Below are 69747 nucleotides of genomic sequence, written 5' to 3'. Positions count from 1 at the left end.
CCTCATAGCTACTGGGCAATATCGGGTCTAGTTTGATAAGACCTTGCTCTAAAATGCACAAGTCGTGGGTTCGAATCCAACCGAGTAGCATGCCTGGGTTTTTTCTTCACAGAGCTCGGGAAAGCACAGTGCCAACACACATTGGTGTTTTGGTTAGTTTTACTAAGCTTGACTAAAAATACCAAGATAAAAATACCAAGCCAGTGAGTGGCAAGGAGGAACAGGTGACCAGCACTTCTACAAAGCCGACCTGCCTGGTGTATATTGTTAAAAACCAATCGATTTCCATCTATTAATTCAATAATGACAGTGGGATTTTCAGGGTCTGTATAAATTCCATTTGAATAAACGTATAATCGCCCACCCACGTGAATCTTTAATCTTGTGTTCCATTGTGGATTCACTTTTTAGCATCAATTGCGGATCATTAAAGCCCACTCGCCGATCATTTATGCAAACTGGGTAGAGAGTCCTCAAAGTTATGACAGAGATTCAATTCCCAGATATTTGGTGTCATTGCTTTTTAAAATATGACGTATTGTGACCTTTCTGGGATATGCTATTATTTGGCAATCTTTGGGCTAAAGGGTACCTTTGTAGGATAATTTTCTACTTAGAATGGTAAAGGTCAAGTGACGTCATAATTTCTTTACCAATAGTTTCATATTCTTCTCATGTTTCAAATCCACCCATTTCATTTTTGTTTTCGTGATATTGTAACAAACTGCATCTATTAGTTGCTTGACATTTCACGAGAGAGTCGATTTGTGGATATCAGAGTGTTATAAGAAAACACCACATAACAAGTCTTAAGTAGCTACAAGGGCTTTGCGACTTCCGATGGCGCCTGCTTCTGAGTCTACGCCTAGTAACTTGATGAATGTAACATTTCACAACAAGGGTTTGGTGAAGTGATGAATGTTAGATTATCAGGATAAGTTTCTAGCGCTACAGGTGTCTTGATATTGAATAAAACATGATTTAACATTAAATTTATCGTTGGTATAAAACAGTACAGTTCTGCACGACCGAGTTGACCTCTACAAACAACACATGCTCCTGGGTGTGGTAAAGTGACACATTGCTCACCCATACCGTTCGGCATGACTGGTTTCCGTAGATGTTATAATTCAAATAAAACAATGAAATAATTTACAGGTAGATTAGAATAAATGATGCGCAAAAACCCTCTTGGGCTCTTACCTTGTAAGCCTTGAGGCGGGCCGCAGTCCTGACATGATAACATGCGTTTCACCAGCTCATCTCAACGACACATGGCCTCATCAATAGTTGTCAATGCCCCTTGACTTCTGAAAACATATAACAAATAAAGGTTTAGAAACCATGAAAACAATGAATCGTGGTTTTTCTTTTTGAAAAGAATAAAAATAAAATAAATAATAATAATAATAATAACACAGAGGCATTCAAATGATTGATTCTATGCTACGAGTAAGTGCTGAAGTTACTTCAGTACGTGTAAGTGTTGAAACATGCCCATGTACCAAGTGCGGGATTCGAACCTCCAATTTCGTACATTCGAGTATTAGGCTTTCTGGAGGTATGGCCGACACTATGATGCCCTGTTTGGTTTGGGCGACATTGTAGATATACCCAAACCAAAGAGTGTCAAAACGTTGTGTTCACCATATCTTTAAGTATTCTTCCATGAAAGAGAAAAGAGTGAACACTATTGGTAATTACTCAAAATAATTATTAGCATAAAACCTTACTTTGTAACGAGTAATAGGGGGGGGGGCCGGTTGAGGGTATAAAATATGAAGAGAAACGGCTCCCTCTGAAGTGGAGTAGTTTTCGAGAAAGAAGGAATTTTCCACGAATTTGATTTCGAGACCTCAGATTTAGAATTTGAGGTCTCGAAATCAAGCATCAGAAAACACACAACTTTGTGTGACAAGGGTGTTTTTCCTCGCAACTTCGATGACCGGTTGAGCTAAAATTTCCACAGGTTTGTTATTGTGTGCATATGTTGAGATACACCATGTTAGAAGACTGTTCTTTGACAATTACCAATAGTGTCCACTGCCTTTAAACCTTTTAAGACTATTTAGGGGCAAACAGATTCTGTAATCTTAAGTGTTACCATGGTGTATGAACAGTATTTCAACTGTAACAGGAAGAAGTACACAATGACACTTCATTGTAGAAACGACCTAGAATTATTTTCTATTTTAAGGACAGACACATAACAGGAACATAGTGCCTTCGTCTGTAAGGAAAGTTGATAGGCTCAACACTTTTTTATTCACAGCCCGAATAAATGGACAAGGTTTTGTTACTTGTTATTTTGTTCATTTTAACTCATATTTCTTTACCTCGAAGCAATTATTTATTTCGTACCTTGCAATACTATTTCGAAGGTGCGAAAAATCATATCGAGAATTACAAAGTAATATTTAAAAAAAATAGTATTTTAAGTGTACGAGAAAAAGAGGATTTAGTTGAGATTATTGATTTTGTTTCCTTAAACTTGAGAGCCCTCAATGTTAGGAGCACAAATGTTTATTTTTGAACAGAACTGATGACAATACGGTATCATTACATAGTTGCAAAGAAAGAAAAGAAACTTGCAACATGTCGAATTGATACACTACGAAACGATGGTTGTTGTACATACGCAGCCGATTTAATTCAAATAAAGACCCCTTATCGATAAAAATAGTCACACTCATCTCAAAATCATAGAAATCCACACGTTCTCAACAAAACGAATTCATTCTTTTCTCTAGATGAAAAGCTTTCTTTGAAATGGACACGAGGGAACTGGACACAACTCAGAGGTGTTCATCAGTCTCAAGACATCTCATTGTATGCCTTCGCCTGTGTCATGTCTTGAATGGATCTACTCAATGAAATTGAGGCCCCAACTGATTAAAGGCGGCATTGGGGTGTCCACAGAGACAAACCACTTTACACAAAATGGAAACAAGTGCATCTTTAAAACATCCCTAGATCCAAGGAAAAAAAACAAAAAACCATGAGATCAAATTAAGAACTTCCATTAGAAAATTAGGGTCGTACGCGGCAGTATGTGAATTTAATAGTCAACGCGAAACAAGGAATCTATCATTCCATTTTCACGTGCATCGAGAGAAACAAAATGCTGAATGTAAAACGTTCAAACAAGAATATGCTGATTATTGACAAACTCAGATCCGAAAAGTTTTTAATTACCGAATCCGAAGTGAACACTTGACACATCCTATACTACTACAGTTATGGGAGTCACCTTTTGTTATGTTATCCATTGTTGTCTGCGAGCGATTGGGGTCGAAGATGTTTACCCAGATTCGCAATAAAAGAACTTCAATTAACAAAGTATAGAAAGAAGAAGTCTTCTCTGTAGCTGTGCAAATAATTGGGGCTGCACTGACGATGCAAATGAATAAAATAACAAAGAAGATCTTCATGAAAATGAAGATGAAGGCCTATTGCCTATACAATGTGATGAATACGAATGTGCATGCGAGGCTAACGCATAGGGCTATATATAACAATTTTTTGAAATCACTCTGCCTATCAATATTGTTGACTGTCGACTTGATACAATCAATTATAGTCCATGAAATTAAATCACTTTTAATCCTCACTTGAATGAATGAATTAATCTGTGTGTTAAGGGGTTGGTGCATAGGGGGGGGGGGGGGGGGTTGAGGCTCAATGTTATACTGTGGTAGCCGTATATACTTTAGAACTATGGCATGCTTAGCATGTTGTACTTTACTTGGATGAATGAGTTGGTCCTTGAATTACTTGAATTTAAACACGACTGTGGCTACTAGGTGATCAGCTAAAACGCTTAAACACAGTCCTCTTAACTGATTATTAAAAAAAAATCAAACGGGATATTGACTCAGAACAGTCTGCTTGATATTGTTTGCATTTAACTGCACCGGACATTGTGAAGTTTATTCTGCCATTAACCTGTACATAGAGACAGCGCACAAACAGTCAATGAGTAACTGATGGATAGGTTTGGTCGGTGAGTAGTAGACATACTCAGTAGCTGTCGAAAAATGGCATCACCCGAAGAACTCGACACAATATATAACTCAGATTGGTCTGTATTGTTTGAAGCTTTGCATGGTTTGGATGAATATAACAGGAAGAAACTGTAAATAAAGTGTGTACTTGCGGGTACATCCACGTGTACGTTTTGTTGTGGGAGTGTTGGCTCTGAAAAGAGCCGGTGTGGTCTCGACGTTTCGAACAGTATACTCTGCTCGTCTTCAGTGTCTTCAATGTAAAATAGTCAAAAACATCTTAGTTTATGACCAACAGCACTTGTTTTTAAATCTATTCAAAGAAGTTTCAACTTCAATGTTAAATAAAAACATGGACAAAACCAATGAAAAAAATATGTTCTGATGGATCATTTTATGGTTTAACTGCTTCTGGATTGTTTTCCTCTAACTGTTTTGATAATTAGAAGTCGATACTTTTTTTTCGCATCAATTTATCTCCACCACCCACTGTCGTCAAATATCGCATCACAAACATGAGCTTCACGGAATCAAACGCATCAGGTAGGTTCTGAGGCTTGGATAATTACTCTAAAAGCTAGAAACTATCGAAAACAACTCCATCCGGTTACAGTGTATGTGTCTAGGTACACCATTGCCCCTGCAGTGGGGAAACGCAAAATAGATTACTATTCTATACACTCAACATTTTGGTATCTTCGGGGAAATATATTATACATTGTTTACGTCTCGTACACCTTGAGCTGACCAAACAGGTTTTTATCTCAAAATCGGGGCAATCTCTTTCCCTTTCCTGGCAAAAATGCTTAAAAGCCTGGATAGAATCCCCAGGAGGTTGTGATTAGAAAATCCACACACACAATGTTACTGTTGCAAGAGTAAGTTTACTCCCATGGTAGTTCAGAAACCACTATTCTGTATGCTTTAGATTCTGCTTGTAAGGCTCGGTATTATAAGTGAACTCGAACAATTTTGAAGCTAATTCAAAAGCACTCTTTCTGTAGGGTATTTGCCGAGTTAGGATAGACATGAGAATTGATTTAAAGGAATATGATTGTCAGTTTGAGCAACCTACTGAAGGCAACCCATTCACATCAATGCTTCCTGCTTCTGATTAAAAATATAATAACAAAATGCAAGAATCGAAGCCAATTCGACCTTATAATAAATGTTTTCTCTTGTAGAGTGTTGCTTTTTATTTAAATTTTATTCTTATCATTTAGGTTTTATTTTCTGACAAAAAGAAAAAGGACTAAAAACTATTTTGCTGTGGTACATTGACACAAGTGACAATGACAGTGTTATTAATTTGGAGATGTCCATGTTTGTAGCATGGTTTCGAATCGGTTCATGACGAAAATCTAAATTGCTTAGCAATTTGTAAGATCCTTTTTTATGATAGGTCCTTACAAATGAAAATGATTTCACGAAAGAGCCATGTATGGCCAATATAGCATCACGTAACGTTGGTTCGCTTGTTGAGTTTATTGGTGGCTGTGCGTCCCCACATTATTCTTGTTTGCATAAAATCACCAAGTGTCCCTAATTATTGACCATTTGAAATTAAACTTATTCGACGAAGCTTTCATAACTGAACAAACTCAAGGTCGTTAAATTATCTCCTGTCGAATGCACAAGGTACTTGTTACCTGTATAACTCACAATGTACTGTATGATATCAATATTTTATGGCCACTGCGACGCATCTGTTTTCAGCAGTGGTGTAAAATTGAGTTATAGCTGCATATTCATTGCTGTTTCCCTTTCTTTTTCCAGGTAGTTTTGAAGAGACAATTTATGTATTAAATGTAAATTGAGTAGGGTAGATGGTCTTAGCTTTCGATCCAAAACCTTTCGATAAAAAACCGGACACTGTTCAGAGGCCTAAACATGTACACAAAGTATATATATGTTTATTTAAACAAAATAAAGAGGGAGCAAAGGATTAAAGGAAGGAATCAAGGAAAAGCGGGAAAATTATTGCCAACCCAAGGTTTGGTGGCTATGAACCAATGTGAGTAAAGTGGTGAGGACAAGGGATGGTTGGCATGAAAGGGTTGGATTACTGGACCATCAATGTGGTAAATGCATTGTATGTGTAGCAATGCCGGCAAACATAAATATATAGTAAAATTATTATAATAATGTGTGCCCCGTTCAAAAAATCAACCACTACCTATAATATCCATGGCGTAATGAATCAAGTTAGATTTATGAACAGTACCAGTGCATCTACTCAGATAATTATAACATTGTAATTATCGTTGTTTAAAGTAATAACAATCATTCCCGTTACTGGTACACATCTTTTATTCAGCACTATCGAGAAATGTTGCCAGTCAAAGTGTTTGGTGTCCTTAGAAGAACTCCTCTATATTGCAACTTAAAATAACAACCGCGGGCTCCCGAAGGATATTTTCGGAGTTTCATCTGAAATGAAAGAAACAAGGACAACGGTTTTGCTTGCCTTCCAGATCTTGTTCATTTTTAGGCATCCAAACTGACAACAATAATAAATTGATTGACGCCTCCCCCTCAAGGCCAGATGATACAACGTGATTATATGACGGTCAAATCGCCTGTAAAATTAGTGCGCTGAATTTGAACCTGCTAAACGTGCTGAAAAACGAGTCGAATATTATGACTACAATTTGCCGCTGACTTGGCCGTAAGATAGAAATTCACTCTATTATTAATGTGATAACATTGTCAAACCGGAGTGTTGAAAACATCAAGGTGTACACATTCATCCATAAAGACGTCATGATGTGTATTTTCGAGTTAAGAATCGTACAGAGTTGGAGGAATTCAGTATAAAGGGTTTGGGCACTTTTTGGACGACACAAACCACCATGTCCATAGATTTACATTCAACTTTACACGGTTTAACGATGTACACTCGAAGGCCTCCCTTAAAATATTACTAGCTGAGGTGCTGTGGGTTTTAAGAAATAAGTAAATTAATGTCACGAACATAATTTTCGCCTCAGGAGACGAACATTATTTGGCATGATACAACGTATTACCAGTACTGGCATTTACGCGAATCTCCTGAAAAACGCTCGCTGATTTTCACTTTTTGTTCTCTTTCAAATTTCTCTTTTCAAATTTCAAAGGTAATTTATAGTAAATACATCTTCATTTGATATGAAAATGGATTCATGCCATCGCCCAAAACTTTATCTCAAAACGGAACTCATTTTACCATCACCTGTAGTGTTTTTGTGTGGGGTTGCTTCTTTGGTCGGACTCAATCAAAACAAGCGCATCAAATTTAAGAGCAATATCGCAATTTGGAAACTTGCCCATATGGAATAATTGTGTCAACCATACTATATTAAATTTGACCGTGGAATCAGTTGAAACTCAACCCAGTGGTTTGATGAATGAAGACTATTCCATGAAAGGCTCCGATATTTGCATTTGACTTTTTGAAAGTCGAAAGGGAAAAAGCTTCTCGTATCAAGTAACCTTTGGACGATTCAAAGTAAAACCTGTTCACAATTTATGCCATACAGGAAATATTTAGGAAATAAGTTCTCTGTGTAATATACAATTTAACTTTTCAGAATAGCAAGATTCATAAGAGCAGGTCTGTGACCAGGAATTATTGTTATTATTATTATTGTGCTCTTTGGGAGCGGGGGTAGGTTGGCCAAATATTATAAAAGGAAATGTAAATCTCCGCATTAGTGCCGCACGCCGCGTAGCGACGCGGGGGGGGGGGAGGGGGATGTGCACCCCTCTTGAGTTGGAAATATTTTGAAAAAGGCCACCTTTAAGCCTATTGGTGCACCATTTTTTTTAATAATCTTATAAACAACGCATACAGTTTTGTATCAATATGATTTCTGCATTTGTGATATTGCTCAGACGGCATATTTGCCACCGTTAATTGCGTCCTACTTGACATCTTTGTATGTTATTCTTTGTTATCAATGTCATCATTTGACGATAATATACATACAAAGAAAGTTAAAATACATATATATATATACTTAACTTTAAAATGTTAATGTTATTTCTTTCTCTGTTCTTTTTTTCCTTTTCATTTACCGTCTTAATCCAGTTAGGTGATCTACTTTAATTTAAAGAAAGTCTGACTTGTAGACAGTTTTGACACCAAAATACCTCTACAAAAATGTTGATACAAAGTATTTTGAAACACTAATTTTAAACATTATTATTTTGCTTGCTTAAGGATAAACATGACCCTTTGATCTTTCGAAAAAAAAATTCTTCGAATTATGATATGTGTATTTTTTTTTATAGTGGTCATGACGGATGTTGTTTGGAAAATGGTAAAAACAAAACCATTATCTTTAATTCATGCGAGATAATTTGTGTTGAAACTGACAGAATTGTAGTAGCACCCTAGTTGTCTCGGTGGTATGATGACGAACCTATGTACTTACGAAGACAGGGGAAAAACACTCTAACGAAGCAGACCATGAGGGGCCAGCCCAATGTCTGGACCACAACAAGAAGACAACAACTCTCAGAATCAGCGAGGACAAAAAAAACTTCTTCTATTTTATACAAAACCCATCATGTAATGAGAGTAATAAGATAACAAGATCTACGTGTGTGTAAATTAGGCCTGCCGTCCTACCAATATCACTCTAGTAGACAGCACAAATTACCAACAGCATTAAGGCTCCCAATATACGTAGACATTTGATACCCACTAAATGAAGAAAATCCGGCATGAGTGGTTTCGGAATATTAAGAGCAAGATTGGTAATTATTCTTGTTGTTGAGATTAGACAGGATGGGTCTTCATTCTGGGAAGTCTTGTCTCATTAAGTTGCAGTTTGGGAAGAAGGAGATATAAAGAGACAAGGAAAGGTCGAATGGTCGCCTAATGAGACTGCGATTGATGTTAATATTAAGTTCATTAGAGTGTGTACGTAATTCATAAAAATAAAAAATAAATTGTCACCTGTTATTGACGGTGATTATAATTGGATATGCATAGGTTATAGACCTGTATGTATTTCTATATGTTTGTCAGTAGAGTTTAATGACACGGCAGTCGAATTATGTAAATTTGTATTAAGGGTTGCCTAAACAGTACTTTGCGGAACAGAAATCTTCTTTGTGTCCATTTTTTTTTGGGTATCGTTGAGTTGAGCTTTCAGAAAATATGCTGAAACAAATGTTTTAGTCTATGTTAAATAGCAGTTTAACACATTTCAGTGACAAGCGTTCCGACTCACACAATATGGATTAAGCTAAAATTTTCACAGGTTATTACTCATGTCATGTAAAGGGTTGATTACAAAACCAAGGACACTGCATGTGACTTTTTTGTAAGCTCTACCAATCCCGCATTTTGTTGTCAAATAAGGTATAGTAGCCTCATACAATGTATCTTGATATCTCGTGGATTAATTTTCATAATTTTAATTTTCTTACTGGGATTGTGTGTTTTTGTTATGCGCTCTCGAACAGGCTGGTCCTGGAGAGAGCGCAATATAAGTTCCAAAATTATTAATGTTATAATTGTATCAAAGCTAACTTTCAATTAGTCATAATTCAACCCGAGTGTGAGGACATGTTCACACATCGCCTCTGTATTTATCATGACTATTTAGAAGTAGTATTGGTAATAACTGGGCAGTTGTTGTTACCTTGCCATATTATAAATGACCTTACATACGCTCCATTTACTAAAGACTGAATAATGTACAATCTTTTCAATTCGGGCAAGGAAACAATAACCTTCCGCGCTATTAGTCACAAATACATAATGCAAATATTGCGTTCTGTTTTGAAGCCGCGCGATGAATATTTACTTCACACAATTTTGAAAACAACTCTTACGTGTCCATCTCTTGCTTTACTGTGTAATATGCTGTATATATAACTTTATTTATTTGGTTCATGTTATATTTCCATGCACCCTGCTTCTGTCATGTTTTTAACAATTATGTGAAACTTTTCGTTTATAACTTTTGTTTTCTACATTCGGTTTTCTTGTTTTGATTCATACCTTTTCGAATTGCTTTGTATTTTACAGTACAGTGGTGGCTGTTGTTCTTGTTACTGTGTGCGCACAGAGCCCTTAGGGATGACAGTTGATTGATAATAATACCGTGTCTAAATACATTAATCAATCGATCAATCAATACTAATCAAATAACTTTTAGGAAAAACTTACAATCAACGAACTCTTCTGTTTTCACTTCTTTATAATTTGACCATAATCCGCCTCATAATATACTTCCCAGAAAAAAAGGAAGAGAGAAGAAAAGATATGTTTTAGCGCAGAATTCCAACTAAGATGGTGATGTTATTATGTTTATAAGTGTCCAGTAAAGCAACTGAATTTCCTCTTGCAAATGTACAAATTCGAAGTGTTGCTTTAGATAATAAAAGCAGTATTAACTTCCCATCTGTATTTCCATCGATCTCAAAGTTCTTCACCCCCATCTTGGAGGAGCAGATCTTTTTGTGATTCGATTTCCCTCTAGGGAACGTTGCCTTACTCCGCAATTGTATACAAACAAATTACTTTAAGTGCATCGAAGAGCAATTTTTGTGTGTGAATAAATGGGCAGTAGAACGGTGCATGACTGCAGGCTGGCCGAGTAAAACGGTTATAAAATGAAAAAAAAATAAAATAAAAAATAAGATAAAGACATGAGGCCACGTCTCATTGAAGGACACATTTACAGTAATAATATGGAAACAATGCTTAAAACTACGAGTGGATTGTAAATACCCGTTTTATTTGTCAAATCGTCTCAAGGAAGAATGGAGTATGCCATCAAGCTCAAATTCACATTTTACTTAAAAATACAATTATATTTTTTAAGTGCAACCTTGCAATTGCAATACATGAGCCGCGTGGTTGAGTCATTAGCACAAGAACAATTCAAACTGAATTGATGATCAGTTGACTCTTCATCCAGGCATGCAGCTTGTTAAAATGTAAGAACATCAGTGAGTGCATACAACTGTTTCTCTCTTTATGTACCACATAAGCCACATGCAATGCATATAAGGAGAGTTGAAGCGTCTATAAAAACATCACTTTGACATGGCTTCTCAAGCTCTTATTTATACCTCAAAAACAGGCGCATTCGTGTTGTGGCCACATCACCAAACAAAAACGCCCTCTTTTGTTCAAGCCCATAGTAATCCAGGCCTTTTGAAAGAATGGTTTCTAGGGAAATTCTAGTGACAGATTACACAGATTCGACAGGACAAGAAAGTTGAAAGGTCAATAAAGTTTGCCAATATTTCTAAGCATGCTAATAAGTAGCATTCAAAAATAAATGTATCCAGTTTTACCTCGATATCATTATACAAACGTGTTACAATTATAATTCAAAGTATTCTTGAGATTAGATCAGTAATCTTACCCAACTAATGTTGTTTTCCAAATGTTGTACAGAAAAAATAACAAAGAATTGAAGGGTCCTCAACTTAAAGCACTGTGTAACACTACAAGAGTAAATGCCAAGTTGTTTCCCTATCAACATGCGCGTGAAAAAACATTGACTAACGCCTAAGCACTGGGCAACGTACGCAATTTTAATTTCATAAAACGTTTTAACACATGGTCTCCAGGCCAATCTAAAGCCCTATAGATATTCAGTAATGTAAAGCATTGAATAAGTTGCATAGACATACAATACGATAGCAGCCCCTCGATCCCCCAACCCCTGGCCACACAGACGCAATCTGAATACAGACTATGGGCACGGTCCACTCCTCATTGTTCCATTTTCACATGTTGGTTGATTTCTACATTTCGGGTCTCGGGTGGTCAGGTTTACAGGTGTCTGTGGGGCAGAGTCCATGGTTTTTAATGACGTCAACCCCACACTTACCCGATGATACCCGTCGCTTATTTTTGTGGGTCCGATTTCAATCTCTACGAAATTTCCTGAGGGTACACGCAATCTGATTTGATTTCTTGCCTTTGTAAGAATATGGGTCGCCAGACCTTTCTTTTACAAAACCACTTAGGTTTGTAAGAGTTCAAAGTTACACCTTTAGATATTTTGGCCAGCCCAAAAAATAAGAAAAGACGAAATGCTAGAAAGAGGAAATAAGCAGATATTTTATTAAAATGATACTATACGGAGAGCTCTTTTGGTTTACTAATTTTGTTTATGTGATTGTGAAAACACAAACTGACTGAAATGAAACGAAAGCGGTATGCCGATAGTAGTATGATTAAAACATGTTTCACTTCACACTGTTATAAGAATAAATTCCCGAATTTGTTATTTTCATTAGTTTATTAATTTTCTGAAAATATACTAAGGTTTACCAAAATTAATCTATTAAAGTAGATTACTTGTTAAAATTTCTCAGCATATCCAATGTAACTGTTTCAAACGCGACCTTAATTTATTGCTTGTTTACTTGAACCTATTTCTCGCGGTGTCTAACACAAATAAATATGTATGCACTTATTATCTTCAATGCCAGGAGTGTGGTTTAGGGTTATATTTTGCTTATGTATCACTTTGAAGGGTAAGCAAGCGTCTTACACTTGCACAAGATCAATTGGTTGATGCCTTGCATCAATGGCAAAGGTCAGAAAACCAAATCCTGTCTCTATTGGTGGTCGTTCATTATTGTTACTTGAATTCAAAGAAACCACTAAGTAAATAACGGTTTGTTCGTTATTCGTTTAAGACTGTCGATATAGATACATGAATATCAATTTCCAACATGAATTATTACTGTAAAGAAATTTGTCAAGAAATATACTTAGAAAATTGAAAACAATTGTGAATACACACTTGTCGAGAGGGTACCTAAAGGACATTGTTATCATGACAAGTTATGTCAATCGCATGTCAGAGCTGATAGTATCAGTTACTGTATAATGGTATATCAAACAGATATTTTATTGCAGAAGAACGCGAGAACAGTGCCACCGTGTTGCCCAATGCCAACAAAATGCGAGAAAAATTAAAAATCCATGTAAACATGGAAAGAGTTATTATTATTCGTGTAAACTATAATTCCCGACGGTGTCATTTTGGATACTTCCTCTGGACGCAAAAACATCACACTAATTTCATTTTGGTACATATCCTGCCAGTGAATTGAACTTACTTTGAGGTGAAGTGTACATTCTCAATATCGTTCAAACAGAAGGGCCCAATTTCAAAGAGCTGCTTAAGCACAACAAGTAGTTAGGCATGACAAAATTACGCCTACCAGAGTATGGGTTACCAGTCAAACTACCCTGTCACAACAATTTGTGACTGGTACCATGCTCATTGTTGCTTAGCAGATTTTTTTCAGCATTACTATGAAACTGGGCCCTGATGGTACAGGTACAGTGCTATATGTTGGTAATCCACAAAGTCTCGACATTATTGCAGGAGGTGAATTCCAATTACCCAACCAACAAATTGATCTAGATTCAAACCCTTATGGAGTTCCTAATTTCGCGATATCCAGGGGCTGAAAACATTTTCTTTCACAATTCGAACGTCATCTAAGGGGGTTGAGCGTTGCGATTAACACATAACAATATGGGGACGGTCCTGATTTTCAGCTTGCAACGAGTGGGCGTTGGGCTTGGGGTTGTCGGCAATTGACTCAAATTACGTACATATCAACATCACGTGGTGCATGATACATTATGACAGATTGCTTGCGTAGAATAGGTCTCAGGGTTAACATATCTTGCAATTACGTGAATCCATCGGAAATACTTTGGGAATTCTTCGGAAAGCTTAACATGGACAATCCACTCGGCATATTGTTTGAAGTTACCGTAACAATTTTCACAAAATAATACAGTGCTCTACTAACTGTTCGATTTTTGTTTACGATAACTTATCACAACGAGAAAGTCAGACCTTTCTTAAACAGGACGACGGGACGATGGGACAAGCGAACATATTACTGGTTAAATAGACTGCAGACTGGTCCCCTGTCCCTATTCGCAAGACCAATGACGGGTATTGGTTTATGTTCACACTTTTATGTTGGATTTAATTGCGAATTTTATGACGGTCATGTGAAATGATGCGAGGTCAAGGGTGACTATGTATGTGGGCTCAACAAAGAACTCCGAGTCAGATGTTCAGGCTAGATAGCCTCATTACGAGGACGCTCTCTTTGAGTGAGCGCTGGATGGCAGAGAGGGCGCACTCCTTATTTCATACCCATGACCAATATTATGCTTAGTGAAGTTTCCCTGTTTGCTCTCTCTCCGTTTCATGTATCTATCTCGACAACTGAGGGAGCTATACGCAGTTAACTTTCTGTGTTTCGTTTCGATTGCGAACTTCAGAACAGCCTTCTTCCCAGTATTATTGAGGGCGCTGTCGTCAAAATTAATGTATGATTTTTCAATAATACACATTTAGCTGTTCATCTTGTAAAGCCAGACGGTGCAATAGCCCCCTCAAGCTACAAATCTTCGAATATAATGCTTTTCGAGTACCATCGTAAGTATGTAAAGGCTAGAATTCTCACTTGGTGTATCACAACATATGCATTGAATAACAAACCTGTGAACATTTGGACTCAATTGGTCGCCGGAGTTCCAAGAAAACAAAGACAGAAAAACACCATCGTTGCACATGTGTGTGCTTCCAGATGTCACATAAAAGGCTTCAGTCTTTAAATATATGAGTGGGAAATTACATCTTTCTCAAGAACTACGTTTACTTCAGAGGGAGCCGTTTCTCACGTTGTGTTATACACTATTAAAAAGCTCCTGACTGTTTGTTTGATTAATTATCAAGATAATCTAGTGCCTTAAAATGCTATATACATTCAGTTTACCAAACAAAAAGCACGTATACAATGACGGAGAGAGGTACGTTATTAACCCTGTAGGCAGATATCGCTGGTCTCTGAAGGATTACTATCAAGTAACAACTAGGGAACGTTCGAACCATGTAAAGTTTTGGTTTCACGTCATTGGTTGACAGGGCAATACTGAAACCAATTTACTCATTGGTTGAGCAATACTTTGTCATGTCATTTGTTACCACAAGGATACGTACCATGGTTTGTATCACGTCATTGGTTGACACGCAAATGCTGATTTTTTGTTGTTGCACAATTCTTCTTTGTTATATCATGTAATAGCCTTATACTCATTGTACATTATAACTTTGTATTGCATTACAGTGACAATTAGTCTCAATTTGAATGCATCAGACAACAGGAAACCAAACTAGAGCTAAGTGGACACAGGGGATGACGCACAAGACAAAAATGACCCCTGGCACAAAACGACTCAGTGGAGTGTGCCGCATATTCTAAAAAACACAATCACAATGATATTATGGTAGGAAATAAAGAGTTTCTACTGTGTTTTTTCTTCCTTATTTATGAACACAAGCTTGTAACTGAATCTTCCTTCAATAAATAACAACTAATGTCGTGACCGAAATGTAAATGAAACAATAATAAAGACTTTTCAATTTATTGTCCGGACAAGTGCTATAAAACAGACCTAGTTTAGCCCCCTATTCAACAACACTGTCCGAGTTATGGGTGTGTACAGTGGCGGTGATCTAGATAGTAATTTGAATGCAGCAAATCCTATAATATTGAACATTTGAGGTACTCCGAATATACTAAAATTACTACGGGCCTGGAATTTTGCCCAATAAGAGGGCAAGGCCATTTTAATTTTGCAAAGGGCACTTCCATTTGAAAATATAAAATTATATGGGAAACTTTTGAAGCACCAAGGCTAAGACCAGGGCAGCAAAGGTCAATACCTGTGTGACCTCTGGGTAATCTCAGTCCTGTACCGTGATGAAGAAGGTCATATATGTTAAACGAAACTCCTGAAATAATACTGGTAAGACATTTGACTTTGTTGCACCCTTTAAGTTAATACATGACTTCTTTATAATGTTTGTAACTTCCCATCAATAGGAAACCCGATCAGAACAATCTACGAATGAATAACTATCCATACACGAGGCATTATTTGTGTAGTGTTGAATTTGCTTCAACATTAAAGGGTGCCAAAGAGCATTTCCCCCCCCCCCCCTTTTTTTAATGTGAATAAAAACACACTCTGTGTTGTTGGGCATAGGCCCTACTGAGCAGAAATTATTTATTGGTTTTTCACCAGATGCAATTTATTTATTGGTTTTTCACCAGATGCAATTAAAATTGCATCTGGTGAAAAACCGTATTGCTAACATATCGTTATAACCTTCTATGCTCTGAAATATGAGCATTGTGCAGTGAAGTTACAGTATAAAATACATTTTCTCAACTGTTCTAAACTCTCAATAAAAATTTATTTAAATATACCCTCTATTAGCACAATGAAATCTGAGCACTGGGCAGTGGAATTAATCTAATATACAGAACTACTGTATGCAAATAACTGGAACACTTAGCAGAAACTATTCCTTGATAATTATTTGCATATATGGTGAAAAGTACTGTTTATTAACATATCTTTATACATATACCCTCATTTTGAAATCTGAGCACTGTGCAGTGGAGTTATACTCTACGGAAACACTGTATTGAAATAATTTCTGAACTGTTCGAAAATCCCAGTGTATATTTTACGAATTTCCCAGGTACGCAAGTGTTGATGTTGGATATTATGAAATTAACATTAAATTCCTTATTATTGGTGCATTCAATACTAACCTAAAGGGGATAAATGGATCATTTCTTTCTGATAAGGATAAGGATCAGCAGGTGAAAAATCACATGCATTTCTAAAAAGATTCTACAGAGTTTCAATTATATTTTAATCAAATGAAGGAATTACAAAAAATTCCCGTTTGAGCCGGAGGTTTGTAAAGACGCGGATAAAAACAGTTTATCATTATTTTGTTAAAACACAATAAATACAACGAAAGCATGGTAAGTTGTTTTTGTTCTTGTTAAAAAATGAATTTGAAATGTTTTTTTCTTTCTAAGAACTAATGTTCATGGTCAAAGGCACACACTGCATTGTTACGTTTCACATCAGCAAGTGGCGACCAAAAAGACAAAAATAAACTCTTGATTTACGTGATTTACGATAAAGCCAAACAGGTATTTTAACAACCAAACATTATTATCCTATACGTATGTGTTTGTCAAAGACCATTATTCCAAACTTTGCAGAATGGATTTTCAACAACAAGATTTTTCAAGCGTTAGGTCTTTAGCACGATGGTCAAATAAACGGAGACGTGGGAATAAATCGGAATGATATCGATACATGGAACGCAAATCCAATTACCAAAGATCAAAATTCAGCCATCACTTTTAGTCATTAAAAAAAATAACCGATCCACAGAAATCAAAGGTGGACCTATCAGGTGAGTTAATGGGTGCTACAGCTTCAAACCACGGCTTTAATGACAGGTCAGTCACGCTGAGTCCAAAGGCACGGCCCGTAGAAATAATATTCCGTCTCCGATTCGCTTTTAATAAAACAATGAAAGTTGAGACAGCGTAAGAGTCCGTCGGGTTGCTTTTGAAGGGCCCTGGGCGCCAACTGGCGTGATCGTAATCGCAGAGACGTGTCGACCAGGATGTACTTGTCCATCAAAGTTTATTACTTTTTTAACGGGTGCGCACACCTTGCAGACTGTGGGACATGACACATTCTGCGCGCTCATTTCACGGTACAAATTGCCTTGTGTGTCCTTCCAAAATGCCAGGACGTGGGTTCAGTAGATGGCCAGAGACAAGTAGACAAACTAATGGAGTCATTAAACATTTTAGCGGATGTGATTATCTTATTTTTCTTGGCAAATACTTTCTGAAGGCACTCAAGGATCTGACTTCCATCTTATCAAACTAAAAGAGAATACTGACATTACTATTTATAAATTAGTTTCTCCATTCAAATAACGTCATTTATTACACAACATTTGAGAATTGCGTCCTGTAAAAACCTTCAAAGTTAGTCTTCTAATAAGATTATACTGGTATTTGCGCAAATTACCCACGAAGAAAAACAACGTAATGTCTTGTAATACGGATCCCAAACTTGTTGACACAGTTTTTTCTCTTTATATTTTCCCAATTTACGTCTCTTATTTTTCAAATTTGATTCACATTCGATTCCCCTCAAGTCTGAAGCTTGGACTAATCAATAGGTGTAATCGCCATAGGGCAGTCTTCAATTGCAGCCCCGTGTGCCTATTAACCTCATTCCCTTTATTGAAGAACGATATGAAAAGCACACAGTTATTAGATTGGGACTCTAGTTGGGAGAGATGGAGTCCTCTTTATCTGGGGCATGCTTAATTTTCCTCTCTGATGCTTATCTCACCTGTACTGTTGATTGAGATAACAACAGGTCCGCGCTTGAGACGAGGGCAAAGATTTACTCAAAATCAAAGTATAGAGAGGCTCGTTTGATATCGGTGCCTTCTCTTAGAATAATCCAGTTGGAATTAAAGGGAGTTATTGGGTTAGGAAATAGCTCCAAAAAGACAAACAAAATTGTGTGTGCAAAGCAGATACAGTTCCGTCATTAAAACACTATATCATGCGTTCAATACAACAATGAAGGTAGAACTCCATGATACAATAATTTACATTATAAAAAGTTGTATATAAAAACATAACTATTGTTGACATGTGTATGTATCAGTATTACACCTTTACCGTGTACTTTTCTGCGAAAAAAAAAAAAAAAAAATGATATGATTATGAATGAGTATGATAAAATCTCACAGTTAATGCCATTGCGTTTCAAGTCAAAGTAGGTCACCCGCGAGGCTTAACCGCCAACTTGATTTTTTTTAAAAGCATTATTAAAGTATCAGCAAATATTTCTAATTGGTTGAGGCACTTCAGAAGTGAAATATTGTTGGTGTATGATCGGAAATTTTCTTCTTAAATATTTGAATTAGGCCTTTTACCCAGCTGTCTCAGGTATTAACGGGTTTGAGTAACTTATTTAACGACACAAAATACTAACGTCCACAGATTTACATTTAGTTTACACGGTTTGAAAGCTTCCCTTATAAATAACGTAACTTGCTGGTGCTTTAGTTTTTGAGAAATGAAAAACGATCTCACGAAAATTAGTTTGACACACGTACAACGGATTTAAGAGACTCTCCTGCTTGCTCTGTGATTTTCAAAAAATAATTATCTCAAAAACTCGACGACTAATGAAGCTAAAACTTCTAAAAATATTTTCAAAACATGATTTTGTCTTTCTTGGTTTATTGGCTTCTATTGCATACATACTTCCATATTTTATTCATAGGGTTTTTGTATCAATTTTAGGTACCTTCCCTTAAATTTTGCTAGGTTTAAGGAGCTGTATCTCTGAAGGCACTTTCATTAAATTGTAAAATATGAATATGCAAATATCAGTATATCTCCAGAACGCAAAATGCCACAGGGTTCAAACCTATCCCAAAATAAAGCTTATAATAACATCAGCTGTGTATGTAACTCAATTTACTTATTTTGTCCCTTAATACCCGTTTTTGTAGAGCCGGTCACACTGAGTATGGATTCGCGTCAAGGCCTCTAAGGTATTAAAACCCTATAGCCAAATTCCGAGTTGTCATCAGTATCACGTTGATGCAGAAATAATTTTATAATAAGGTTTGATATCAAGGTCGGCTAGATGAATCAACGAGATTATTGTTTTGACTAAGTGACATTGACACTAGCCGTTCGTCTTAATCAACTACCGACAGGTAGAAACTGGAACGAGCCAGGTACGTCATGGTTGTTTACAGTAAACTTTACTCTATATATAGACAAATAGGTATTTGTGTTTATCTCAATAATAACAGGCTACTTCACTGGTATTTATCGGGCATCGGGCAGCCCATCGAAACAAAAAACAACAACACCTTTCTCCTAACTACAGGCAGCTTGAAAGATCGTTGCCTCTAGATGTTGGTGATTATACAAACGCGAGGCTAAGAATCGATCAGAAATAATGTTAAAAATCTGTTATAATTTTTGATTACGGTGTTTACTACTTTATGTGTGTGACCAAACTATATAACACGTATACATGCCATGTACTGGAAACTAAATTCAATTGAGGACAATAATGGAATTCTAATGATGAATAAACGAATTGAAATGAATAAGAACTTGAAATTAATTAAGAACCGAAATAAAGAAAACTAAGTTACATTTTCGGTTTTGCATTTTGGTTCAATTTATTTTTAAAGAGCAATAGACTTATCGCAAGAAGGCTAAAAGTTGTTTGCAGGAAATAACTAAAAATCTATGGTCCTTTTCAAAGACATATCTTTTTTTTCTGAATGAATAAACAAAGATTTACTTAATATAATTCCTTATCTTATTAATCTGACTGTCCCCTGCCGGAGCATAACGTTTCCGCCATCTACATCTCTTACAGCCCGGGCCCTCAGGCTTACCAGACTCCCATGGCATTACCTCCATCTTGCAGAGACGGAACCCAACTTCTCGGAAACAAATAACAAGGGTGGGATTAGCAGTGATATTTTATGTCTATCAACATATTATCATGATGCGTGCCCCAAGGGAACAAACTTATTTACCATTGTGGTCTTATCTCAACTTCTTAAACAAAATATTTATGTTTTTATCCGTTCAGTTAATCGCTAAAGAGCATGCACCAGTATTGGTCACACGCCCTCTTGTGAAGTAAACCGTTAGTATCAGGACTGAATTGTTCTGTGTGTCTCTATCCATAATGGTTTGTCACATATACATGACTAAGGCTTCGGCTGTTGCTCATGCAATGACTTACTGTGTCTGTCGAAGCCTTAGCCAGAAATGAAGCCAAAGTCAGAACTTCCGATGCAGTTCCAAGTACGCTTGCCTTCTATATAATCATTCCAAATTAAATACAATGCTTCGGAAAATGAATTGAATAAAGGACAAAAATGACAACTTTAAAAGGTTATCAAAATATTGAATAGGGGCTCAACAACTGAGAACAGGAAGAGAGTGAACAGCAGAGCTATTGTATTGACATTTAAGGTATATATATATATATATATATTTGTGATTCTTTGGAAAAATTATCCAGATTTGAGTACTCCCTCGTATTCCATTGTGTATTAGATAAATATTGGAGATAAATAGTCGCTGCTTGCATACATCATTATAGAAAGAAGTTTACACTGAAATAAGATCTTAACAAAGGGGGACTTTGCTTGGATGTACTCAAAACAAAACCTATTTTAAATATAGGTATTAATGTACGTTATTGGTGATAAAGAACTTAATATCTTTACACACCCAGTTTGCTAATTATATATATTAGTATGAAGAAATCTCACACAGGGTTTGTATATGCTGGGTGCAAGTCAAATATCTTTCCGAAGGATGTCCTACGAGATAAGTGGCGTTAATGTGTACATTGGACTTCAAGTCTTTTATTTGATCATAACAAGCTCGCGATGTTTGCTACATTACCAACACGAGTCGCTTTAAAAAAAACTGTTACCAAGGTGCCGGACGTCAGGGTAGCTGACTTAACCCCCTCTTTTGCCAGTATTATTCCTTAAAAAACAGGCGGTTCTAGTTATTTAAAAACATTTGTAGGGTTTCGTTTTGGTTTGTGAAACGATTTAATAATTATTTATTGACACTCAGTAAGTCAGCAAGGATTGGAAACCTCTGCGAGGTTTGTTTGTGTGGCATTTACGTCGCGTTGAGTGATGCTTTAGTTATTGAAAACAAACTGGATTTCTGAGAATCGGTCTTCTTAAACGAAGGTAATCGTCATATTATAGAATAGTGTGTTTACTGTCATAAAACACAACTGATTCTTCCAAAACTTGATCGCACTGTTAATACACATTATGCTCAAGTGAGTGATCCCTGTGTGTTAATTGACAATGCAAACTACTTTAGCATGGACACCTTTGGGATTTTCAAAGGCCAGTATTCTCACTGGCGCATCCTAACATAATGCATAAAATAACAAGCCTGTGAAAAAGTAGGCTCAATTTGGTCATCAAAGTTGCACGAAAATAATGAAAGAAAAAACACACTGCTTTCAGATGCATAATGAAATACTGATGTATTTACTATTGATAAAGTGAGAAATTAGCTCTTTCTCAAAATCTACGTTACTATCACCAGCTGTCCGTTACCAATTAAGTTTGTATGCTTACATTTGTTGTGAGTAATTACCAATATTGTCCAGTGTCTTTAAGAAGGAAGGATAGCAACTGCCTATTTCCAGTCCCCTCTCAACCTCCGCAAGCATGCGCGCAAATGAGATACAAAATCTGAATGTAGTTGATTTCTCCCGGAAGCACCTCAAAACAGATTTGTGCTTGTTCAGTCACGTTCCTTTTTGAATCCATCTTGGCTGGTAATTTGATGCAGCACAATATTCTAAAGTGTGTATGTTATCTGTATTCGTTCACAAAGTATGGGGCTATAACACACCCGGAAATGGTGGGACTGACACCCCAGTGTATCGCCTGCACACTTTGAACCATCATAAAAGATATGTCACATCTAGAAATCTGACTGCCCATTCTTACAGATGAAATTATTCTTTTATTGTGATGTCGTATGAAATGTGATCTGATCCTGCTGATACAAAAAGAATCTTGCAATTTTTCAACAGGTTCTATCACTCTGGAGTAGGAACTTCGAAGGATTCAATGATACATATAGTGACTATACAAATACCACCCACCTATGATGAACACAATACACTAACTCTAAACACGATTACGGGTCAGAATTGACTCGGATTCCGGGTCACAGGTCAGCCTGACCCACTGACCCGGAAAGGTTTTCTTATAAAATGAAGAATTTACCTTTCGTTGTCAAATAACAACTGTCTTCCCTCCATTCAAATACCCAATTAGAGGTTGGAAGAGAAGTAGTGTGGTCAGTTTTGATAACGTAAGTTTGAAGGGAATCAGTATACGCAACATTTGGGAACAATTCAAAGATGTCAGGAACTTAAGAATAAGATCAAGCTGTCCGAAACGACGACTTCGGCTACAGCTACGTCTAGATCAGCGCGTCTACCAGTGTTGAAGAATAGGCAGACGCGCGCGATCTAGCCGTAGTTGTAGCCGAAGTCGCCGTTTCGGACACGGCCTTAGAATGTTAAACGAGTCCAAAGCTCAAAACACACAACTTCCGTATCCATAAAATGATGCCAAACAATTATCGCTCTATATTTTCTCCAAGATGTTAACTTATTTGGCATATAGTGGAGGTTTTCGCTTATTACGAACTTTTCCATTCCGCTTCAGCAACTAAAGAACGAGACAGTTCAAACAATTCTAGAATGGAATCAATCTCACAGGTAACTACTGAGAGATGTGATGTAGATACGACATGGTGCGCACAATCACATTGAATCAAATTCATGCATATCAAGACATCATCACATGTCACCCAATGGATGTTTGCCAGACACGTTAATGATTATTCTTATTTCTTATTATCTGTCTTGCTATTGAAGCTTCAGATATGGAACAACATACGCCTATAAGGGCCTATGTCGTGCTACAAGGAATAATATGTTATGTGTGTTTAGGGCTACCCATATACACATTATTGCAAAGTAAGTGGCATGAACTCGTCCTTTAACGGAGTATCCTTGTCAAAAATATATAGTCGAAGTTGGAATTATAAAATCTGACCGGACATACATAACAAACTTGGTTCCTTAACACTTCCCTTTAAACATATATTAATAACAAAGACGAAGAAAACAGATTTAAATTTGAAGCTAAATCTGCGTTAGGGTATTTTGATTGCATTTACTACCCCCCCCCCGCCCCCATCCCCAAACCAAATTGCCTCATTCTTAAAAGCTATGTTACTTCAGAGGGAGCCGTTTCTCACAATATTTGTACTATCAACAACTCTCCATTGCTCATTACCAAGTAAGTTTTTATGCTAAAAATTATTTTTAGTAATACCAAGCGTTCAGTGCCTTTAAAACACACACCTTTCCTGTTATTAAGGTAGCTTACTTATAAACGGATATCCTTAATTGTAAACATGTTATCCATACTAAGAAACGAACAACCCATAAATATGACCAAGAACAACGTGTTAACAGAATGCTATACTATTTGTAAACGATTCATGACATTTACACAGTGCCTGAAGACTCATGTCGTCCAATAACACAACTCTGAAAAGAAAACAAGGACTGCCTCCCATTTAAGACAGTTTTACGTCACTTGAAGACAAACTGTTAACATGACCTGGCTCACTTGCTAACGGAAGATGTTCTGGATTTGCTCCAGACAACACACAAATATACCATTCTTGAATCTGCTTAAGTTTCCGTCTGACTTGTCGAATATCTAGTCTAGGCCAATATGCAACCGGTGAACAAACTAAAATGACAAACTACTTAAATGTTCAAAGCGGGCGAAAAAACGTCTACACAAGTTTAGTTATAAAAGCAAGAACTTCGTTCCAACAAAACTTAACAAAAAAGGAAGTTGTCACTTGAGTTCCATAAGTGGTTGATGAGTGGTGTAGTAATTTCTTCAACTCCAGATGAAATTGAATTTATGTACTTTGTGTTTAAGACTCATAATGAGTACAACATCAGCGGGGACTTATAATTTTTTTTGTGTTTTAAACTCTGCCACTTTTAAGTTTCGTGTTTATAGATTTTCAAACATACATTTTTGATAAAGTTTATAAATATATGTATATATATTATTAATTTGTGTAGCATAGAGATTTTGAAATTGTTTAATTCAGAGTAAATGCCTCTTGCTTTAATTTATATAGTTTAAAATGTTAATAGTGCACGAGTTTGTTTGTTTTACAAGTGAACTCAATATCAAGAGGAACCAAGATTCTTGAAAATTGTTTAATACACTCAAGACGTATACGATCATTTTTTTAATTGGTTTCCTTTTATATTTTTATCTTTCTTGGGCTCTTATAAAGTTGTCAAGAACAAAACAGAAACATGCGTTTCGGCCAGTTGCACAGCTCTTGCGGCTATCAAGTTCCCCAGGTCATCAATATATAGAACCATCTTCTTTTTGACAGGGAGCATTAATTATTAAAATAGCAATTATGTGAGTTTCCTTGTTTTTCATCTAATGGGTAAGCTTGACTTTTGGATATGAGTGATGTTTCCGTACATCAATAATTGCCTATAATGATTGGTCTCCGAGAAACTCGTTTCGTAGATTATAGAGTAATTGTATTGTTATAAGCACCAATAATATTTCGAAACAATCTATTTTCTGCTTATAGCTGACATATTTAGAATACCAGTCACAATTTGTTCAGTTTAATTGGTATTTTGGCTGGTAGCTTGTAAGAAACACGTCCTTCTGTTCTGCTTTGGTCGTTTTGCGCTTAATTTATTAGCAGCTCTATGAAATTGAACCAATGTGAAATTGTTATTCTGAAACAGTATTTACCGATCAAAACTGTTTCAGTTCGCTTAACACGAGTTGTTAGACTGCAATGGAGCTATGGGATGATCTTTAAAGGTTCTCTAAAGGTTGTAAGTATTCAAATCTTCCAAACTGCTGAAGTAGTCACGTAAGTGACATTCTTTGGTATAAAGATTATTTAACGTTGCTTCTTAGAAGAGTATTTTTCGTTCAAGACTTTTTTTAAGGTGTACTTCAAAGGTATTTTTTACAAACTACTTGTATAAATGTAATATTTCCGTGCACTATCAATGTTACATTAACATAATGTTGTGTCTAAGATTGAAGTTGACAGATTTAATGCCATCATAAATTACTGCCGGGGTTAGACATTTATAGGTCAGGGTAGTGATAGGCTACATCAATAACGATGGTTTGAATATTTCATCACACACCTGCAAGGACGGCCTTGAGAGCGACATTGGTATTAGGGTGGCTTGAAGTTTATAATTAAAATAAGCAATACCATGGAGTCTTCTGCTCCTTGGGTTGTTTAAAGACACTGGACACTATTGGTAATTGTCAAAGACCGGTCTTCTCACTTGATGTATCTCATCATGTACATAAAATAACAAACCTGTGCAAATTTGAGCTCAATCGGTCATCGAAGTTGCGAGATAATAATGAAAGAAAAAAACACCCTTGTCACACAAAGTTGTTTGCGTTTAGATGGTTGATTTCGAGACCTCAAGTTCTAAATCTGAGGTCTCGAAATCAAATTCGTGGAAAATTACTTCTTTCTCGAAAACTACTCCACTTTAGAGGGAGCCGTTTCTCACAATGTTTTATACTACCAACCTCTCCCCATTTCTCGTAACCAAGTAAGGTTTTATGCTAATATTTATTTTGAGTAATTACCAATAGTGTCCACTGCCTTTAAATCCTGACTGTGTCTTCGTATAACATGTCGATTTTTTTTATTTGGGATTATTTGGGCTTTGTTTTCTTATATTAACATTTCAAATTCTTTATTCGGGATTATATACAGTTGCAAGTTAACTAAAAGCGACAACAGCAAATTGATGAACATAAGTATTTTGATTGGAATTTCAGTGTTAGATTTAGTCACATGACTGAAAAGAGGGGCTGGATGAATAACCCCTTTTCAACTTGTACTTCATTTTTGGAACATTTCAAAGGGAGTAGCTGGAAATTTGTACAATAAATGAAAACAATATCCGACATGTAATATAAGAAACTTAAGACACATGTGGCAATATTACCCAGAGTACTACATTTGTTTTCTCGATTAGCAGTTTCAGTCATGTTCATAGCAGCTACACATTGTTTCACATGACTAGATATCCCCCATCACTGTAGTTTGTAAATAATAGATGAACCACAATGTCAAAGCTCAATTATTGACAAACTACCTTAAGCTCAGTGGCTCAGTGTAGCCATCAATGATGTCCGAAACACGAAGAGAGGACATGGATGGTCGAGCAACCCGCCTCGTATTCTCACACATCCCTGACCAGACTGTCTGTTGATGAACCATGATTTGTAGTGACTGATTTCACACCTGGGTAGGTATACGGATGATGATTCGATGACGAGGATCTCAATCGAGTACCGCCCCCGAGATCGAAGCAATGAGCCGGGTCCCCGAGCGACTATGAGATACCAGCCCTAGCCGGTGTTTCAAGGCTCTCTTCTTATATACCGAGTAGAGCTGGGAGGAAACCCGTGGGCTTCAGAGGGACTGCACCAAATGGTGTACTTTACTGATTAAATGACAGATTTGCGTCGACAGCAATTTTCTTAGATATCTAGGGATGCAAGACCTAGATATGTTGTAGCAAGACTTTTTCTCCAAACCGTTGCTTAGAATGGCAGGATATGATAATATCGAGATGGGTTACTTCTTTTTTTAAATTCGTGGAAATTACTTCTTTCTCAAAAACTATAGCACTTCAGAGGGAGCCGCTTCTCACAATGTTTAATACCATCAACCTCTCCCCATTACTTGTCACTAAGAAAGGTTTTATGCTAATAAATATTTTGAGTAATTACCAATAGTGTCCATTGCCCTTAAGGCGACCCGTGAATACTTACATAACGTTCGTGTTAAATGCTTGTTTAGCAAGAAGTGAAGTGACTTATAACAATATATTACACTTGTTTGGCTAAGAAATATTTAGAAAAACATGCCTCTTATTATGATGCTTTACTTTTCCAGACTCTTTAGATTTGATCACAAATCCCAGAAAACAGTTAAGTCAAGAAAGTAGTCTAAGGCAGGTCAGAATTATAAAGAATTTAAATGCTAAAACATTTTAAATTCATTCTTCTAAAGGTGTTCTTTCTGGAGGTGATAGCCATTATCTTAAAAAGATCAACTTAATTATCACATCACAATCGTATTTGAAGCATTTGTAGTTCACTTAAGAATAACCTTTTACATACTTAAGATTTTACAAAGTTAAAGGCCCTGAACAGAATCCTTCTTGCAGGGGTGTATTAAGGTCTTGAACTCATGAAACATTTGCACTGTGTGCTGTCTAGAAGGAAATGCCAACATCTTGAGTTCGAAACCACCAAGCAATTTACATTCGTGTTCGTAACTCTTTGACATTTTATTAAAGGTTTGTATCACATTAAAAAGGTAACACCTGGTCATTGCTTGAAAATATAACCACGGCATTTGTGGAAATTACGCCTAACTTGTGTTTATTACATCTTTATCTACAAAGGGTGTCTATTTGTGGCTTAATACTTTTTAACTAGTTGATTTCTCAATTTCTGCCTAGAGCATGTTCATAGATATTGAAAGGGTTAAAGGGGTGGGAACTCTTCGTATTGTTCTGGTCTTTGAGAGGCACAAAGGAGCCATCGAAGATGTGATTCTCATATTTCTTCTTACTTGCGGATGGTGCAGTTATTTGATACGAGCACCAACCATGCAGACTGTGCGCTCGGGGTAAGTGATCCGACTGACAGTTTAATGAGTGCATGATACGTTGGGCATTGTTGGTGAGCAACGTTCCTCTGGAATCATCCAGTCAAAAAGTAACCGATTTGGTATGAAATTGAAATTGACTTTTGTCTTCTTCTTCCTAATTTGTAAATTAATAGAAATACTACCCGAATCTGTTATTCACAATAAGATCAACCAGCGGAAATGGAACAGTGATAATTATTTCTGGCATAACTTGACATCAACAAACTAATCATACCGCACTTTGTGTCATAGGTCTAAAACCTGCCAGGAATCAATCAAAAATTGTGGTATCCAATAAAAAAAAAAAGCCAGAGCTAACAAAGCTGTCATAACTCGAAAGACATTAAAATACTGACTTCAGGCCGATGTTATCTCAGTCACGGTGGTGTCATTGAGATGGGGGAATATTAGAATATTTGATTGTTGTATACATATCATACGCACTGAGATGAAAAGTCCATTTAGGTCAACATATCCAATAAAAACATCGGCATGGCTATTTGATCGTCAGTATATTATTGATCGTCAGTATATTGACGATCAAAGGATGTGTTTCTGACTGAATGGAGTCACATTAACTTAAAATGAATTAACCGACCTAGAGAAATGCAATGAATTAAAGTCGCGAACAAATTCGTATTGATGATAGATCATTGTAAATAAGAAGAACTTCCATATTATAAGTATAACACTATATGCCCAAGAAGAATTTCTCCACATGTATCTATACAACAAACTAATTTGTCTTTCTATTTCATTAAATATGTCATTTTATGCCGGGATGTCAAATTATGCAGCTGTACTTAGTGGTCACCCAAGGCCCTTTAAAAATGAGCATTCCGGTATACAAATTTAAAAACCCTTTTGTTTTCGTTATTAATGAGCATGTAGAAGTAGCGTAGAGAGAAGTGCCTCTACATACAAACTCATGTAACACTACGACACCGCTAACTGTCTGGTATTTGTTCTATGCTAAGAACAATTGAAACTATTTGTCACAAAGTATCATCCTATAAATTGTACAATAAAACCACGACAGAGAAATCAGGGGGCTCTCCAAAAAAAAAAATATATATATATATACGTTGAGGGGATCAATATAGAGCTCTAACCGAAAACTTATAACCCCTTTTCCCTCCAAACCCCGACAACTTCCATCTCAGCTCACTTCATGAAAACAACAGCAGCCAAAGAATAATTTGGGGGCAGCAATTTGAAATGTTTAATGTAGCTGTATGAATTTTCAATAATTTGTAGTGTTTGTTCTTATGCATGAGGCTATATCGTTTACGGAAGTAAGTCGCGGAATAAAACAATATTTCATAACTCCAGAATGATTTAAAAATTAAATTATGAAAGATGAGGTAAAATACATCTTGGTATGATATACCATTGGTTGGATACGCAGATGCTGTATTTATGCAGGGATTTACTACAGTCTGTAGACGGAACTGTATCTTAATGATTAAAAATTCGTTAGTTATCGTGCTTTCGGAATTGGCTCATGTGCTTAATTTATGGTATACTGTATTTCATCAATTTTTTTTTAAATTTGTACTTTGCGATTGAACAACGAAAATTTGACTGGAGTTGGACTCAAACCAACGACCTACGTTTCCCCTACAGTTGATAGAGCGCTGGTACGTTAATCCGGAGGTCGTTGGGCCAAGTCCCACCCCAGTTAACTTGTCTCTGTTCAAACCAGTTTCCCTTGTGGATTATCCTTGACATGTTTTTTGGCGACGAACATTATGTTATTTTCAGCGGAAAAAGGCCGCTAACAATAGTCCTCTCTATTTAACAAAGAAAACATAATATTTCATTAACGTTTCACTAGACTGGTTCGAAGAATTTTTCAATGAAATTATATTCGAATCGAAGAACAGTCGAAGGTCCTACCTACACGTTCGTTCAAACGTGTACATGTTATTAAATTGTTCAAGTTTGCTGGTATAATAAAAAAATAAACAACAATTTGTTGACTCTAACAAAGGGAGAATTAAGCTTTTACATCAGGCGCCAAGTTCAGAAGCTCAAGACATTGCAGCAGTATTGTCAAGTCGTTAAAGAGGAATCCAAAGCACACTCTCGTGATATATCACCAAAAAAGGCAAACAGAAACTTGATATTTTATAACGAACTTCGGCTTTACATTGAATTTAAAACCGAAGCGACTACGTCATCGTGACGTCAACATTGTCAGCAGAGTTTTTTCTGATTAGAAAGAACAGTGTAAGTCAAATCAGTTTGACTATAACCCATCGATACGATGATAATAAAGGAAAACATTATTTATATGTCTTGTAACGTAAAATGAAACATTTTACCTTAAGACGTTTAAAAATGTTTTTGTTTGAGTTTGAACAAACTCATGTATCTTACGAATAACCCCCAAAAGAACATGGAAGTAGTGTATTTGATCACCTAAACACAACTGAATTATTGATTTTATATTCGAGACTATAGTAGGGGCAAATCTATCATCTTGTTTTGAATTTGTTGTCTAATCACTTTCGTTATGACAGCTTCATAAAAAATAAAAAGAGGAAACAAATGGCTTGTAGTGCTATAGTCATTCACATTGGATTGCATAGAGTATCCAACATATTCATACATTGGATACGGTTGTTTTATTGGACATAATTCAGCTCCACCACGCACGACCCAACGGTCACGGGGAACTACAACACGACAAACAGCTCTGATTGGTCGGCTAGGGAAACAGTTAGTCCCTCATTAATATTCATATCTTTTATATAAATCTGGCTGGCGGGGTGGTTGTCTGTCTTTTTCTTTCTTCACTTTGAGAAGCCGTGAATAGAGAGCGAGTCCGGATACTTGGTTTGACTGGATTACTGACTGTAATATTTCTCCCACGTCATGTTCAGTTTACATTCTTTCTCCTAGTTCGTATATAAATGCTCCGTGACGTTGTGCAAAGTGAAGGGATCGTTTCATTTACTACTCAAGCTAGGTACTATTTGCTGCCGGTAAGTAACTCCCTTAATTTTCTTTAAAAACAGTTTCTCGTTTAACTTAGTTTAGCCTTCGAGAAAGACTCCGCTATGGTCGGAACGTCAAGCTATTAACTATTTGTTGTGTTTATACCATAGGTCTCTTCGGGTTGGTAAGCAATTTTCTTTTATCATAATTTACTTTATTTTTACATACCGAATTATTATTATTTTTTTTTACGATCGCAAGCAGGTGTTGGGTAATCAAGATGGGGGAAAAAAAAATAGAATGAAATTGTATTATTTCGAAGAATAAAATCCATTAACCAATTCGTGGATCTCTCAAGGGACATGGAACACGAATGGTTGTTTATGCAAAACAACTATTAATACGATTTGTGCACTTACCACTTAGCATTCACTCCTGTTTGTTCATCCTGGCGACGATCATTCTGTGTAAAAATATGGAATAATTAATAAGTTCTCATTTGAGACTAGATGTAATAAAGCAAGATATTTTACTCGTTCAAACAATTCGTAATAGTTCAATCAGCAAATCATCTTGTCGTGTGTACTCAGTACCTTTATGATGACGACCGTGTTTTGACTTTTGCCTCATTGTAATGTCTAACTAATGAAAATATTCAAATAATGTAAATTACTCCAAATTAGGTAAGAGTTCGTTTTTATTTTGTATATAATTTCATTTCCAGGAAAAATTCCATAGTTTATATCCATTTTCTAATCTCGGAGAATAACATGCATGTTTCAATTAATTTATCCTAATCAGGACGAAAGTAAAACGCCTCGTCATTATAGACATGCCAGCCCTATAAAAACTTTAGAGACAAACAAATCAAAACAAGTTTTAGTATTTTAAGCTCAGGAAAAGTGAACTAGTGTTTGACTGCTTTTATGGTGTATGGTTGAACTAAGCTCTATATTGGACTTTATGGGACTTTGAAATTATGTTTCAAAGTGAAAGACACATTGGTGTTAATTGTTCACTGAATTGGTTCTTTCTCTTACGTGAGATTCCCCACCGATAAAGGGGTAACAAAAAGATGGCATTTTTCACAGTATTTGTGCATTCACCGACTATGGGAATATTAGCTTCCGAAAAATATTAATAATCAAGACAAAGCTACATGTAGTAGAAGTCTATATTACTATAGGTAATATTGATTCGATAATTTGTATACAATGGACAGTCAGTAATAATTATGTCTATAAGATTCCAGTCACTTGGGCGAGAGTACACTTTTTGTTAACTTCTTGAGTCATGAGTGGTTTTGTGAGCAAGCACCATGGTTGATTTAGAGAGGAGCAAACATGTTTCTAAGGGCTGTTTGCCAATCCAGCCAGCTAATGCAAGCTACCCTAGATGCTTTTTTCCCAGTTCTTTTGTCCACCGAACTCGAGTTGCCCTCGTCTTTTTTTCCCCCTCTCTCTTTCTCCTCGCATGAAGCCCCTAGAACGACTCGCTGATGGTCCCCTGCCTCCCTATTTTCAACTCTTATAACACTTGATGGCTGGTTACTTGAGTTCAATCTATAGCAGCTTCTACAGATAGTTTTTAGTCATTATAACTTGACAATATCGATGCAACACTTGGACGTTTTTATGATACCGGGTATCAATCCAGCCCAATACACAGGAGTGAAGGAGTGTATAGTGTACCATCTACCCCCATGGACGTACACGTAACGTGTCCTGTAGTCATGCACCAGATCAGGTAGCCTTACGCCAATAGGGTCCACTTACAATCAAAGCAGCTCGGAATCGTAAGCAACAATTTGCCTCTGTACAGAACTGCACTTGAACAACGAGAACCCTGTGCACTTTTTCCAAAAGGCGAGAGAAAACGAATCATTGTACTGATGTAAAATATTTGAGCAGGGGGGAAGAAAAGGCGTAAAGAAACCAGGGCTGTTATTAAAAGGTATCCATATCCCCCTGGCCTGGATGAGGACCAGCTTTCATTGAGTTGCTAAGGAGTGTCCCGTGGCTTCATTCAGCAAAAAGCTTTCATTTGATTAGTGAGTAATATAATGCTTGTAAGTATTCTCTCAGTGTTTAACAGGGCCCTGCAAGAGTTGTCTTCAACATTAATTTCATGTAGGCCTAAACCAGAAAATTGGAAATTAGATTAAAATTGAGGGGTTTGTGGAAGTCATTATCAAAAGTATGACGTGGGAAGTTATCAATTGAAAGACCTAAGTTATCCCCTAAAGACGATCAGAGGGTACTGATCGAAACTTTGAGTTGTCAACCATCGGTTCTTTTCAGAACCCTACTCAAAAGAGATTTACACATTTTGCTAACGCAAATATCACTTAATAATGGAAGTTACCTTCTGTGACTTTATCTGTGCCTGATTGTTCCAATCATTGATCTTCCTTTTTGAAATGCTAGAAAGAAATCTGCACAGTTACTCATGATTTCTTCGCATTTATTTAAAATCGTTCACCGAATACAAAGCCAGAGTTTAAACTTCTGCCATATCAGGCAGCAGAAGCTTTGCGACTGATATAAACCTTTGACTCTTACGTGACGTCACGAGTCTCTCGGATCCTAGCACCACTCACGATACAACTATCGGGTATCCTTGCGTTAATGGAGGATTCTCTTCTACTTCAGTTTCTTCTTCTTCTCCTGTTCTCAACTTGGGCTTATTACAGCAATGGATATTTGATGTTGAACGTGCTGGGATTAATGGTGCATTGCCGTGGTAAACCAAGTAAATTGTAACGTTATCTTGTTAGTGTCTTCTAAACTTCGATGATCGCATGAAGCAAACATCGTCTCAACATCGCCTCAACCAAACATTTCTTGAAATAAATCCTACGTGATGCTCACGGCAGTCTAGATGATTCTTAAACATACACATATTAACCACTCAGAAGCAAAAATGTGCGTGCTAAGCTTTATTTACATACTTGGGAAGGCTCGGGCGCTGTCCGTGGTTAAATTGCACCAAATTGTGTTTCAAGACGACGTGTAAACCCCAACGGGAGATAAGTAAGAAAATGGGCCTAGTCAGCCATGAAATACATACTTAAAAGCTCCTAAAAGTGCTGGATAAAATTTGATCAATTATCTTTCTCTCACTCTTAGGTAATTTTGGTAAGACATGGCGTGAAGGGTTGTCGAGAGGTTATATGGCGTCAGGGACGGCCGGCGGTCCGATTTGCAAAATGATTTGTCAGTAAAACGGTCTTGCGTGAAGATATACACGAACAAAAAAACACCTCACTACTCCCGCAAAAACGTTTGTTAATTAAATCTTCTTGATGTCAAATATGCCAGTACAAAATAACGTGAAAGTCGTGGGAAATTTTTCGAGTCATAAATGCGTATTATGCAAACATATTTGCCAGTAAGTGATAGATGATTCGTCACGTGACAAACGCAGATAGTCATTGCATGCGACGTCAACTCTTAAAAGTAAATTATTTACTTATTTTCTTTGCTCGTGGATACATGCCAAAGCGCAGCTTCTCAGAGTCGATAAGGGGGTGTGCTGGGGGTGGGGAACGGTGGTCCCTAAAGAGACAGAGGCATTTGTATTCCCATCTGGAATTGTGTCTCGAGATTGTCTACTGTTTATTTTGTTGAGGGGTGTGGGTTTTAAGAAGGGAGTTTTTATAACGTCGCTTGAGCCACACTTCTGTTTGCACTAAACCCACCAGCTCGCTGTAAAGTGTTATTCCCTTTGTATACATAATATACATATATATGGGCCTATTCACGATGCTGAGAACTATACGAAGTGGGCTGATTATCCAAATATCACTCCGCGGACAAACAATCCCCTGTAAGATCCACATTTTAAAATGTGGTTTCTTGCTGGATATGTGAGATACCACTTTTATTTTTCAAGCAACTTCCATTGCATACTGATATGCAAGTTATAGGTTTGCGGTTTTGGCTGCACAATGGGCTCTGATAGTACAATGTTCGCTGCGGCTGGTGCCTATTTCAAATATTTGTTGATAAACTGAAAAGTTTCAGATGTTAAAATCAACACCTCGATCCAGTCTTACAAGATATTTATTGTTAAAAGCAACTCTATTCAAGAACCACTGTTATTCTTATAGCCCTTGAAATCATACGATACTTCTTAGTTTGTTTGGACGGATTTTGACTTGAGGCCTCGTCACTTAAGAAGGTTTGTGATTATAATTACTAGAGAAACATTCGACACAAGTAGTTATTTGAAATGGAAATATCGGGTTCCCTTGAGACTTGTACGTGTTTTGTCTTATAAGTCCGGCTTCCCACCGTACATGTTCCTTTCATACATGCTTTGAAAACGCATTGAAAACATATATCGTATTTATACTCAAGAGTATATTATTTTATTTTATTCTTATACAAAATTGCATTGGTAAAAGAGTCAACGTGGTTTGCCCAATGTACGGTACAGATACATACGTACAGGTGCATGCTCTGTATAGTAATTTGAAGTAATTGATTGATTTGTACGATTTGACGTTGCTTAGCACCACTGTCACGTGGTCTAATGCTGACATTAAGTCTTTAAGTGACCTCGTTGACGGCGAATCAAACACCAGCCCTTTGGTGGCATTTCTGCTAGTTGATTTTGGTTGGTGGGCGAGTGAACTAAACATTGTGACGCACACTTGAGGTGAGCTTGGATCTGATAAGAAAAGAACAAATCAAATCTCGTGTTCATTAGTCACATGTCGTTCGCTCTCCTTGCATCCTCACTGACACGACCGACTTAAAAGATAATTCTCGGTTTTCTCTCTTTCCTTCTTATAGGACTCCGGACATCATCTGTAGTTGATCTATCAATCGCGTTCGAAGACGATGGGGAGTTACTCGGTTACGGCCACCATATACCTAGCCCTAGTTTTAGGTTCTTTAGTATGTAGCGCCCACAATACGTTCACCATGGGTGGACAGAACAGGTGGAAAGCAGGGGGAAAGAGATCGGCTCCCGCAGGGCGCCCTCAACAAACTTTCTTGGACCCATCAAGCTTCAGTGAAGATCAGGTAAGTTTTGTTTTTACCATAAAGATTTTGAACCTCATTTGCTTATACCCAAAGCCAGCTTTTAGAAATCTTGATACATTCAGTAGATTTGTTTTGGACGATATACAAAACACCTGTCATTAATATTGAAGTCTCCCACCCACTTGAGTTAAGAGATTATATTGAATATTTCAGTCATTATTACCAATGTAATATAACGTCTGTTGGGCTACTTTGATGTTTGAGCTAAATCCCCAAATTCCTTTTTATTGGATTCTCAATATAATAATCTATAATGCATAATACATGCTTTACACTCGAAATCATTAATGCATTTCATTGGAATGCATTGGTTTTTCATATTTGATAAAGTGTGGTACCTGACGAATTAAAATGAGGCTGAACTGAGTCAGAAGATTAACCACACGTTCCCAGGGATTACATTAACTCAAAATCGCTGTTTATAGCCAAACAAATAAATCATGTGAACATTGCATTAAAACTTGTCTATAGAAACATCGACTAATGATTGACATAGTGAATGTGGTTCGAATGTGTCAGTCGAAAAATCCATTTATATAGCTGTTTAGGTAAACGAAGGAGTTGGCACAGGAAGCGGTTTCATTTCGACTTCACAAACACTGCATTTGCAAATAAATTGCCTTAAATTTTCCTGAAGTTTTATTTTGGCTATTACAATCAGCAATGCTACAAGACACTGGAAACGTTTGGTCACTGACAAAGACTAGTATTTTCACTTTGTGCATCCCAATACATGCATAAATATATATAAAAAAAACTGTGAAAATTTGGACTTAATTGGTCATCGAAGTTGCAAGAGAATAATAAATTAAAAAAATTAAAAAACACCATTGTTGCACAACTTGAAGAGCTTTCAAGATGACTAAAACGGCTTTAGGCATGCAGTCTTTTAATATTTAAGTGAGATAATCCCCTTTGTCAAAAACTCTCACTTCTCACAATGTTTTTTACTACTCAACAGCTCTCCAAGTTTGCATGAACAATAATTTTGAGTATTTACCAATAATGTACAGTGTCTTTAATACAAAGCTCCACGAGTACTTATCCAAACTGAATCGGGTTTTCTCAAAATTAGAGACTTGCCAGTGCACTCGCTATGATTATCGGAGCATGTCAGTGGAGCATAATGACTCGTAAATCGCTACTTTCAGATCGATTTGTCCTTGGAAGGTCAAGGTAAACATCAATTTTTAATGACGCTAAATTCAAGCAGAAGCCTTCCTTCCAAAAGTGATCTCTTAATACAAATTACTTTAAATAGTTACTCTACTAAATGATGAGTGTAAACACTTCATTTTACCAGTACTAAAAGGCTTTCAAAGCTACATGTATCTCACTTGTTATTCACTCAGATACTGAGATGATTTTTTTTCTCGGGCAATTCGTCCACAAACTTTACTTTTCTAATATATTAAATTTGAAATGTATGAGGTACGCCGTTATTTTGCATCTGACACGTCAAACACTACAGTATTTGACGCCAAGTGCGGTATTTCTATCCTAAGATAGACAACATCAACACAGTGGTATACCTTGAGGTCATACAACCAGTTAATTTAGCTCCACACCCTTACCACTCAGCAGTCGATCTACCCAAGAGGATAGAGTTATAATAATACCGCCGCAAGGGCGGCGTCATTATCGAAGAACTAGCCGCCAGCAAAAGGGCTCCAGTATTAATTTCTTACTTTTGTTCTCTTAACGCGTGATCGCTAAATTTAATGAGATAATATTGTGTAATAACGGAGCTTATTGATCAACTTTTGTTCAAGTGTCGTTTTGTTAATATTCTTGGTATTGATCGACTCCGAGCAAGAGCCGACGACATATATTTTTTGTCTGGATTAATAATGTAGCACAATGTAATTCTACATACCTCTAAAGATCGTGTTATTTATTTTGTTTACGCTTTTTAAAATATTAAAATGAAACACACCATCGGCATTAGCAATTAGCTGCGCCCCATATGACTCCCTCTTTCTCGCTATAACATTAAAAACTCGAATAAAGAGTCAACCTCTTAACATTATATCATAACAAATGTTATATAAATATACCAAAAAGTAAACAATACAGTATATTATGGCCTGGTTGTTTTTAAACGACTTTTTGCATTGATAACATAGGGTCCTTTTGGTCGGAAAGCAGTTTGCAAGAGCTAATTTTTTTCTTTATACTATAAAGTATTTCCACATAAATTATAACTAACCGCCTTTTGAAGTGTTTAAAGGCAGTGGACACTATTAGTAATTGTCAAAGACTAGCCTTCACAGTTGGTGTATCTCAACATATGCATAAAATAACTAACCTGTGAAAATTTGAGCTCAATCAGTCATCAAAGTTGCGAAATAATAATGAAAGAAGAAAACACCCTTGTCACACGAAGTTGTGTGCGTTTAGATGGTTGATTTCGAGACCTCAAGTTCTAAATCTGAGGTCTCGAAATCAAATTCATGGAAAATTACTTCTTTCTCAAAAACTATGGCACTTCAGAGGGAGCCGTTTCTCACAATGTTTTATACCATCAACCTCTCCCCATTACTCACAACCAAGAAAGGTTTTATGCTAATAATTATTTTGAGTAATTACCAATAGTGTCCACTGCCTTTAAGCAAGCGGAAACACCTGAGAACCATAACGATCTATTCCGTGCGATGATTGAAAACGATCTTTGACAGTAAAAGCAAGAGTTTTGAAGGATCGACATTTACAGCGAGAGAATCATTAACAGCATGATCCGACAAAAAAGTGTCACATTGTGTCTTCATGTGTGTTGGATTAGCAACTTTTTAGCCAAGAGCAATTTTCATAAATATCTTGTTATATAAATATCAGATTTCCGCACCACCTCACCTTCTAATCCGGTTATCTAAACATATATTCTGATAGCAAACATGAGGTGTAAAGTATACACTTAAAACTGACCGCTCGGTGGATGAATACCAGAGGGAAATTAGTTGCAATAAAAACTTATTAGGTTAGAAGCTCAGCAGCTTTGGATAGTAGATAATACATTTTGAGAGACTTTTCTTTTCGAAGTAAAGCGGTTATGAGAAAAAAGGTATCACTTTGTACCACAAAGAATTTAAATCTGAAAAGCGTTACTGCAGTAACGTTTCTCAGTAAATTTGGGAACCACATGCAAATCAGATGAACTGGATACTTTGCATCGGTTTCGCTGTCTTCAGATATTACTCTAGCATCAATTTAGGGACTGTTCCAAAAGTCAAAAGCAACATCGATACGGGGAACATTGTGTGTGTATAATATATTAATCTGTTTCTACTCTTTTTTTAATATAAATCGGTATGTTTATGTTTTTGTTTATGCCACTAAAGAAGGTCCGGTCTGTATCGAAAGCTACGGCCATCTCCCTTACCAGTTGTATATGAATTAAAGTTATGTGAAATAACAAGGTATCGCTTTGACACCTTTTCAGTACCAAGACTGCTTTAAACAGACGACTGCTTCCATTGTTACTTTGTACTTGTAACGAAGTTGATTGAATTTGTCCTGTGGTAACACCGAAACAGTTTTTTTTTTTTTTTTTTTTTTTTTTTTCAATCCAATCGAAACGAACAATTATTAAGTTGTCGCCAAGTTGTTTGTAAAAATTATGTGTACCATGCACTTTTTTTTACCGAACCATACTCATAAAGAATTAATTATTAAGTGAACTTTGTCGGCATATTGTTTATGATGTTGTTGCTGAAGCCATGCACCCTAGTGGCAGTAAGCAATCTAATTGAAATGCCATTTACGATATTCGTAGAATGAGTTGTATACCGCCGCACACAGGAATATTGTTTATAATTTCAAAGAATAGTTTTGTTAACAGATATAAAATTTGTATTCTTAAGAATAGCCACACACTATACCCTTTAATAAAAAGTGTACGTCCACGGGTTTTAGGTGTCACTGATTGTTCACAAGTACATCTGTCATATCAGTGTGATCCTTAAATGTCAAAACAACAAATTTAACCACTTTTGGAAAAATATGACAAAGGTGAATGTGTTTCACTAACACAAGATCTTATCCCCAGAGAAACTCTCTGGATCGGAAATTTAAACAAAAACAACAGAAGAGTCTCGACTTCTTGTTATCATATCTTTCCAGTGTCACCTCTGTGTCATTTCTCACAGTATTGTATTGATATTCATTTAGATCGATGTTGCATTTGTATGAGTCTTGAGTTACACCTGGTCCGTTTAGTCCAGAAGTAACCCTTGTTTCTCCTGTAGCCAAAGCAACCACTCCAAATAGTGGAATCTATGATTACAAATCTCGGGAACAATTTAACTTGCAAGATGAATTTAGTTTGAGATGTAATTACGTATGAAATCAAGAACCTCAATTGCGTATTAGTGCGAGGTTATTCGTTTTATTTCGGTGTCTTTGTCTTTTTCGTTCTTTCTGTTTGGATCACTTACTTCAAAGTTATCTCTAACAATCGCCTAAATTGTTGTGTGTGAAAGTACTAATTGTCGAACCAGATAAATCTACAATATAGAAATATAATTTATCATGAATAGGTACAAAGTAAACAGCCACATTGGTATCGATGTCCGATGTACCAAATTATGATTATTTCATGTTACAATGTTTCCTGAATTTGAAACTTTCCTTTCGGCCCTTAGGGTCTAGTTTATAAAAGACACAGACAATACTTAGTTGTTTCACTGACTGGCAGTGATAGTGATCATTTAAGAGAAGGCCTCCCAGAGGTGATTCCTAACAAGACTTGCTGGTCCGTGTCAAGGTTTTTTAATGTAAATTTATTGCAAATATTCCACACAAGGATAAGTCAATGGAAGACATTTTGATCATGATGGACAAATCTTACCTCCAAGACACGCTATGGGTTTAAATACAGATTGTGTCATTATGATCATAAAAACAGATAAAGTAGACGACGAGCCTCTAATAATTACGTAGATTGAAGGAATGGACACTATTGGTACTTACTCAACATAACTGTTAGTATAAAAAGTTACTTGTAACGAGCAATGGAGAGATATTGAAAGTATACATCATTGTGAGAAACGGCTCCCTCTGAAGTAACGTAGTTTTAGAAAGATGTAATTTTTCACTCAAATATTAAAAGACTTCATCAGGCCTGAAGCCTTCTATAAGATATCTGAAAGCACACTTGTGCAAAAAGGGTGTTTTTTCTTCTGTCATTTTTATCTTGCAACTTCGACGACCAATTGAGCCAAGTTTTCACAAATTTGTTATTGTATTCATACATGTATTTTGGGATACACCAAGTGAGAGTACTGGTCTTTGACAATTACCAACGGTTGTAAGTGCCTTTGAGAAAAGAGCAAACGCAAATAGTCAGGAGTGCTCCCATATAGGAAAACAAATAACACTTCTCGCCAAAACACCTTATTTTCGCCTGTGCTACCTTTAGCTCATAATAATAGCAGAGGAACGTTTTACAGCAGGAGGGAGGGGAAGTCTTAAGAGATGGGACTTAAAGAAAGTGACGAAGATTTACCAGCCGGAAAACTATTTAGCCTTGACATTCAATTGCTCTGTCGCTCATTTAGTATAGATACTTTCTGAATATCTTGGAAGTACATTGTGACGTTCCGGGCTCGCTGACCGTGGCTGGGGATTGACTATCATTCACTTAAACTGCCACTAATAAGCCTTGAGATTTATAAATGCATATGTACCGGAAGACTAAAAGTAGGATTTGAAACTTTCAATCAAAGTACGCGTGATTTGATTGGTTATGAAAGGAAAAAGATTTAGGGTGATAACAGGTGAGGTGGCGTACATTGCTGCAAGACCATGACAGAAACAACGAGCCAAACACCCTTGACTTTGCTTGGTTCTTTTATAACCCGTAGGGTCTTTCATCCTATCCCAAGGATTAGGCAATAATGGCCAAATGCCTCTGCTTAAGGACACAAAGTGTCAAGGATTCTCGATACAATGATTAGCTGAAATTATGCCCAGACCATCAGTGGTGAGGCACCATGTTCTATATGTTGTTTGTACAGTTTGTTTGCCTCCAAGACAAGAAAACAAGTTTGATTAAAACAAAACAAAAAGGAGGCATTTCAGACGGATTCATAACTGACGTATGGATTCAGGGAATTGAATCTTGGTACGTTAGTTGTACCAAGTATGATTTAGATTTTTCAACATGTCCATATCTTACGTTTTCCTAGTACCTTTGCAGTTTCTACAATCTCTATATCTGGTCAATACAATTTACACAATTCCCCGGGAAAAACACTTAGTATGATTTAGGAGTTAAACAGTTAATATGTCTTAATATTTCCTAGAACCATTGCAGTCTAATCTAAATATGTTATTTGGTCAGTACAATTTAGATGTTATTTAGATGTTAAAACATTTCCATGTCTTAAGTTTTCCACGAGTCGTTGCAGTTTTTAAAATCTCAATAGTTTGGTCAACACAGAACACAACCCTCTGGTCAAAACACGCCTGCATAAATTGCACGTTTCTCTCTTATACGGAACTTATCAATTAATTCGTCCTTTATGAAAGATAAGGACTGCCCCGACAGAAACGCCATCACCAAAGCGACCTTGTTGTAGTTGTTTGTTTATACACCCATGCCCACAATGGTGGCATAAACCAATATCATACTGCAGCAGTTTGAAAAGATGTGGTCTATTTGCGTAAATATGTTTGAATATTTCACACAGTGGCTGGATCCTTTAGGGATAGTCAACTCATCTGAATGAAACGATACCCCGCGGGTATCACGAACTATTGCGGTGTCTTTTTGGGGTATGCGATCCCCCTGAGGTGATATTGCAAGTATGAACAAGAGTGAATCAAGCATGTAGATCAACACCTCTACCTTAACAATGCCCAAGAAAATTTCATTTCCGAATGCGCTTTATAACATTACACGAACCATCCAACCGGTCACTAAATTTTCCATTTGGTGGTTTGTAAAGATGATAAAGTTAAGAAATGTGATATTTACACGTGATCTGATTCTTAAAGGTCAGGTCCATCGATATTTGATTAATTTAAGGCTAACATAATCGTGTTTCTCATGTTCAGCACATTAAAGTCTTATTTAAATCAGGACGTACACTTTCTAAGCATGACGTATAATAAATAATTATAATATTAACATTTTCTAGTGCACCATGTCTGTCAGGGATGATACTCTGCAAAACGAAGGCCGAAGCAATGATTTCGAAAAAGTATCTGCTTGGCTGAGTTGAAGTGGGAGGCTGTTCACAAGGGATTGTATTAAATCTTTTTCTTTTTTTTATCGGAGAGTTTCAATAAAACTCGGTGGATATCTTCATGAGTATAGTGATCAACCTCTAAAAAAGCGCGGCTCTCCGCTTTGCTTCGTAAAAGTACTATACGCAGGTAGTGATATTAGCCGTGCAATATAGGTTTTTATCACCACTCCATTCTGCAAATCTGATTGGAGGATTAGCGCGTACTTGAAGATAATATACACATAATGAATGTTTATGAGTGCAATGGTGCGAATATGTTCATGAGTTGAAAGATGGAATGTTCTATTCAACGAGGCGGAGCCGAGTTGAATGGAACATTCCATCTTTCAACGAATGAACATATTTGCACCATTGCACGAATGAAAAACATTCATTATTTGTTTTATATAACATCCAAGTAGATCTTTGTCATTTTGATTGAAAGATACAACTCTCACTCAACAAACAATTTCAACTGTATAAGCCGAATGCTAGTAATTTTACGATGCCTTCTTGTAATTGTAGTAACACCTGCTGCGTTACCAAAGACACGCGCACGCAGTGATGTTTTTACTCAGCTTTTTCGTTCCATCCGAAAAGTACCATTGCACGCTGCCAGCGTGCAATGGTACTTTTCGGATGGAACGAAAAAGCACGGTGAGTGACTCAGCGTGCAATGGTACTTTTATTTGCTATCACGTGACGGACAATCCTCCAATCAAATGGCAAGGATCTGCTTGGGTGTTATATAAAGAGTGTTATCCATCGTTTTTCAAATACATTTCCCATAACACTACCGAGTTTGATTTGGCAAACAAAACATATAGAATTTGTCTTGAAAAAAGAAAAACACACATTAAAGAACGTTACATAAGCCAAATTGGTTGTCATTGTAACAGCTGGTCCCGATAATCATTGTTTTAAACATCACTCTAGACAATCAGAAAAATCCAAAAATTTGATTGTGATCAAATGCAGCGTTAAAGGTTACAGGTATAGACACAATTTCTGAGCACAACTCTAAGTTGTTTTATCGTTAACAAAGATGGCTACCGTATTCATCAAAAGACAACTTGTATTTATTGATTTTGTCTCTAAGAGTTTGCTTACGTCAGTAGTCCTTCAGAATGGAATGATGATTGAACACTCCGGAAGTAATTACCCTGGGCCCTTATTTGCGTCTTCCATTTAAAGGCAGTTTCATTGTTCCGCTCTCTCATCTCAGTGGCACACATCGTTATAATTAACAGGTAAAAAAATATGACAACTTCATCACAGTAGCCGATTACCACACCATAACAATTTACTGCCAGTCAATACAGTATTGTCCACAACTTGACACTTTTCCATAGAGAGTATTATCATGATCAACTCTTGATGAGTTTCCGAGAAACAACAAGTCAAGTTTTTTTGTTTCTACTGACTGCTACAGAGAACGTCATTCAAGCCGTTGACAAAACCTGACAAGATCTTCTCACTTTCAGCAGTTCCGCTGTGAATAGATTAATTACACATAGTAAAGAGAAGAGAACAAGACACACAAGAAGAAGTAAACTAGAGTAGAGAGCCGAGTAGTCTCTTGAAGTTTCCACTCACATAAATTAGTTTGATCATGTGAGTATTGTCAATTGAAGGCAAAGGAATTAAACAGTGGTAGATAAATAGAAAGAAGAAGATGGCATGAATAATTGTACGGCTTGTATGCTTGACAAGCTGCAGCAACTTGCTGACCAACGAAAAAAAGACATATAAATGCAATACAGTTGGTGGCCTGTCGTTTCGAACATATCAAAAAAAAAATCAAAGGGCTGCATGGATCACAGATGCAATGATATTGCGAGTCAAACTGAAACTGAAACTGAATTCAGGTGTAAAATCGAAATATTGGAATTGTACCAACAATGTTTTTATGGGTATTAGAGTTGAACTGGTCGAGCTGAATAGTAGGAATAATGCCATCATCCGTGTACAGATCTATACCCACATCCAGTCTTCTATAAACAATTAGACTTAAATCTTAAGATGGTACCACAGTCTAGAGATGCAAAATCATCTCAATGCTTTCTCGCAATAAATAAGTATTGACAGTACCCCGGAACACTTAACAGCGCCGTCTTAAACAGAACATTTTATCCACTGTAAGAGTTACCCGTATTTGACACTCTTGACAAACGGATTTCAAGATTAGTCGAGATGCTCATAGGCCAATGTGTAAAAGAAAACATCCCGCGAGAAATCACGAGAACGAAGTTGAGAGGAAGGGGAGCACTATGGAGACCACAGCCGGAAATCAGTAGGGATGTCCTGACGATGTAATTAAGCAGACAGTTTGCACAGACGTGAAAGGCAGAACGTCTTTCCTTCTTTAAGATGAAGTGATGGGTGATGGATAAGAAAAGATAGATGATTTCACAACATACAGAATCTAGGTAGATATGTAAGATGTGAGCTTTCAAGTCATGTTATGACCATCCCTTGTGAAGCGGTTGTAGTGTAAAAGGAGACACCGATTGGTTTGAAGTGGGCTGTTGATACGTCATTCGATTGACTCGGGAGGTGGCTAAACCGTATATTAAAAGGGCCATCAATGGAAGATGAATTATTGGTATGTAACTCTTAACATGAAAGCTAACCAATTTGAAAACATTTCGTGACACCTGCACGACTCGTTTCTTAACTAGAACGAAATTATTGGTTAAAAAATTCAAAGATACAATCCATTGGCTGTTTATTTTTGGTTGACAAAGCTTCTCACATTGTTGACTTTCACTCATTGAAGACATATAATACGAGGACACGTCACAAGGGTGATATTCAGTATCTAAGATGACCAGGCAATAATTTTGTATGATAGATATCAATTGTTAACAATAGGCGCCTGTCAAGGCTATCTTGTAAGGTATACCTCAAAACATATGGTCTAAGGGGATGTAATCTTTTAAGTAGTTCTGGGTCTTTGGTGCGAATAACAACCAGGGGAATCTTCTTTGCAAGGAATTATAAAGTTCATCTCACTTTCTCTGTTTTTACCCTTGGTGTTATTCTACTCGTGTTGACGATCTAAGATTGTCGGTGAGGTGAGAGCGTCTTGAGACTAACCGAGGTCTTGACGAGGTTTGCTTCCGATGGAGTTTTAATCTTAACTAAGTGGGGGCTTCGAAGAATGCGGATAAGTCAGTGGTGATTCCCAAAGGGAAAAAATTGGGATCCGATGACGTATGCAAACCTCAATATAACACTATTATAAAAAGTGAAATCTTAAAAAGATTGTTTTTTGTCTGGATCTGATTTCTCAACTTACATCACCCTAGCTAGCGGCCCGAGTTAAACTTCTGAAAGGGACAACAAACAGTGTCTTGAATAAAGGGAAACACTTTTGTGCACTTTCTGTCTGTGCGGTTGCCATGTCACCTCTCTCGTAAGACGCTGAACCCACATCAATTACTCGTTGAAGGAAAACAGGATTTTTTTCTCTCAAGACTCTAGCCACCTGCATTAGAAATTTTACCGTCTGGTCCATTGTGATATCTGCGTGAATAAAGTTCAATCATACAACACTTGCGACTCAAATATTTACTTGGTATTTCGTTTCGTTTACCATTTCCCCCTTTTGATGTGTGGTAGAAAGATAAGTGTTACTTAGTATTTTTCATTCCCGGTACAATTTTTTACATATTTTCAATTTACTAATAAAACCATTATTCAAAAGCTTTGAAAAGATATTGGTCAATTTTGCCTAGTACCCACGATAAATCGCAGGCGTAGGTATGTAAACAAAAGTTATACTTGATATTCTAATTGTATTGTTCTTTTAATCAATCTGTCAGTTGATTGTTATAATTTTGTTCGTGTGTTTTCGTCTGTACTGTTTAAATCAAGGCTAGTTTGAATTTTTCCAGTAAAACTCTTATCGCATCTTATAGGCTTGACAAATCGTCGGAACTCGACCTTGCTCCATGAAAAACATCGGTCCACATTCAAGGTCGTTCGAAACGAATAATGAACTTGAAAGTTCATCATGAGCCACACACATGAGATAAAATATGATGAACCGGCGGTAATTGAAGGAACCTACCGCAATAATATGGGTCACCTATCCGTGTTAATTATTGGTAGATGTGTTAAATTATATTACATCTATCCTCATCTGGGTCAGAGCTTGCCAACCGTGTCTGAAGTCAGGCCTGCTCAATTTTAGAAAAAGCCCGCACCGCATGGCCAAATGCGCATGATCGGCGGGAAACGGACTATGGGTGAAATCTGAGTATAAGCAACACAGGCAACCATAGTGGTGTTCTGATTTTTGAAGCGATGCGGACAACTAAAAAAACCTGGCATAGTTACTTATCAACTGCAGTATCAGCAGCTTGATTTGTTTCTTAACTGTACCGGTTTCGCAAAATGCATTGCGGTACATTTTTTTAAGATGGCGCTCGTGCAAAATGGGCTATTGTCATCAGTTTTTACACACAGCTACGACGAGAACAAACTTGCGAGAAGAGGTCACATGCTGAAATGGAGATCTTCATGTTTGCCGGTCCTTTGAACAATAACATGATTAGTAATAATAGGTGAATAACCCTGAATAAGAAAAGAGAATCTACATGGGACATCACAAAGTGCACTCGATGTCAACGCGTGCTTTTGGGAAAGTTTAGGTCAACATTATTAGATGCCCAACTTCCAATCTTTGATTAGTAATCATGTTAGTTCATGATCTCTAATGATATAGAGGCGTCACTCTCCCGTTACCATGACATCTAATAAAAGCACAGTCTGCAAATTGACGTAGGCCCTCTCTCATTCCCTATATAAATGTAACATTAATTTGCCTGGTTTACTGAGGTTATTAACGCAATTTCGCTATTATAAAACACTTCATTTCCAGCTAGGCGTCATTTGAGTCACACCACGGTTTTCACTTGAAGGGGGAGATTTGACAAAGCACTTGAGCGTCTTTAAATAAACTTGATTCTATGTTTAACAAGTTGCGACTGGACTAGAGATCCAGGCACAGTCTTGTAATCTTGTCATCATCAGACTGCGAGAGGAGTGCCTGACTGCTTCGATCCCGAAGCAAGCGCTTCTAAGACTGGGGCTATATAAGTCACAGTGGAGACAAGTCTACTGTCTACGAGTAGAGCACGTTGATTTTACAGTGATAACATCAAATAAAATTCGAGGGAACTAACGCCACATGACTGACGTATGCTAGATAAGATATCAAGAAACACATGCGGGAGGGCCCATTGAACCATGGAGGTAGCTAATTCTACCTCCATGATTGAACTTGCAAGAGATGTGGTTTTTTTTGTAAAGAGAATAAATAGTGGCTGTGTTATGCCAATGGTAGGCTCTGGAGGGATATTCAAATGCCTTTCATTGGGATGTTATTGCTCATCAAACGTTATACGCTATCCATGCAACAGCCTCAACTATCTTTAAACGTTTTATACAACAACAAAGAAAAAGAAAAAAAACTTCATCACATGACGTAATTTTTGTTTGTTTGACCATATACAATACTTGAAAATATCATTACGAAATATAAGCATGATTTCAGTGTCTTTTAAATCCCACGTCATAACGTGTATATGAGTGGTCAAGTGGAATGATTTAAGTTACAAGACTCGGATATTGGCAATACATCAAGAGTATCGAATTCATCTTAAGACAGGATGTAAATAGGCTCTTCTAAGTATCTCAGTTATAGATAAGGAGGTGAGATTATGGCCATCTTTTTATAAAGATTCAAGTGTTCTATTGGTTATTTGGTGTTATTTGTACAATGGAAGCAGTACAGCAAACATCGAAGCTACTCAAAAGACACTGCATACGTAATGATGAGGTTTATTCGACTGACAGGCAGCGGCAGGTAGTATTAGGCGTGTGTTTCTCGTCGATTTATAAGAAGATATAAAATCGCTGATTGTTATCATCTTGAGCAGATATTAAAATTAGAGACTTCGTGCTGAATATAGGCACGAAGGTTTGTAAAAATCTACCTATGAATCTTCATAAATCAAAGTTATTTCCAACGTCCGCGTACAATCTCCCAAAGGGAAGGTAAAACAAAACAAGAGGTTTGAAAAAATTTTACAGCAGCGATCGATTCAAATACTGAAGTTTCACCATAGAAGAAAACTTCCAACAATTTTCTTAAGACGCATGATTTCCTGTCTTTTGGTTTATAACGGCATTGCACATGTCACTACACTTAATGCATCATCCTTATTTTACAGTTGAAATAAATTCTTTTCGGTCAAACAAGATGTATTTCTGATAAGCATTTTAAGTGCGGTTGTTACTCAAATTATCAAGACTACTGTGTGGGATGACTAAATAACAGTTTACGAGTTAAACAAGTTTGAAAATCGAGTGTTTTTTTTAGTCGGAAAAGTCATGATGAAACATCAGTCGTGTTCGTATTATTGTTTTCAATCGTTCTTGAATGACAGCGAGATCCCCAACGTGACAGCATCACTTTAACCCGTAGGCCAGAAATTGCGAATAATTTTATTTAGAGAAGATGGTAAAGAAAACACTTGTGTGAGAGAATGCCAACATGGGAAAACCCACACAGTCAAGTAGGGACTGAAAAACCCAACCCGCAGGCACGCCACCTGCCTGGGGTTCGAACCGGGCTCCACAGAGGTGAACTGCAGGGAATAAATCACTGAGCCAACGCGGGTGCCCATTATTGAAACATATATATTTTGAAAACTGACTGGACACTTTTGGTAAATTGTATAAGACCATTTGTTCACTTGCCACGCTTGGTGTACCCAAAGTATGCATGAAATAACAGATTCGTGAAATTGTTGACTCACTTGGTCATCGAAGTTGCAAGAGAAATGTGTGTGCTTTCAGATGCCTAAAAAGGGCTTCAGGCCCGATAAAGTAGTTTAATATTTAAGTGAAAAATTACCTCTTTCTCAAAAACTATACGTTACTTCAGAGGGAGTCGTTTGTCAGGGAGTCGTTTGTTTTCTATTATTCATTGCTCAAATACCAAGTTTGTACACTAACAATTATTTTGAATAATAACCACTAGTGTCTAATGCCATTAAAAGATGCTTCTCATTGTGACTGATGATTTTTTCATTGTGACTTTAAATCTAAGCCTAATGTGCCCTTGGAGATACCAGAGGGTATTGTCAGGGTATCTTCCTTCAGGCAAAGATGAAGAGATCATGTCAGTGGACTCAGTCAAGACGTGTCTTCTATCTTATTAAGAGCATAATCTCTCAAGATTTGTTTTCCCATATTAAAGTCGTTATTTCTATGTTTATGTTTCATTGTTTATCTTCTTGGGTATGGAATGGAAATAAAGTGAATTTAATTGAATTGAAATGAAGATGGACTAGAAAGTCAAACACTCTCCATATTTCCTCTCAAGAATTTTAAGTGACTAGTTTGGGGTTAACAGGCCTGATACTTCACGGGGGCAGTTAAGGCAATTGCCTCTGCCCGCTGGTCATTGCCTTGGTACCCGTCAAATGATGTAGAAATTTACAATGTTCTCTTAGTGTTCCCCTCACCAAGGAGAAATCGTCTTGGTGGCCTTGCACTTAATAAAAACAAAAATAAAACAACAACAACAAACGAAGCATTCGGGCCTGGGTAAGTAGATGAATGGACATTTTACCTAAGGTGAGATGGTACGTGTTCCACACTTATGTTAGAAACCACGGATCTATTATTGTTAGTACATCTTTAATCAAATTAAGAAATCTGAACTCGCGTCTGGACTCTCTCATCCGTCATTGTAGCTAATTATTATCCCAATGTCTTTGCTAATCCTTAACTGAAGAGTCCTAAGTTGGGAGGGTCTATATCTTTCAAAGGAACTTTCCTTTTTTTTTAAATCTAATTATGGTAATGATAATTCCTTCAGCTGGGGGATATTGTGCATCATTTCCAGCATGTTATATTTGACACTTCTCATCCCACCTTCGTGGATTGTTATTCTTTTCCCCCCTTGATCAATAATAATAATCGCCCACATACATTCAGGGAACAGCCATGCCATGGGAAATACTACAGTCAATATACAGAAAGATCATGTTGCTGACGAGTGTCTAACAAAAATGCTAAAATACCAAGTGTTTTGCTACCCACTCAATTAAAAACGGATGTATATATATGTCCACCCCCTAAGCCTGCGGGCAACGGTATCTCTTGAAGATGTATGGACAAAAGTGAAGTAGGCAACGATATCTGTGTTGTAAAATAAAAGCATCTCCATTGACCTGTGGCAGTTTGATGTATTTGACAGGTGGAAAGCAATTAAAACTTATTGATCATTAGGTCCATTTATAAAATTTGATATCTCCATATGGGTCAATGAATAAAGAGCCCATTAAACAAATTAAAGTGTTGTCAATAATTTGATGATATTTTTCCATTGAAACAAATTGACAATGTCGTCAATAATTTGATGATATTTTCCTTATTTGGGATGTCCTTGAACGAGAGTTCATGAACCGTGAGTGATGAACCGCATCTTGATTCAAAGAGTAAAAAGTACCAGTGACGACCACGACCACAAATGCCACACATTACCTTAATTTGAAAGAGTATACAAAAAATAAAGAACCCCCCCCCAAAAAAAAAAAAACCCAGTATTATAAACATTAAAGGCAGTGGACCCTATTGGTAATTACTCAAAATAGTTATTAATCATAAAACCTTTCTTGATAACGAGTAATGGGGAGAGGTTGATAGTATAAAACATTGTGAAAATAATTCCCTCTGAAAAGACGTAGTTTACGAGAAAGAAGTAGTTTTCCACGATTTTGATTTCGATACCTCAAATTTTGAATTTGAGGTCTCAAAATCAAGCATCTGAAAGCACACAACTGTGTGTGACCATCGTGTGACAATGTGTTTTTTTTCTTGTTTTTTTTTCTTCTTCATTATTATCTCGCAACTTCGACGACCGATTGAGCTCAAATCTTCGCAGGTTTGTTGAGATACACTAAAGTGTTGAGATACAATAAGTGAGAAGACTGGTCTTTGACAATTACCAATAGTTTAAATAACAGGGCTTTAAAGAAGGTTGTGGGTTCGAATTAAACCCGAGTCCAAATTTAACATCTCATAAATCACACAAGCTGCCCTTTATTTTAAATCCTGATATTTCCCTTCAATTTGCTGACATCAGCGATCCTCTTTAAGTTTTACTTTCTTCCTTTCTAACATTGTGCACACTCAGCACTGAACAAGCTTGAGGTGCTTGAAGAATATCACATACGTAGCGAAAATTGATACATTGGTTGTGTTGTTGATGCAACATTAAAAGTCTTAACATCAGTAAGATTACGTGACACGAATGCTTAAAAGTTGCTGCAGCGCGGCCATAGTGTATGAAAATTAGCACAACTTTATGAGACTTATCTTATATTTCTTTCTTCACAACATTGTCCTCTGGTCATACTACGTCATCACTGCCCAAATCATAAGGGCCAATCAAGTGAAATCCTCAGCTTAATATTTCCGGGTCTTCTATCATCTTAAAGAATTTGCATACTTAGTTAACATCACCAAGAAATAACTTGTTACGCAGAACAAATCTTCCCAAAGAAATCGAACCTGCATACAAAAATACCGTGTTTGAAAAGTCTTACATTAAAAAGGGCCTGAATTGATATTTTGTTGACCCCAAAATAAACTTGGCCTATATACATGTACTTCGAACAGAACAAGCATTGTTGTTTGGATTATCAATCAGAGATTATCAAACATATGCGACATTAAGAAAAATGGCAAATAGGCGATAAAATGCTTATATTTCTTTATATAGAGAACGGTCAAGTAAACAAAACAACTCCATTTGACCATCCTCCTCTCTCCCCTTTCCGCTTTAATAGTAAAATGGCTTAAAATAATTCATCTTGGCTACGAATAAGACGGGTATAAAATACCCTACGGATTCCTTTGTTATTACAATCAATACATGTCGTGAGGAATAAAGAGTCCATGCTACTGGAATGTCTTTGCACACTGCATCTTTGAGTACTTGTGCATTTACTAAAAGCACGCTTGGGTGATATTTTCAACCATATTTTAATTATCTTTATGTCAGAGATGTATATAATTGTTTACAACAACACGAGTTGTTGACTGAGTTCTATAAAAAAAATTAAAGATATAGATGAGTTCTGACAGCGAGGTTACTTAATAGTTCGTTTGGTTCTTACAAAAGTCCAAAGACAACCGTATTCAGACAAAGTTTAGTTTAAAACTCATCTCTCGTTAGATTCCATTGCAAGGTTTGTTTGCTTCTTCAAAAAGGCTAAAGGTTTGGGGTATTGTGTAGCCTAGTTTCGGTAAAAATCCAAGGGTTTCTTGGGTTTTACAAAACTCAAAAGATAGCTGAGTTTTCTTGCATATTGTTTAGTTCTATGGTGTGCTGGATTCTTTGAAAACTCCATTATATACCTGAGCTCTAAGGTTGTATTTATTACATTGCAAGTTCCATGTATTTCTTACAAAAGTCAAATGTGACCATGTTCCTGATAAAGGTTGCGGTCTTTTCTAACCTATCCTCCCGCAACATTTTAAGTTTTCCTTGGTTCTTAAAAAAGTCTATACATAACCGTGTACTGATAAAGGTTGCGGTATTTTATGTCTTAGTTCCATTAAAATTCCATTTGACAATTCTGCACTCTTCTTCCGCTTTCTCAAAGTAAAATCCTACGGAGCCCTTTCAAGTCATGTGTATCGCGTGTAGAATAAAGGGTCCATGCTACGGGAATGCTTTCGGTACATTTCATCTTTAGGTACTTTTGTATTACCAAAAGCACGTTTGGTTGGAATTAATTCAACAAATTGGTTTCATTATTTTTATGCCAGAAATGTATTTACGACATCTTGCGAGTGGTTGACTGTGTGCTAGGAAGATTAAAAGATTTAGCTGAGTTGAATAGAGAGTATTTAAATTGTTACATTTATAGTTCCTGTAAGATTCCAAGGTTTGCTTGGTTCTTACAAAAGTCAAAACATTTACCCTTGTTCTGATAAAGGTTGCGATACTTTATAATTTGGTCCCCTTAAGATTATAAGGTTTATTTGGTTCTTGAAGTCAAATAATCACATAGCCGTGTTATGATAAAGGTTGCGGTATCCGTAAGAATAAGATATTAAGGCTAGCCTGGTTTTTACAAAAGTCTGAAGGTTGCGGTATTTTGTAACCCATAAGGTTCCGATAAAATTCCATGGTTTTTCTTAGTTTTTGTGTGTGTGTGTGTGTGTGTGTGTGTGGGGGGGGGGGTTTCTTCTTTTTTTTCTTTTTTCTTTTTAAACAAAACTTAGCTCAGTTAATTTGTTGTTTAGTTCCCGGAGGGTTATACGGTTTGCTGAAATCTTAGAAAACTCCATGGTTAACTGAGTTTATAAATTTTGTCCCACTCTATTCTAGGTCAGATTGAGTCCTCCAAATGAAAGTATAGTTTGTTCTGATGGAAAGCTGTATTTTTTTTATATTTACAGAGATTTTAACCGTGACACTAATCTGTTTTTCAATTGTCTCTTTATTTTTTCTGCAGCAAGGAGAAACGACAATTACGCTACGGGAGATGCTGGTCGACATGAGAGACTACTGCAGTTTCCTCTTGAAGCTACTTGACAACGTTCGGCTGCCTCAAACCGAAAGAAAATGACACTTCTAAGATGAAATCAGACGCCAGACTACTATACCACGTCTATCTTTGTCTATCTTGCGAAATGGAGGAGGCTGTGCCCAGACATGAATTGCAGGACCTTATTACCAGGGAGACCGTGATGGGCAGTTCCGATTCTCTACTTTAGAGTAGTAACGTCATTCCGCAGGATAAAAAATGATGGATGAAAATCGACTGAGAGGGACCACCCTTGTGCTTGGGGGGTTTACTCTCCCTCAACACAGCGACTATGAAATTAAACGAGACAACTGAAAAGTGAAAACGACAAACTTGTATATTTTCAGAATAGTACATCAGCCCCTTTTCGATTGTGTTTTGGGGTGTGTACGCGGGCGCCTTTATTCTCCAACGTATAAAAACCTCCTTTGACCACACAGCTACTAACAATTGACATTGCTATCATTCAATTATTCCCGCCGATATTTTCGACGGTCCTTTTTTCTTTCTTCAAAACACCCGTAATTTTTTTTTGAACACGTGGGGATTGAAGCGTTTTTGAGAAAACAGTTTTCTAAAAATAAACCGATACGATTAATTTCCCAGCCATTTGACGTTTAAAAACAAGAAGGCCCTACCATACTGCGTACATTTTTGATGTTCCCTGTTCAGTTCATCCTTTTAAAATTTTACAAATTACTCTATGAAAACCTACAAACCACTAGTTAGATTCTAAAAGCTTATTGCTTTTGGAATTCTAGTCCCATAAGAAAGCAAAATATTCGTGTTAAGCATACAAATGTGCTTAGGCGTAAGCGTATTTTTACAGGTTAACAAGACAATTGAGCGGCCAGCTATTGCAGCACCAAGGTTTACCATCAATAAGCACCGGAAGGTTAGCATGCTTTAAGAGATGAAATTCCCCTTAATAATAATAATTATTACGAGTCCAATATAAGGTGTAAACCACGTTCAGCAAAGGTCAATGTTTTAGTCCACGGGTGTAATCAATTGAATTATTATATCAGTAAATTAAGAAGCTAAATGAAGAAAAACAAAAGTTTTTGACAGAATTGTGCACCTGGCAACCTCTTATGACTGACCGTTGTAAAGTATGTTAAATTTATGTTCACATATTAATTACTATTATTATTTTGATTTTTAGATTAAGAACATCACTATTAGAGATATTCTTGTAGGGTAATTTAAATTATCTCAGTTCATATTGACTGGTTGAGATTGAATGTAGTTGGGCTATTCTTTAAGTAAATGCTTTAACTATAATGCACCTACGGATCACTTGAGACCAATTTTATTTTTCACAAATTGTTTCTATGCTAGTTAGCCTTGGGAAGAGCAAAACTCAGTCCTAACGCGAACTGCTTTTATTATTTGGGTCAAACTTGTTAACAACTCCAGCAATCCAAACGCTATAAATAATTGGTTCGCCACTTGGTGATTACAGTACTTGCTAAATGCAATCAAATAAAAAGAAATTTGATATTTACAAATTAAAAAAATGACAGTCAAAACAAACATCGTGCCGCCATTTTGACTACTGCGTTATTTGGATACAAGGAACTGATATTCAAAATGCAAACTAGGCTAACGCTTGTATCTTGTTTGTTTCCTAAGAGGGAACTGCAAGGGTGTGGGATGTTTCTCACCACAAACCTATATTTGCAACGAGCTTATACTCAAGGGTATCTAAGGGGAAATGAGACGTCTTAATTAAAATTGCCTTTTTGTTGTTGGACGTTTCTTTCAGAAAATGTTTTGACGACTGAAATAACTCAGGAGCAACCAATGGCGATTGCTTCATCACTGTCATCATGTTTTCATTACGTTATTGTGAAGGCTCTAATTCTATGGTTGGCCATCGGCATATTTATCATAAATTGTTGTTTCAACGATTTTTTTTTGAAGAAGCGTACTACACAGGTTGGGCAAAATGCAGTTCTCAAAAAACACTTGCCAAAGCACAGTACTGATGAGATATACATCTTTCAGCAGATTCCTTAGATTTTACTCTCAAAACATGTTATTTCATACAATGTATTTCTTATACAAAGCAGAGGTGGGTCTGGAATCCATTTCTACCAATAGGAACCCAATTTACATACAGCTACTAAAATCAACCGCTGATTAAACTTTATACCAACAGATGGGCCCAAGTCACTTTTCATATTTTAACCAATTCAGCATAAAAACCATTACTATTTCCATTGTGTGTTACATGCATGCGAAATTTAAATGGTCCTTGGTTAATTCAAAAAGGGTTCACAAAGTAAATTGGGTCGAGCTTGACATTGCTTTCCGGATTCTTTGCAGTTACTTCCGGATTCTTTGCATTTGCTTCCGGGACCTGCATTAGCTTTTGAGGTTTGTTTCCTGGTCATTCTTTCTTAATCTGGGTAATTCTGGCCTAGACCTTGGGGAACAATTATTTGTTCTTTAGTACTGTATTTAATACATCAAGCTCTGATTGTAGGCACGTAGCTATTCTTAAAAAGCATAAAAATAACCAAGTCAAATTCATATATATCTATCTTAAGTAAGAATGTGGAGTATACTGTATATAAAAGGCGTACAATCTTTTATTTTGGCTTCATTTTACCATCTTGAATAAACTATTTGAAAAACTATATGTGTATTTGTCTGCATGTTTCTGTTGGCTACTGCAAAAATGTATCCGTGTTGACAGAAATGTGTGCAATAATTTGACACCTTTTGTAGTATCATGTGCCAACGCACATTTTAACACCCAACGTTTTCCAGTTTAACTATGATTTATATGCAAAGTTTCAAATTTTATTTTTTATTATTGCTTACTAACCAAAAGGACTTATGATATAAAGGCAAACAACCAGTATTGGCATGACGCTTCTACCCTTGCAGAGTGTTTCTCAAAGGCTAAAAAAAAATATAAAAAAATAATAGACTTTGATAAGGTCGAAACGTCAGGCCATATAACTTCTGTTACAATAATGAGTGCATTTTAATCGCTAATTCACCACGAAACAAAAGGGGCACTCATTTTTTACACATATTGCATATCATTTACTCTCAAAAGGAAATATGTATTACCCAAGTCCCTAAGGTCTGGTGATAACACAAGTTCGTCACCCAATTTCTGTAATAAGAGTCGAAACCTGGACTTTTGCTTTCCCCTGGGACCCTGACATTTCAGCAGCACTCCGCCCAGGAGAAGAAAGTGAAAGGGAACAGGCATTCATGAGTGAAAGGAATATATACCTTCCGGAATTATACCCCCACGACAAAGCGTTTTCATCCAAATGTAACCGGTATAAGATTAGCAAATAGACGCGGTGGGGCGCGATTTAATGGCTATATTTGCATGCTCATTTTGAATCACAATGTGGTTGTATGGAATGAAACTGGTTTATTCTATAGGGAAGGCTGATATTTCATCGATATGAGTCAACGTTCTGGTAAACTAGACCACCTTCAAAAGATTTGGGGAAAAAGAACACTCAGAGGATAGGCATTGGCCCGTACTTAAAGATTTCTGGAACTATAAATCACTTTTTACGCAAACAAAAATAAAAGTAAACTGCATTTACTGATAAAGAGAAAAGGGTCAAGAACTAAGAAAGAAAATTTCAATTACGCGAGGAATTTTCGTTGAAAAAAAATTGGAAACAGGAAAAAGAACAATCTCACAAGGATTGAGTTCGAATAAACAAATAAACGATTTGTTTTGGGAAGAGTAATCTTTTAAAACCCGCTGATTTTTAATAAACGGTTTTATCCAGTCCAGTAAGCTCTCACTATCACCGCCTAACTTGATATTTCAAACAAAAATGATTTCTTTTGACAATAATTGCCAGTAGGTTTATTAAATTTATAAAGGAATTGTTCAATGCCATTTGATAATATCTCCCTCGAACATGACCAGATCCTCGTTTAGCTCAAGACATTCATGAAAAATTAGCTCACTCACTTTCCTACTTTCAAATAGTCCTGATTGCCAACTGGAATAACTTGATTATTAATATTTGCTTTTTTGTCACTTGCACAACATTCATTTAGATCAAGCAAGCCCATATCTCAAAAGTAGTTTTGGACTCTGATTACGTCGAACAAAATTAGTTTGTAGAAGCTTGACTTTTCAATGAAACGAGAATGTACCCTAAAACATTGAATCCAACTCATGCTAAAAAATTATGTATTTTCTTGAAGTTTGTAAGTTTATATGGCAGAGGCGAATCAGTCACTTATTAAATTCACCCGTCCCCAGTAGTTTACAAACATCAATAACGACACAAAAGCAAAGGGTTGGCGCAGTGAGGGCACGGTGTGTTGAGAATTGCAACACCCTTCTGGTCAGACGTGTTGAATACATACTACACTTTTATCTCACTCGTCAACCTTAATTTGTTTTTCAGATAATATATGCGCAGTACTACCAACCCACTGAAGCCCGTATACGCACTCTGTAACCGAAGCTGTCAGTTTTAATTTACTTTGAAATACCAACTCTAGCATTACAGGTTGATGAAAACTAAACAATTTTATTTCAACTGATGCGTGAGGTTGATCAATCAACACTCACACGGAAATTCCTTTTTGTTTGCGAATGATAATGCTATATAAAGGAAAATGAATAAGAATGCAGATTCAATAATATTAACTAGAATCTGTTTAGTGCATTGCCTCGAAGATGATTCTTTTTTCATTCATTCCATTCTGTTGGTCTTCTTCTATTCAAAGTGTATGAAATGAAGACCTAATCCAGCCAATCTTATTTTCTTGTCTTACTCACTTCCCCAAGACTGAACATTTCCTGTGGTCATATTTAAGGATTACACCTTGGCTCGTAGTGGGTTGAGTTTATTCAAAATGCATTAAAACAGGACTGAATATGACATGGAAAATGACTTTGTTATTTCATAAACAAATCTATTCAAATTATAACAAAAATACTTTCAGTGATTGAACAAATTAATGTCATATATTTATATAATTACAGGAAAACAGACCTCGGATATGTCTTAGATATTGGAAATATTTGGGGGATCTTTGCGGGTTTTGCATAACAAAATAATATACGATTGTCTCTTTGTAACCGTTACTTTGGCCATTCATTATGATAACAACTATTCCCCTAATTGAAAACTGCAGACGCATTATAGTACCACTGTAACCAATAACTGCATCAATCTAAGTGCCATGCTTCTAACTTTTCCCTCCAGCATGCCTGTAGGAGTTAGATAATGGAATATTCTATTTAATTAGTGTGTTCAACGAACTTGACGGATTTGGATGGTGATAGAAAACGCTTTGCAATCTCTTTATTACCAAACAACACACTGTAAGTAGAGTTGTTATTACTAAGTGCACGTGGTCGACAGTACATTTTGAACACGCTCGTTTCCTGAATGAATCGATTCTATTTATTTTTTACGTTCGTAGAAAGAAACAAACATTCTACATATCCTGTTACGTTCTTAGAAAGAAACAAACATTCTACATATCCTGTTACTGTGTGTTAGCTGCATCACGAGATCATCGCGTGTGAAACTGATGTACAGTTTCTCACACTCTCCAACATGCTTAGCTGTCAAATATAAGTGCACGAGTTTGTCATGAAAATACACTTCTTTATCACTTAGCAAAATAAATGTTGGCAAATCGATATAAGCTTTCGATTGTATACTAGTGTTTCAATCAACTGGTTGATTGATTGATTGATTGATTTATGCCGATATTGCTTGCTTCATTTTAAAATACTAATATAGGATGTTCGAAGGCGCAAATTACATCAAGATTCGATTTACCGTATTATTTAGGATACTACAACACTATAATATTAAGATATTGCGTCTGTCTTGTTTTTAACAAGCAAGAGTTTGTTGTCGAAGCATACATTTCATCTCGGCCGATTGAAAGCTACTCAGAATGGTCAGGCAAATTGTTTCTTCTTCTCTCTCAGAATGTGCAAAGTCATTTCAACGACATCTTGAGATCACACTCATAATTTTCTTAAAAGTTCCTATCGATTCCACATTGTGCAATTTTAACTGAAGAGGGCGCAAGTATCTATGTTCAAGACAATGTGATTAATGTTGGTTCCCGTTGCATGCAATGCCTTAAACCAACGGGATAGAATTATCAGGTTATGTCAAAATTACTCTTTACCCCTTACAGTATTATTTTTTAATAACGTTATGAAGACAGGTGAATAGACAAGAAAGATACAACATACCCGTCCCTCTAAATCAAGTCAAGAGCAAAAGAACAATTAAAGTATAACTCAATATTGAAAGAGAAATGTGAAACAAATCCAGCGCAGTCTTTGGACCGGAGGGTAAGAAACACACAGGAAAGATTCGTCCCACTCTTTTTAGTTACCACGAATGACCGCTGCAAGGCAGGGTTGTGATGACGTGGATTGTTGTAGTGTATTCTTTTCCGTCTTTAAAGAAAATGTATAAGCGCCTTGAGAGATCGGAGGCATTAAAATACAGTCTCTCGTCCTAAATTGAAGAGCAATTTCTTGCCAGGCACTTCATAAAAGGAAACTTCATTATTATGGTTTGCTGGGGATTTTGTTAAGATGTGCAACCGCGGGATAAATGTGCTTAAAGAAGTTTTATGAAACGCAGGTATTTCAATAAAATGCAATCTTATTATTATGATAGGAGCTTCTCATGGTGGCTAAATTATAATGGCAATGCTTAAAGGCTTAAAAGACAAAAGCTTGTCTTTCAATTATCATCAGGAAACACTTGCATTGGCAACGTGGGTTGCTATGTGTCACAATGTTTAAGTGCAAATATGTTTGTTTTCTTTGTGTTCAGATCATCTTCATCATCAATATTATAATATGTATATTCTAAGATTATACACTTGCAGGTATTAATTTCGGACGATGGATGTGCAGGGACTTCCGATTTTGGTTTATCGTCGAAAAGAAAGGAAAGTCTTGATGATTTAATTTCTTTAATTTTCATTTCAATGAGTGGCGCGTTTTAAAGATATCGCCGAATATCAGCAGCTATGTCCACGCAGGAAGAATAATCCGTCCGTAATTTGAACACACAATCTGAGCAACGAGTCTGACAGAATCGTTTCTCATTTTCAAACTTCAGGAGATAAAACTTATATATCAAAGTGAAACGTTTCGTAAAAATGATTTATGACATCAAAAGCTGTTGTGGGTTTCTTACAAATGTTTATTCAACGTTTCATTATTGTCGGACATGACAAAGTGCAAAACACAAATCACTTGGGTGTTGACCAACTCAAAAATAACATCTATAACAATTGTGACTTCTCCCAGAGAGGGGAGGGGGACAGAGGCAAACTCGCCCACCTTATCAACAATAATATTACAAAAGACCGACCAAAATAACGATACTATTTTCAGACAAAGGGAAAGTACACCCACACATCCCCACAAGCATAGGCCCTGATTCACCCACACAAACAAATTAATTGTCAATTAACACACATAATGTCAATAGGGAGCAACCACCAAAAGCCTATATATTATGACATAATTGACGTAAATATCAACCAGTTTTTGGATTGTACGTTATTTTTTAAATCGTTTGGTTGCCCTTTGAGTAGAGATTCTGAAGTGTGCGCAAGCTGAGAATAGCGACCACAGAAAGAGCACAGGTGATGGTGGCGACTCAAGAAATGCGCCCCATTACAATCTGAGGATGAGGCGGCCACGGACGCAAGTCTATGCCAAATGATGATAATAACAAACAAAATGGCGGATAGGGCTTTGACGGGTAGTGTGGGCATGTCTACGCATTCAAACCGAGGACTTGGAGAAGGTTATAACAAATGGGATCCGGGGAAAAGTCACACCGAGGACGTCCTCGATTCGATTTCATGTACAAAACCAATGGGGACGTCTGAAAAATAAACTATGTCCAAACAATGGGAGAACAAAGAGAAGTCCTCGGTTTACCCCATAAACACAGGGGTGTGTGTGCGTATGTGTGTCGAATGTCATAGACCCTTTTCGAATCCACGGCTTCGGCTCCAGATTCGGCTCAGGCTAGCTTGGCCCCGCGGTTGTTTTGACAATCGCGCGTGCTTTGCGAATGCGCTCAGGGCTTCAGACGAGAGAGCGTAGCCTGAAGCCGAAACCAAAGCCGAAGCCGTGGATTCGAAAAGGGCAACAAATAGATACACAAATAGTAGTCATATGACTTCAAGACCCAGGGGAGGAAACATACAGAGATAATAAAGTTTGGCTGATATACCAATGTAAAGCACCATCTATCCATGGGAGGTAGAATTAGATGAGCGTATAAGACCATCTCCATGTTTGTGTGACCCTGGTGTGTCGAACCTCACCGGAAATTGAGTGTCTCTCTCTCAAAAGATCAACCCCATCTTTCATCAGCATGATGATAGATAAGATGACACAAGATGGGCTTAGTAATATTCGTCGCTTCTGGTCGATAATCAGTTATTCAGAAGTCTTCAACCAATTTTCCTAGATCTAGTTGTTTTTAGGTATTATTGTGACTGGAATCTGTCACCTCCGCGCTCAATATAAGCGTGAAGTGGCACAGAAAACAACATCAACACTCACAACGTGCCGATGCCGGTATTGATTTATTTTCAAATTTTGTTTGGACAAGTTATTATCGTTCCATCGCGTATGTACTCGTGTTTTGTAGAATAGCACGTTCTTAGTTAGACAATTTCGTATTCAGATTTTGCTGTTGGTTTTCTTGTTTTATTCCACGGTTTGTATTAGAATTAATGAACGCTTATTATCGTAACACTATAGTATGTGGCTATGCTATTTTTCTGTTCCTGCCCCTGGGCCTTTTCCAAACTATGGATTAAGCTTATGCTCCCGCTCCAGGCTTTGTTTCATGTCGGAAACAGCGTGCAAAATGTACACTATTCAAACATTGATGACAAAACCTAAGCCCTGGAACCAGAGCAAGCCGCGACTTAGAAAATGCTCCTGTTTTCGTGCTTAAACAGAAACTGGCCAGGCTGACAAAAAAAGTAGGTAAAACATTGGATCCAGATAAAAAAAACTCTGCGTTAGTTTGACATATTTTTGGGGTCGTGTTCACACACAGATTGCTGTCACACTAACCCAGTAATTGAGCAGCCCCAAACCCCTCCACCTGAGCCCCGAAACTGAATCATTTCGTGAGTGCACTTATTTGGAAAGTACTCAAGTTCTGGTGGCTAAGTCACCGAGGTGTAAGTTCCAGTCACGATACACCATTTCCTTGAGGGAGACAAGACACTTAACAACAATTGCTTCAAATGGACCATGGGTAAATGGGTACCTTCAAGGGTAGAGACCACTGATGTAAATGATCAACAACCTGCTTACTCCTAAGGAGCAGATGAGTTTTTAGGAATACTTCAGTTTTTTTTAAACACAATCTATTTAGGTTCTGGGATAAGACGACACTCTTATGAAGACAATCATAGCGTACTGATCGAAACGCCGAGTTGTTAAACCAAGGCCTGAATCACCACAACTCATGTTCCCACACACCTTATAGAGAGGTATACAACTGCGTTTTGCCGGGGCATCTTGACTTGAAAAAGCCCTTCATTATGTTCTGACTTTTACAGCTGATTGAAGTTCCTGATCTTGGGGATTTGATTAATAGTTTACAATGGATAGCTGATCCATCATAATAAACCAAATATGACGCATCCTTCCTCATCTAGGGCAAGCCCTAAATGACCCGATGATATTTCAGCTTTTACTTTAAAAACAAAATATTACATTTCCTCATCTTCTCTTATAGCGAATTGATGTCAACTTAATCAAATCAAATCAAATCAAATCAAACTAAAGCAGGACAATTGATATGCGACAGTTGCAATGGTAATTTTGGATTATTTTTCGCTATAGGACAACAGACATCAGTTGAAAAGAAAACGTTGTTTTCGTTTTATGTCCATATAAACAATATGATCTGTTTAAAATTAATGATTATACAAATTGGTTAGCATGAGTTTACTTAGTTACTCATTTGAGATTCGAATTATCAGTTATAAGCTTTGATTTATCATTTATAAGCTAGCTCTTAAACATAATTGCAGCTTGTCAAACTAGTATCCTACAAGTAATGCACAACTCAAATAAGGCTATGAATGTTACATTTAGCAGGCCCATCTGTTACTTTCTTTAGACAGTCTACTATCAACGGTGTAAAAGGAGATTTTATTACTATTATTACTATTTACATGAACTAGACTATCGGCCTACCTGGTATGATTTCCTGTAATAATGGTAGGACTTTCAGTGGCCTAAATTGTAGATGACTTCTTACTCTTGCATTAGATATAACTTGATTTGATTTATTTTTATGATGAATATTTCATAATAGGACAGCACAATCCGAGAAGTGTGACCGCGATATACGCTTCTCAGAATATTTTTCCAAAAACTCCATTAAACACAAATAATTCTCAAAATGTTTTATACTACGGAAAGCTGATGAAGGCTTCTAGCCATTTTGTTTTTAAAGATTGTCATTAATCTTAAGAGTGATTACCAAACATATACCTTGCCCTTTAATTCGTTAAGTTAGCCTCGGTTGGAGTTGGAGATATTTTTGTGTCTGCGATGTCTGCGACATGTAAATTAATTAAGTCCCTTGTGTTTGCTTGTCTGTTGTTGTTTCATTGCCATTGGTGCTACGAGAGACGTAATTTAACTAATTAATATTTTAATTGGTTCTCATGGGTGACATCAGACGTGAGCGGTTTCTTTTTGTCGGATGGACTCTTTGTTTATGACTCCATCGCTTGAATCTCCAAGGTCTGGCTTTCATCTTTTAAAATATTACCAGTCTTTGAAAATGTCGACAGTGTGGTTTTGTTTGCTTTCGATGTTATCTCCCGATTCTATACAGCTTCCGCGTGTAAATTGTTATTGTAATTGTTATTTTTGGTGCTATTTTCACACGTTATAACTTTAACCACAATATTCGTGTATATTTAAGTCGAGTAACAAACAGCAACGTTCCCTTGATAATCACACACCCACTGTGCATCACAACTACTACTCAATAATATTGTGTCAAAACCTGTAGACCCCATTTGCAGATATAACCCACCTTTGTTTTTGAGGTTCCCCGAATTCCTCCCTCGTTCTCCGCACTCTGCCCACACGTACAACACCCACGCCCTTTCCCAGGTCCCACTCATTTCCGTTTCCATAAGGAGATTGTCACAATTGCTCTCCTTTTATCCCTGGACCCATGTGACGTTCTTGAAGGAGTACCTTTGTAAACGTTATCAGGTTTGTTTGCAAATATGGAAGTATTTCCAAATGACCAAGTAGTGTTAATAGAATAAAGATACACACGGGTTCATTATGACCTCCTTCTCTCGTCACAAACATAGTTGTCGAGCCTTTAAAAGCATGAAATACGCGCACTGAACGAATGAATGAAACTCTACATTTGTACTGAATAACTAGCAAACCTTGACGGTTCTTCTTGATTTTGACCAGAAGGTTTGAACCTTTAAGGGGGTCCATACTCGACAAGCTTTGCTTTTTATGGGCCCATTTAACTCCAAACAACTTGTGCTCTGTATGGTTTTTTTTTGCTTTGTTTTCCGTAATTTATATTTTGCCTTTGCTTGTAAATGTAGTATTATAGTATTACTTCATGTGTTATCATTATTCCATTTGCTTGTAAAATATAGTTCTTTATTCACTACTAATTGTTTTGTTTATTTGTTTGGATTTGGAAATAAAGTGAATTGAACTGAAACGGGAATCTTTAACGAGTTCACAACCCAGGAAAAAACGATTAAGCGACCCCCTTCCCTGGCTTGTAAATAATTTCGGTGAGAAACGCCAAAGAGGGCGCTGTTGGAGTTCGTGATTCGTTGAAGAAAACATACTCCATATAAGGTCTAATTAACAAGTACAATGTTGCGCACTGACCTTTATAAGAACAACTAATGAGATCATACGTGGAGGCCTCATTTCCACCTCATCGGACGAACCAATGGTCCACATCTTGATGAATAATGATAAGTCATTCTATAATGTCGAACCAAAGGAGATGGGTTTTAGAGGGGAGTTTTTTCTCACCTGATTCTGGGTGGTCTAAACTAAAAGAAAACACAACAAAACATGTGAATCGTGCCGCTTAAGGGCCTTGTTATAGGCAACTTTTACGGGCAACTTGGAGGCAACCAACACATGCACAGGGAACACTTTGGTTGTGCATGAGTCGATTTTCAAAAATAAGAATTCCAGAGCTCAAGAAAAATGTGAATATTGAAATGTGAGGCTTTTATTCTTTTACAATGCCTGGAACTGGTTGCTCATTGCCACTTTAATGTGACCCTTGCAAGGAAATGAAAGACTTTCATCTGAAATAATGAAATCTTTAAGGTGGAGAGTAAAATGTTAGAAGTAGGACGTCTTTGTGACCAGAAGATCTCATTCACAAGAGACTCATTAAGAAATCAGCCAAAACGTCAAACATCGACAGTAGATTACAATGCTAATCTCCTGCATCCATGCTTAAAGGCAAAGGTTAGTATACTTTTTTTAAAAGATCGATTACTTTTAATCCTACATCCAGAAGGTGAAATATGCAATAAAACTAACATGTGAACATTTCATTTCAAAAAGTATTTTTTTTAGATATCGCAGAATGTCCGCACAGGAAGAATGATCCCAAACAATTCACAATCTGAGACAAGTTACTGAAGTAACGCTTCTCAGATTCAAATTTGGGGGCACAACAACTTGTTTCATTTTACATAACCACAATCCTTCGAAGTAAGATGTTTCTCAAAATGCTGTATGCTATCGAAAGCTGTTGTAGGCTTCCATTAAGTGTGTACTGCCAGTAGTATAAAGAGACACTTTCAAAAACGTATAAATTCCCCCTTAAAGACACTGGACACTATTTGTATTTGTCAAAGCCCAGTCTTCTCACTTGGTGCATCACAACATATGCATCAAATAACAAACCTGTGAATATTTGAGTTCGATTGGTCGTCGGAGTTGCGAGATAACTTTGAAAGAACAAAACACCTTTGTCACACAAAGCTTTCAGATGCTTGATTTCGAGACCTCAAATTCTAAACTTGAGGTCTCGAAATCAAATTGGTGGAAAATTACTTCTGTCTCGAAAACTACGTCACTTCAGAGGGAGCTGTTTCTCACAATGTTTTGCACTATCAAACTCTGCCCATTACTCGTTACCAAGTGAGGTTTTATGCTGATAATTATTTTGAGTAATTACCAATAGTGTGCACTGCCTTAAGACAGAGACAGACAGATTGAAACAAGAGGTGTACATCAAGTAAAATGAAACATGGGAACCTAATGATCCCCGACGAGTCACAGACACATCGATAGAGCCACTGAACTCTTTTACAGAGAGAATTGTCATTTTGATTGCTAGATATAATTACAATAATCTCTGTTCAATGAGTACATGATAGGCATGATAGCGCAACGCGCTTAAATATTAATAATTTCACGGGTCTCAAGAATTTCGCGGGGAGGGGGGTTCCCAATTCTGTTTTTGTTTTCTTCTTTGGACTCAAGTAACGGCGTGTATACACAAATACATACAAATTAAAAACTGTGGAATTGCGAGTACTCGAAACTGTGTTTAAATAAGCAAACCATTTATTTAATTTCACTGCAATTTGTTTTGGACTGCCACTACCCCACCCTTTCTCCTATTTTGTCCCTCCCTCTTTTCATTTTTTTTTATTATTTTATTTAATTTTTTTTTTTTTTTTTGGGGGGGACTACTATTTACGTATTCTGGTATTTTCATAGTGAGTGAAATTAAAAGTAACATTTTCAAAGTATCCCTATAATATATCGAAACAACTTGTCGAAACAGGTATTAATTTAGCGATTTGTTATTTTCAAAGTATCCCTATAATATATCGAAACAACTTGTCGAAACAGGTATTAATTTAGCGATTTGTTATTTTCAAAGTATCCCTATAATCTATCGAAACAACTTGTCGAAACAGGTATTAATTTAGCGATTTGTTTTTGAAACAATGTACAATATTTCCCCCCGCCGACTCAAATAATAGTGTTTGTTGTCTTAACGTTTGATGAATGCTTTGATAGGGTTAGGTTACTTCTTTGTTGGCAGGCTAGAGTCACGGGAAGGGTCATCATCCAGTATCTTAAACAACAGAGGGGGTACATCTTTACGCTCGTCTGTCTCAATAATGTTATTAAAATTAAATAGTAGTGGCGGAGTATTAGACCTTTTCGCAAATACTGGGGCGCGCGCGTAAAGCTTGAAATTGGTGCATTGTGGTCTAGCTGGTGTCCAAACTTGATCCATATCTATCCCACAATGCACCTCATTCAACAGTCTGCGCTTGCGCATTGGTATTTGCGATAAGGTATATGAATATGTTTAAAGTGATATTTGTAGGCCTCTTGTAGGGATCCATTTGTTTTGGTAATATATAAATAAAAAAGGTACCAATTGCAAATTGAGGAAATTTAACGTATCTAAAACATAATATTGTTCGAACAAAATGTTCGCGAGTAGAGCTGGCCATGGGGTGCACAAAACTGTACAGAGAAACGCAAACTTTAGAGTGTAAATCGACGATTTAGATGTCA

The 69747-nt window shown here is 36.8% G+C and overlaps 1 protein-coding gene across 1 annotated transcript; it reads left to right on the top strand.

Annotated features, from left to right (window-relative positions):
- Positions 1–31065: 31065 nt before the first annotated feature.
- LOC117294963 lies at positions 31066–57778 on the top strand. Its single transcript, XM_033777521.1, has 3 exons — positions 31066–31276; positions 36029–36262; positions 55062–57778. The coding sequence occupies exons 2-3, from the start codon at positions 36077–36079 to the stop codon at positions 55173–55175; spliced, it is 300 nt and encodes a 99-aa protein (XP_033633412.1). The 5' UTR covers positions 31066–31276; positions 36029–36076; the 3' UTR covers positions 55176–57778.
- The last annotated feature ends 11969 nt before the right edge of the window (positions 57779–69747 follow it).

This window comes from Asterias rubens, chromosome 9 (assembly GCF_902459465.1).
Source record: "Asterias rubens chromosome 9, eAstRub1.3, whole genome shotgun sequence".
Taxonomy (NCBI): Eukaryota; Metazoa; Echinodermata; class Asteroidea; order Forcipulatida; family Asteriidae; genus Asterias; species Asterias rubens.
This window is presented reverse-complemented; position numbering and strand designations above follow the sequence as displayed.

What these genes read in the sequence shown, in the direction of transcription:
- LOC117294963 (XM_033777521.1), top strand. Translation starts at nt 36,077, where the DNA reads ATGGGGAGTTACTCGGTTACGGCCACCATATACCTAGCCCTAGTTTTA. An exon ending in CAAGCTTCAGTGAAGATCAG is followed by an intron (nt 36,263 to 55,061) that starts GTAAGTTTTGTT and finishes TTTTTTCTGCAG; the next exon opens with CAAGGAGAAACGACAATTAC.